We start from the raw sequence: 72,089 nt of genomic DNA, 5'->3' as shown, positions 1-72,089 counted from the left end.
ACTTGTATCAATGAACATGCAATCAACTATGTTTAGAGCTTGTATCCATTCCAAATAACAAGAATCGGATGAAACAATAAATTTAATCATAAGCATGTCATGAGTATTGCAGTTAATTCAATATTCACCAAAATAATTCTAACCCGAAGATAATTAGCTCCTGGGTTGGGTAATGAAATCCAAAAAAAAATCATTCATCAACATATTTCAAGTTTCAGGAATCACAGAATTCAACACCAAGAAAATAGAACAAGTGTAGAACTGTAGGAAGTTCTTGTTGCACTCTAACTTCTTATCCAGATTCTACACAAAACCCAGGGTAGATTTCACTTCCCCTCTTTCGCGTATGTTATCTCCCTTCTTTAGCTACTCCCTTCTCTTTCTCTTTTAAATTATTCCACTTGATTTTTTTTACAGAGAGAGTAACTCCTCTCTTTCTTTTCTTTTTCTCATCACATTCTATGTGTCCTTTTCTTCTCTTCTCTTTTCTCTCCTCCTTTTATAGGGTAGATCCATCCCTCTCAGCACACATTTTTTACTCTTCTTTTTAGGGTGATTTATCTGGTACACATATAGCTGACTGAGAGTGACCTGGATTGAGTGCAGCGTCATCTTCTTGGAATTGCCATGGCATTTCTATTGGCAATCTGTCCCACTATTTGCCATGGCAATGTTTCACATCCTTCATCTCTTTTTCTTTTTCTCTTCCTCTACTTCTCTTTTCTTGTTTTCTACCTGCACCTACAATCAAAGACTACCAAACCTCTTTCCAACAGTTCAAAGTAACATAATTTACAATTGAAACACAATCCAAGCTTTAGTATGCAATGCTCTAATAATAATTTTAAATTGTAAACATATTTTATTAATTATAAGCGAATACTTCAGTTTAAAGGTCTAAAATGTAACTCTTTTCGAAAGTTATCACAGTCTATTAAGACTTGGTTAGGAAGTTGGTTTTCTATGAAGGACTTGGGTGAGGCTACATACATATTAGGAGTCAAAATCTATAGAGATAGATTAATATGATTCCTAGGTATAAGCTAAAGTACATACATAGGTCAAGTATAGAAAATTTTCATTTTGGAAGAATCTAAGAAAGGATTTTTGCCTATGAGATATGGTATTTCACACTCGAAGGAAATTTGTCCTTCAACTGCACAAGAGAGAGAACGTATGAGTAAGATTCCATATGCTTCGGCTATTTGATCTATCATGTATGCCATGCTATGTACTCGTCTAGATGTATATTATGCTTTAAGCATGACGAGTCGGTACCAAGTAGATCCCAATGAAAGTCATTGGGTTGTAGTTAAAAATATCCTTAAGTACTTGAGAAGGGATACATTCCTTATATATGGAGGTGAGGAAGAGCTAAGTGCAAAAGGTTACACTGATGTTAGTTTCCAAACCGACAAGGATTATTCACGATCACAATCAGGTTTTGTGTTTTACTTTAATGGTGGTGTTGTGAGCTAGAAAAGTTCAAAGCAAGATACAATAGTTGATTCTACAACTGAGGCCGAGTATATTACAGATAGTAAGGCTGCAAAAGAGGTTGTTTGGATCAAGAAGTTCATATCTAAACTAAGGGTTGTGCCTAGCATATCAAATGCTCTAGAACTTCGTTGTGACAACAACGGAGCTATTGCACAAGCAAAGGAACCCGGATCTCACCAGTAGTCCAAACATATACTTAGGCGCTTTAATATCATTCGAGAAATCATTAATTGAGGAGAAGTGGAAATATGCAAAGCCTCTAACACAGCAGAAGCATGATCATCACACTAAGTCACTTGGTATTAGATATATGATTGATTGGTCTTAGTGCTAGTAGAAGATTGTTAAAGTATGCCCCAAGACCAATTATGATATGATTGTAACCACATACTCATTTTTACCTTGTTTATTAATATAAGGCATTGCCATTATTATTTCAGTTTCTTTTTCTATGTATATAAATAAACTGAATTGTAATAAAGTCCTAAGAAAATATGATTATTCTTAAAAAGGTCCTTAGTCAAGTATTATTGCGGGCTTGGACAACAATAATGCATTGAGACTAATGTGTAGTTGATTGATGACAAAGAATTGTCATTGATATAGGGATGTCAAAATCAATACATGACTATGTGTTAGAGAACAACATATTGGACTAACCCGCTATGAGTATGTTTCTTGGGTTATTATGTAATAGTCACAATATTACTCATAGTGATAACTATGTATATGATTCTCAGACTTGAGATCATCATTGTCCTAACAATGTAAGTCGTATATTTTTATACAGCCAAAACGTCCACCGTAGCAAGTAGTACTGTAAAGACTAATGTTGGATATACCACAATCCATGTAGTGGGATATGATTGATCAAGATAAGATTTATCCCTTCTACATAATGGGAGCAATATCTTAGGCCTCTTGATGGAGTGAGATTAGAAATGCATGGCCATACTCAAATAAGTTGATATGAGATATCACACTTTTTAGTTTATTGTAGTCTGCTCAGAAAAATAAGAAATATGAGATTGGACTATACAAGTGTGACTATTCCATGGCTTGTGTCCAATCTAGATATTAAGGATAAAAGGATATAATACATGAAAAAATTATCACAAAAAAAGTTATGTCAAATCACGACTTCTTCTAACTTGGGTGGCAATGATGCATTGCTAGATGCCACTCATTGCTCGTAATGTTAGAAATGTTCTATTATTACTACCAACGTTACAAGAGCCTACAGGGTCACACCCTATAGTTGAAACGAACAGAATTTGAATACATTTGGTATTGTATTTAGTTGTCAAATGAATTAAATTAATTTTTGAATTAATTTAATTTGACAGTTAAACATTAAACTAAAAAGTGTATTAATTGTATATATTTTGATTCATACAAAGAACATAGACATAATTAATATATGGGTTTGATTCATACAAAGTATTAATTGTATATATTTTGACCGAAATTAATTATATTAATTATTTTCGGTCAAAATATAAAAGGCATGAAAATTAATATTCTTTTGGAAAGAATATAATTAATATATGAATTTGATTTAAATATATTTTACGAATTTGTTAATATAAACAATTATATTAATTAATTTTGATCAAAATATAAAAGACATGGAAATTAGTATTCTTTTAGAAAGAATATAATTCATTTTTCTAACTTTTCATTTGTCTTCTCTATTAATAAGGGAATAGTCCTAGTTTTCCTTTTTAATATGTGATATCAAAGAGGATAAAAGGATGATAATCCCTTAGTGTGTTAAGGTTACCCACTTAATAAAATAAAGGTCTAACAACTATTTTTTATTCTCTACGAAAAATTTAAGAGAATGTGGTTGTTCGTTTTTGACAGGGTGGACTACGTAGAGGTCGGGACGTTTTCGTTGTGGCATGGAATCGACATCAAATTAGAAACATTCTTTCAAAGTTTTCACTAAAGAAGGTATATTTTCAACCCTATTTCAACCCGATTCGTTCCTCGTACATGGATCCTTGGCTGTGGATCGCCGGAATAATTTTTCTGCTGTGCCATGGGGTGTACTGGTGATCCCAACATTACTCATGCAGAGACTCCATAATTATTTCAAGTGTGTTTATACATGTACATACTTATAGCGGACATAAACATACTTTCATATGCATTCTTTACGCTTACATTTTCTTCTGCGGAGTAGAAACATATCATTAGGCTCACGCCTTCTTTACACATTCATCATGCACACATTTCTCTTTCTTAACAGAGGCGCATTGTCATTTAGGCATCAAGCCACACATGCAAACTTATCAGATACACATTTTTACAGAATCAATATATCACACAAGCATAGCTTATCAAGCATTCAGCTTCACAGCACCGGCATATCACATTTGCATGCCTTTATTTCTCATTTCATAAAACAATCATAAACACAAAGAAATCAAAATATAAACATACAAATATACATGTATACACAAGGAGGCCAGTTAGAGATTCGCAAGGTACTCACAGAACCTTCACGATATCCTTACCTAATCCTCACCTTGTTAAGCTTCACAGTACTCACTTTTGGCAAATTCAAACATCGGTCTTGGGCTTCCATCAAGTAGATCGATAGCCCCTAAATGTTAAACCACAAAAAACTCATCAAATTCTACTCACCTAACTCATTTTTCCTTTTAATTCCAACATTAAAATCTTGTAGCAAAGCTCTACCAAGCTTACTCTATCAAGTTAAACAGATCTGATCTCCAGCAGCTTATCATGTAAGGTCAAGAAACTTACCATACAAGGGGCATTTCAGAGCTGATCCTCTCATTCCTAGCTTATCCTAAAGGATGAGAGGGTTTCTCCACTCAACTCATCCTTATATAGGTAGAGAATACTTCCTAAGGAAGTAATGAACAGTTCTCAGCACTTAATTGCTTAACTAGATATTTTCCTTTTCTCCAGTAGATGTTTGACACGTGTAATAATCCTCATGATCAATATTTAAATGCATGATAGTTGTAAAAGAAACACATATAGGTATAATCAGTCTAGCGGCTTAACCCATCCTTCGTTAGGGCGTAGCTGATAGCTTAACTGATCACGCGTTGGTACATCATGCCTTCTTGGCGGTAAATTTATTACTTGAGTCCGCTATGTGCTTTATTGGGCATCCTTTCCTAATGATGTTTTGCATCAAGTTTCATTATAGACTGCTCACCCTCATATACGTCAAAAATCTTAGTGGGGTGGATAACGTTTTGCTTTCCTATAGACTACAGGGCTTGCCATTCATCAGACCTTTAACCTAGAGAAGATTTCCTATCTTCCTTTGATTTTGCTCTCCCTAGGAGAGAGATAAGATATTTTTCTTATCTTACATAGTTGGACTTGTCCCTTGACTTTATTGGAACTCAAAAAAATGTCACATCAGTCAATTGGTGGTCTTTTCCAAATCTTACAAAATCCAAGAAACTAATCAAGTGCATTCCTTTGGTTCTTAACTTTTTTTGTTTATATTCAGTTAAACTTTAACTATTGTTTCCTTATAACTTAACTGACTCAAGGCCATCGTTACTAAATGCCCTCATTGTTGACATAAACTTCTTAATGCAAGACTTATTTCTTCATTACCTACAATAGACTCTACCTATCCTATGCACGCCAATAGAGGTTTCTAGGGGCTATCTCTTCTTTAACGACTTATTATTCATTTCGTTCTAACCTAATGTTTGTCAACATTAAGGTGTCACAAGCACACGCACAATGGTTCTTACCTTTAAACTAATTTTAACACTATTCGCTTCTAACTCATCTCATCTGACCCATTCTCTAAATAGTGTTCGAATACTAGAATTCCGCCAAGAGAGATGTTACAACATTACTCTTGTTCAATTCCAACTAGGTCTCAACTAAACTTTAACGATACTCACTGAGCTAGGTTTCCACATAAAACAATCCTATCGCTTCGCGAACTAACAAGTTCACCCAGAACATCTAGGGTTAGCGAATCGTCTCAGAAAAGAGTTTGCCAAACCGTTAGAGTTCACCAATCTTAGAGTTCGCCAAATGGTGAATTATAGCAATACGTCCTCACAAGGGCGTACTGATAAATTCACGCAACTCTCTAACCTAACACTTTAACTGATAATTCACCCCATTACTACTCTGATTTACTCAATTATACACCAACAGGATATCGGTATGATCTACATCGGGTGGGTTGTTACAGAAAATTTAGTCCTAACCCAAACAATAAGATTTAAATTCGTTTGGCTTAATTCAACCACTAGTATTCTACTGTGCAAATAGTTGAAGATTTAGTCCACATTCTAGGTCCCTATACTTTTCAAAATTTGAAATTTCAATCTTGATTTAAATGATAGTCGTTAATTCATTAACTAGATTTTTAGTGAGTAATACGTGAAAATAATAAGTGGACATGACATTGCACATATAATAATATATTTGGAGCATAAGATTTTGGAAATAACAAAATTTAACATTTATCGTTTGGTGAAAGCTAAAATTTTGAAATTTGAAAAGTATAAGAACTAAAATGATCAAATAAATTACAAGGATTAAATCCACAACTTTTATAAAATATAGTAATCAAGCATTTTAACCAAAATATTTTGATATTATCAAATAATAAGAAATTATTTAATACCATTAAAAAAATTTACTTATTTAAGAAGCTTTGTTAACTTATACTCAGGTTTCCATATTCAAAGGAAGCTTTTCTTTAGTCGGTGTTTAGCTTTTGTCGAAACCACTTTTTGAAAACAAAAATTAGTTATCGACTTAACAAAAATGAAAATTGGGAGTCGCCACCAATCTTTTATTGAAGTGTGATTGGATCACCTAAAAAAACGATTTTGGTCTGCGAGTTTTAGAAAAACGGGTTCGGGAGTCAGTTACTTACAAGGAAGGATTAGCACCCTCGTAACACCCAAAATTGGTACCGAATTAATTATTTTATTTCTTAAGGTCGAATGAAAAAGAACAAAACGATTCTCCTTTAAAAATAATCTTTATTGAAATTTATTAATTTGAAAACTAAAAATGTTTGGCCATCTTGGTTCAATGAGGAAATCGAAACCCCGTAAGTTAGAGCACGATTCTTCAAAGTTCCAAAGACGACGCATGAGTTTGCTTTTATTTTAAAAAAAACCTCGTCTCGAGATAACAAAATATCATATCCAATGAGTTAGGACACAATGTTTCGAGGACTCCAAATTTCGAGTATTGTATTATTTTGAAAACCTTTAAATAAAATGATTTCAATACTTTAATTAAGCGTAATCTTTTGAACAAAAACGATGGAATGATAAGGTATAATGCGAAAGGATAATTTGTAAGCCAAAATGCATACTAATGAACACAAATAATCAATCAACACAAACAAGCAATAAAATGTACATTCTCTCACATGTAAATATTAACACCAATATTTAAAAGCTAATGACCTAAAAGCCTATCACAAATAAAATGTAACTAATTTAAAATAGCTAAAAAAAGTAGCATGAAAGAAAAGAAATTGGAAATTATCAATGTATATACACAAAATTACACATACATATATATAAATTAAAAAGAAGTAATTAATGTGAAGACTTGAAATGGTTTAAAACTAAAATTAAAAATGGATAGTATCCTAGTAAATTTTAAAGTAGGAATTATAAGAGGAAAATCAAAATAAATAAAACCCAAAATAATACACATGTATTAATCTAAATAGGTAGTACATATGAAATGAAACACTCAATATAAATAATATTATATATATAATAATATATGAAAAGTTGAAATGGGTAAAATATAATAAAGTATATTTAAAATAAATAAATAAATAAATAAATTATATATATAAGAATAAGTAAAAATATAATAATATGGAATCAATAATATATCATATATGTATGTACGTATAATATAAATTGTATATATACATATAACATATTATTGTATAGGAAATTTATGGTATAAATCATTAGAACATAACAATATAAAAGAGAATTTAAAAAAATATATGTTGTAAAATGAAGCTATAAAAAGAAATTGTGTACAAATAATATTAAATTTACATAAAGATATATAAAATAATACATAATAAATTTGAAATAATAATGAATGAAAACTTAAAATAATTATATATGATAAATTTAAAATAATAATAATATGCGATAAATTTAAACAATATTAATAATGGATTTAAAATAATTAAGCACAAATATAAAAATAGAGTTAAATTTAAAAATTAAATATATCAAAAATAATGAAATATAAATACTTAAATAAATTAAAAATGAGCAAAATAAATCAGGTAATAAGGATTAAAATGGTTTTAAAACAAAATAAAAAAAAAGAAAATAAAATAAAATTGAAGGGCGATATGGTCTAAAATGAATTAAAAATAAAATGTCAGGCAAAAATTAAAAGAAATAAAAGGATTGATTTGGATACGATATAAAAGCGGGAGGATTGTTTGCGCAAATATCCCACTAAAGCAAAAACACGTGGATCCTTCCCCTGGCTCAGGTCACCGCGCGGGTCAAGGGACCAAACGACGTCGTTTCTGTGCTTACCCTTTGGCCCAAAACAGCGTTGTTTTGGGTAAGCTATAAATACCAAAAAAAAAATTAAATCCCCACTATTCCTTCATTTTATTAAAAAACAAAATTTTTCTCTCAAATTCTCTCCCTCTCCCTAGAATCCGGCTATGGCTCAAGCGCCGGACCACCGCGGCGGCCGGAAAGTTTTAAAAATATTTTTTTTTATTTTTCAACCCCCATCCTTAAAAAACACCGATTTTCATCGGAATTGGCACCTCCTCCGCAATAAAGGTACGTTTTTTACCCTTTGTATTTTCGGTTTATTTTTTAAAAGAAAAGAAAAGAAAAAACAATAAATAATAAATAAGCCGAAAAAATAAACTAACCACCTTTGAGAATGCCCGATATTTGAAATTATTTTTTTCCAATCTCTCTTGATTCATTCGTGTGTCTTAAAATACATAAATTTGGGGCCTTTTTATAGCCTGAAATTTCCTATTTTCTCTACTTTTACACTGTTTATGTTGTTGTTGGACTCTCCTAGTCCTTTTACAGATACGAACGTTGGGGTGCGGCGGCTGCGGCTTGGCTGCTGCCTAGGGTTTTGTTTTTCTTTTGTTTTGGGCTAGGGTTAGCTTTTAGGTTGTTGGGCCTATTTTTGGGTTTGGAAATTTGGTCCTGTTTCATTTATTTTGGTTTTAGTTTAAATTTGGTTTTGTTATTTGTATATGGGCTGGGCAAATTTTGGGTTTGTACAGCTGCCCCTCTTTGCTCATTGTCGTGTAACGGGAATGAAGTAAAGACTTTAAAAAGGCCAAATTTGCCCAGTCTTGTCGAGTCTTGACTTCTTTTGGTGAGTAGCTTCACTCCGACCCACTGTGTCTTCAAGGGTATAAGAGTTGCCACTTTGATCCACTCCACTGCAACGTCATGGAGATAGGATTTGTAACTTCACTCCATTTAACTATAATGTTTGGGAAACAAGATTCGCTATTGTAGCTTCAATCTGTTCCACTACACTGCCTAGGAAGTAGGATTCACTGTTGTAGCTCAAATCTGTTCCACTGTAATGCCAAAGAGATAGGATCCGTTGCCCACAACTTTAATCTGCTCCACTTTAGCTATTCCAAATCTTAATGCCAGGGAGATAAGATTTGCTACCCTCAGCTTTTATCTGCTCCGCTGCAATGCCAGGGACACAAGATTCGCTATCTTTAGCTTTAACCTACTCCACTGCGACGTCAAGGCGACATGACTGGTTTCTTCAATCTGCTTCGCTGTTAGTACAGGAAGGCAAGATCTGCTATCTTCAACCTACTTCACTGCTGCTCAAGGAGACATGATTTACAATCTTCAACCTACTCCACTGCTGCTTAGGGAGATAGGACTGGTGGCTTAAATCTGCTTCTCTACTACCTTGAGAAGATAAGATTCGTCGTCTTAGATTTGCTCCACTACTGCTTAGGGAGATAGGATCTACAATCTTCAACTACTCCACTGTTGCTCAGGGAGATAGTACTAGTGGCTTAAATCTGTTTTCCTACTTCCTTGGGAAGATAAGATTCGCCGTCTTCGATCTGCTCCACTACTGCATAGGGAGACAGGACTTATGGTTTCATCGATCTGTTCTAGGGAACATAACCTGTATAATCCATTTTATGAACTTAATTATGCTTAATGATTAGGATGCCATGATCAAAATGAATCAAATGCACCTAACTAGACATGTATGAATGACGTTTGAATGAATGCAGAATGTCATTTTTTGAGAATGATACTTCTTTATCGCTTATGTTGTCATTGCTCGAAGTTTATGAAGGTCTTATCACTGACGTGCTATAACGCATTCTTGCTCGACCGGCATCTCAAAAAAGAACAATTAATCAGATTGCCCCACTATAAACTTCAAAGTTCAATCCACTGGGACACAAAATTTGTACCATCTTTCTCCCGCTGTAACCTAAGGCTAGAAAAATCTGGTTTTTCCTCAATCTTCTCCTATTGCAATTTATGGATATGGAATGTCAAACTCTTTGGCCTTTTACACCATTCCCAGGGTGTCAAGCCAAATGCTTATACGCCAATGAATGATTCTCTTCTCCAAAGAAACCCCTTTTATTGCTTGGTGATTGAAGCTTTATCACCGACATAACATCTTGTCATTTTGTTCAGTCAATACTTTTGACAAAAAAATCTGAAGGGATACCTGAAGGGATAGTCTCAATTTAGACTTTTCCTTCTTAGATATTTCAACCTTTAAACTTGGTGATTTCTAAACAATAGTCCTATTTCAGGTTACTGTATTATTTAGAAACTTCTAAAGTAATATGCAAAACTTCCCTTGTGAAAGTTTTATTAGTCCATTAATCATTATTCTAATGCAACATGCTTGCAAAAGATTATAACACTGGATAAGAATAAGATAGCTCAAAATTAATAAATTATCGAGAAGTATGTATAAAAATAAAAATAAAAAAGGAACTAATTGAGAACAAGTATCTTGAAAAGAATAAAATATTCCAAGAATAGCAAAGAATAAAGTATTCCAGGGACAACAAGTTCAATATAAATAGTATGAAGACTTGGTGCCCCAGATATCGCAGCTTGAGCTTCTCTGTACAGACTTTCTGAAGACATGTGTTTAGGAGATCTATAGTACTCTATCGATGCCCCAAACGTTGCATACCCTCTTTCCTGTTAATTCAGGCATAGCAAGATCACCACATGCCCCAATAAAAATTTTGAGTTACTCTGATCACCTCATGTCCCATCTTGATCAAAATCTGAGCCACCCTTTTCGGGTTTTCAACTCAAATCCCATTTGGTCTCAAGGTGCCCTTTGCGAGTTTTCCCCTTGGCCTCTCCCTTTTTTTTTTGAGCTCAAAGCGTCCTTTGCAGGTTTTCACCTTGATCCATTCTCCTTTTAGGTAAAGTACCTCTTGATTGCATCTGAGTTTATAGGGTTTGGCAAGTTTTTACCATCCATCTCACTCAAGATTAAAGCTCCTCCGGAAAAGGCCTTCTTTACAACATATGGCCCTTCCCAATTTTGTATCCATTTTCCTCTAAAATCCTTTTGTATAGGATGTAACAGTCGAATTTTTGGCCAAGTCGGAACAGTGGTTTCGTAACCACAAATTTGACGTGGAAAATTTTTTTTATTATATTTTTATGGTCTAAAATTTCACCGAATAATTTCGTAAAAATTTTGATGTTTGGACACTCAATTTAGCCAAAAGGACTAAATTGTAAAAAATGAAAAAGTTGAGTTCTACATGTTAGAAGTGTCCAATTGTTATGAAATTTTAAATTGGAGGTCCTAAAATGGTAATTAGACCATTGGTTAACTTTTTGGGCAAAAATGGATAAGAGATAAGTGAAATAGGATATTTTTAAGTTGGGGGCATTTTGGTCATTTTGTAATTAAAAGAATTAAAAAGGCCAAAATAGCCAAAAATTTGTCCATCTTCTCCATGATAAACGAAAGTAGCAAGGGGGAAGCCCTGGTTAGGGTTTTCAAGCTTCCAAGCTTCATAGTAAGTGATTCCAAGCCCCGTTTTTAATGTTCTTTACGTTTTTGAAGTCCCGATAGCTTAATTTAGCTTATTCTAGCAATAATTTAACCTAGGGTTTATATTTGGAAAAATACCCATAGGTGAAATGTGTTTATTTTGATGTTTTATGGTAGAATATGAAGCTTGAAATTGTGTTAAATAATTTTTGCTAAGCGATTTTCAGTGAAAACAAGTGAAACGGCATAATTGGTAAAAATTATTATTGTTCATAAGTGTATGTTAGAGCAAGAATTTGATGTTTCTATAGAAGGTAAAAATGTTCATCATGTTATAAAACATAAGAAAAAGGAATAAAGTTTAATTTCCGAGCCTAGGGGCAAAATCGTAATTTTGGACTAGGTTGAATAATGTGGTTTTTGGGGAAAATATAATTTTGCCAAAATGTGGTTTTTGGACTAGGTTGAATAATGTGGATGTTATATAAGCTAAATATGTTATTATAAATTGAGAAAGACGAGAAATTGACATTGAGATAATATCATCCGAATTTTGTACAATGAGATAATTCATTTTTAGTGAAGAGAGGTTAAAGATGTTGAGCAGTGAAACAGGGCCGAATTTAAAGAATAAAATGTACTAATTGGCCAAGTCAAAAATTATGAAAATTTTATGGTAAGAAGATATGTGAGTCTAGTTTTGGGAAAATTAATAGATCTTAATTTGGAGCTCTGTAGCTCCGGATAAAAATGATTTAGTGACTCTAACTCAAATAGATAGCTTTGAATTTAAATATAAGTGAATAGTGAAATTATGTATAATGCTATTTGAGCATGTTATATACATAAAGGATGTGGGATGGAGAGGAGGAGGAGGATAATAAAGTATATGAATGAATTGTGTATAATTGGTTATATACCTGATTATAATCGATAAACGTTGAAATAGGAGTGATGTTTATATTGGTGCATTATTGGTCATGGTAAGCTCATGAGAGAAAATAAAGTTTCATAGCATATGTGTGTAGTATATTTGGCATAAAGTGATGTCATGAGTGACTCATGAATTAACTCCTATTGGTAAGTTGATGCATCATTATAGTATTCAAATATATACATATTTGTAATATTTTGCTATGTGATTCGGAAAAAGGGTAATAAATAGCATAATGAAAATTCGGCCATGGTGCTAGGTTATGTTAAATGAGTGTTTTATGGCGTATCTTAAGTAATGGAATGTTATAAATTTCGAGGTTAATTTGCTAGTCAAATAAATGACAAATGAATTGATTGCGTATTCGTAATGTTGACATATGCTTGGTATATGAAACGTAATAATATATGCTTGAATAAACTTTAAGTATTCGAATGACATGGATTTGATGGTGATAAGAATCGAATATTGAATTCATGAAGCATAGGTGATGTATTATTGTTGTGTGATAGCTTGGTTCGAGAAATTGATTAGGTAAATGGTAAGTGGAAGCATTTATGGATTTAGAAGAAATTTTGGAATGAACATGAAATTTAGCTCAATTAAATGATTTCATCAATTAAACATTGTGTATACCAGAATGTGTTAGTGAATTACATATTAGTAAATTAACATTCGAAGTTCGGTAAGTGATATATGAAATTAACATGAAAAGCTTTATGATTGTTATTAATATTGATTCTGAAATAAAGTGGATTCTTCAATATTGGATTTATTTAACGAATATATTGAGCATATGAATGGGTATGTATTGGGCCTCGTATACCTTAATTAGCGACTCGAAGATAATAATTTGAAGGTTTTTAATTTGGATGAAATTTTATAACTCGGTTTAATATGTCTATAAGTGTATTTATTCTGGTAATGCCTCGTACCCTATTCCAGCGTTGAATACGGGTAAGAGGTGTTACAATGTGACATCACCAAATTCGGCCCTAATGTTTAGGCCAGGTTTGGGTGTTACATTTAGTGGTATCAGAGCTATGGTTTAGTCGATTCTCGGACCAAACGTAGCATATGTGAGTCTAGCTATACATGCCATGTTATTACTCGTGATGATGTGATATCTCCGAGCTCTAACGAAATTGTTTTTTTAAGACAGAGATGATTTTCAATCGAGCTATTTTCAATAATACTGAAAATGATATTGAGATAAATGAAATATCCTCACGTTATGTTGGAATTTGGAAAGGTAAGAATAAAAATTCGTGATATGTATGTGTTCATGTATAAAAAGAGATGATCATAAGTTAAAAAAAAAGTTTATGTTGTGATAAGCTCATCCAAGTATGTTCGTAATTATATGATGCTATGTGCTCAACATATTTGATTAAGTGAATATGATAAGCAAATTTACTTAAATAGATGGAATGTGTGTTTATGTACATCTGCTTGAATAAGTAAAATTAGTACGTTCATATGATAGAATCTTATGTTTAAATTGTTAAATTAAAGATAATAAGATATTTTGTTTTATGTCTTTACTATTAAACCATGAATATTATAATAGTATGAAATTGAATTGGAAGATTAAATTGAGTAGAACGCAAGAATGAGTACTTTCGTTCAGTGATATGTGATGAATTGACGAAAAAGACCATGGTTGGACCATGGCAACATATGATATGTGATTTCCGTATAAGACCATATCTGGGATATGGCATTGGAGTGATATGTGCTACTGTGTAAGACCATAGCTGGGCTATGGCATCAATATGTAAATATGTGTAAGACCATAGTTGGACTATGGCATAGAGAAAACGAAGTACTCAATTCTGTAAGACGTTCTCTAATTGAATAAATGTCGGTAAGTAAAATGGAAGCTAAGTATTGGAATTTAATTAGATATTAATATTGAGCTCAAGTAAGTAAATTCATTGTGTGAAATTATGGGTGACAGAAAATATTCATAATAAATAGATGTGTTAATTTGCTTGGAATGAATTACGCGGTTATAATGGTATTACATTGATGATGAATGCAAAGTCATATATATGTATCTATGAGAGCAAGTTAAAAGCTTTATGACTTCACCATCACCCCTTATCAGTATTATTTTATGACGAAAATTATATTGATGAGACAGATATGTTTTTCAACTGAGTTAATTCTGATAGTATAGAAGTAAACACTTAAATGTTTGAGTGAAAATGTATTGATTATGAGTTGAAACTCATAAAGGTATGGATCAAAGAATATAACATTTTGTTATTGATAAATGTTATAATTATCTGAGCATATGAGTTATGATATTTGGATTATGATGCTATATAGAAATTTCGGTTGTGAATTAGTGATTTGAGTTGGCATATGAATTATGTGTTGAGAACAAAAGTGATTAAAAGCAAATGTTTATTAAATGCTTTGAGAATGTGAAATTAGTAATGAATTGGCTATTTGTGATAGTATGTGTTATGCACATTTATGTGTAAGATAAATTTGAGGCTTTACTACACTCACCCCACATATCAGTAAAATGCTACAATGAAATTTTTAAGATTTTGGTTTAATAAGCTTACGAGTGTAGTGTTACAGAAGCTTGTGTACAGGAGATTAATAATGTGGTCGGAAAAGTGAATGAATTAGCAAATGAAGACAATATAAAAAGAAAGAAATATTAGATAGTTCTGAAAACTACTCAGATTATGCAAAGTTATTGTCACAAAAGAAGTTAAATCCGATTAAATAATTTATTCATGTATGTTATTTAAAGAAAGAATTAACCGGAAGTTTTTATGGATCGATTTCTGTTAGTAAAGAGATAATGTAAAAATTTTGATGACAGAATTAGACAATTGAGTAATGATTGTATTATAATAATAGCTGAGTACAGTAGCTATAATGGGTAATTACTATGAATCCTTTTAGACATTCTATGTGTACAATTATCCTCGTAAGTATATGTGACTATTTAGTTTCAAAAGAATTATTATCGTATGAGAACATTAGCTAAACATATTAATAGATGAAAGAATTAATGGTTTGTTTGGGTTATGTTCGACATCGCCATGTCTTTTTCTAGTATTTATTCCCTTGTGTGAATATGAAAATCAATGGTAAAGTCTGAGTAAGGCTAATATTTTATTTCTATTGGTTATTGTTCTATTGAATATACGTTAAGATTCTATTGCTTATGTTACTTTGGATTCAATTAATTATGAGTGGCATTGTAATTTTATATGGATTTTAATTTTATATGGATTGTAATTTTTCGATACTTTGTGTAGCTTCAGATGCTGAAATATCGCTATCCTGATTTTCTTATGAACCTATGTGATTATCTGTAAAAGATATGAAAATTCAAAATCATGTGTGAATTTGAAATGTACTGTGTGGAAGCAAATCATTAATCTACTATTTGGTAAGATTTTCGGGGACGAAAATCCCTAAAGGGGGGAGAGTTGTAACAGCCCGATTTTAGGCCTAGTCGGAACAGTGGTTTCGGGACCACAAATTCGACGTGAAAAAAATTATTCTTTATTATATTTTTATGGTCTAAAATTTCACGGAATAATTTCGTAAAAATTTCGTTCAAAAATTTTGGCGTTTGGGCACTCAATTTAGCCAAAAGGACTAAATTGTAAAAAGTGAAAAAGTTGAGTTCTACATGTTAGAAGTGTCCAATTGTTATGAAATTTTAAATTTGGGGGTCATAAATGGTAATTAGACCATTGGTTAACTTGTTGGACAAAAATGGACAAGAGATAAGTGAAATAGGATATTTTTAAGTTGGGGGCATTTTGGTCATTTAGTAATTAAAAGAATTAAAAAGGCCAAAATAGCCAAAAATTTGTTCATCTTCTCCATGATGAATGAAAATAGCAAGGGGAAAGCCATGGTTAGGGTTTTCAAGCTTCCAAGCTCCATAGTAAGTGATTCCAAGCCCCGTTTTTAATGTTCTTTACGTTTTTGAAGTCCTGGTAGCTTAATTTAGCTTATTCTAGCAATAATTTAACCTAGGGTTTATATTTGGAAAAATACCCATAGGTGAAATGTGTTTATTTTGATGTTTTATTGTAGAATATGAAGCTTAAAATTGTGTTAAACAATTTTTGCTGAGCGATTTTCAGTGAAAACAAGTGAAACGGCGTAATCGGTAAAAATTATTATTGTTCATAAGTGCATGTTAGAGCAAGAATTTGATGTTGCTATAGAATGGAAAAATGTTCAGCATGTTATAAAACATAAGAAAAAGGAATAAAGTATAATTTCCGAGCCTAGAGGCAAAATCATAATTTTGTGAAACTTTAGGAGCAAAAAATGTAATTTTGCCAAAATTTGATTTTTGGACTGGATTGAATAATGTGGATGTTATATAAGCTAAATATGTTATTATAAATCGAGAAAGACGAGAAATTGACATTTATTGGTAAAAAGAATAGTGAGGAAAAGTGAAAATTCCCTGTTGAACCTTCGGAATGAAAGAGATACGAGTGAAGTTGCTAGGTCACGTGTGTAGTACTATGTGTAGGCTCCTACGTGTACCGAAATGATAGGTCGCATGTGTAGTACTATGTGCTGGCTACTATGCGTACCGGATAGCTTCGATCACGCGTGTAGTACTATGTGCAGGCTACTATGTGTATCGGATGAAAATGGTCACATGTGTAGTACTATTTGTAGGCTACTATGTCAACCGGGTATCATTTATTATAAGGTGGTTGCTATGTGTTGATTCCACCGTGAATCTGTTATTATTCCGAAGTGTTCATCGGGAAATTGACTAAGTGTAATTGAGTGATGAATGTATATGTGGAATTGAATTGAAGATTGATTTGAAATTGGAAATGAGAAATTGGATTGCTTTGAATGTAGTGATAAATTGAATGAATTGTATATGAATTGAAATGAACTATTGGAATGAGATGTGAAAAATTCAATGGAATTGAGATAGTGAAAAAGTGAAATTATGAAAGAATACATTGTACAACAAAACAGTTTAGACAGCAACAGTTGTATGAATTTGAAAAATCACCAAAAATGGTGAAAATTCAAGTAGAGAGTGAATAAGATATGAAATGAAATCCTAATGAGTCTATTTTTACATAAAAGAAACATATCAGGCAAAAGAGTTATATATTTTGAGATATTTGAATTTTAGTGAGGCAGGGTCGGATTGATTTCGGAATCCCATATTTTGAATTTGGAAAATAATTAAAAATTGTAAAAAATTAATTATGAGTTATAATTTATATGCTTAGAATCCTTAATTAGTCTATTTTCAAAGGAAACAAACAGAAATATCATCCGAATTCTGTACAATGAGATAATTCATTTTTAGTGAAGAGAGGTCAGAGATGTTTAGTAATGAAACAGGGCTGAATTTAAAGAATAAACTGTACTAATTGGACAAGTAAAAATTAACAGATCTTTATTAACATATCTTAATTTGGAGCTCTGTAGCTCCAGATAAAAATGATTTAGTGACTCTGACGCAAATAGACAGCTTTGAATTTAAATATAAGGGAATAGTGAAATTATGTATAATGCTATTTGAGCATGTTATATACATAAAGGATGTGGGATGGAGAGGAGGGGGAGGACAATAAAGTATATGAATGAATTGTGTATAATTGGTTATATGTCTGATTATAATCGATAAACGTTGAAATAGGAGTGATGTTTATATTGGTGCATTATTGGTCATGGTAAGCTCATGAGAGAAAATAAAGTTTCATAGCATATGTGTGTGGTATATTTGGCATAAAGTGATGTCATGAGTGACTAGTGAATTAACTAATGTTGGTAAGTTGATGCATAATTATAGTAGTCAAATATATACATACTTGTAATATTTTGCTATGTGATTCGGAAAAAGGGTAATAAATAGCATAATGAAAATTCTGCCATGGTGCTAGTTTATGTTAAAGGAGTGTTTTATGGCATATCTTAAGTAATGGAATGTAATAAATTTTGAGGTTAATTTGATAGTAAAATAAATGACAAATGAATTGATTGCGTATTTGTAATTTTGACATATGCTTGGTATATGAAACGTAATAATATATGCTTGAATAAACGTTAAGTATTCAAATGACATGGATTTGATGGTGATAAGAATCGAATATTGCATTCATGAAGCACAGGTGATGTATTATTGTTGTGTGATAGCTTGGTTCGAGAAATTGGTTAGGTAAATGGTAAGTGGAAGCATTTATGGATTTAGAAGAAAATTTGGAATGAACATGAAATTTAGCTCAATTAAATGATTTCATCAATTAAACATTGTGTATATCAGAATGTGTTAGTGAATTACATATTAGTAAATTAACAATCAACGTTCGGTAAGTGATATATGAAATTAACATGAAAAGTTTTATGATTGTTATTAATATTGATTCTGACATAAAGCGGATTCTTCAATATTGGATTGATTTAACGAATATATTGAGCTTATGAATGGGTATGTATTGGGCCTCGTATACCCTAATTAGCGACTCGAAGATAATAATTTGAAAGTTTTTAATTTGGATGAAATTTTATAACTCGGTTTAATATGTCTATAAGTGTATTTATTCTGGTAATGCCTCGTACCCTATTCCAGCATTGAATACGGGTAAGAGGTGTTACAATGTGACATCGCCAGATTCTGCCCTAATGTTTTGGCCGGGTTTGGGGTGTTACCTAGGAATGATCTTTTTCAATACTAGGTCCCCCTCATGGAATTCTCTTGGACGAACATTTTTGTTGTAGGCCCGCATCATTCACCTTTGATACATCTAACCGTGTTGGATAGCTTGTAGCCATTTTCCCTCTATTAAGTTCAACTGATCATATCGAGACTGGACTCATTCTGCCTCATCCAACTTTAGCTCATCCAACACCCGGAGAGAAGGAATTTCAACTTCGATGGGTAACACTGCCTCCATACCATAAACCAAGGAGGAAGGCGTTGCACCGGTGGAAGTTCTAATTGATGTTCGATAAGTACGGAGGGCAAATGGTAATTTCTCATGCCAGTCCTTGTAAGTCTCAACCATATTCCCCACAATTTTCTTAATATTTTTGTTGGCCGCCTCTACTGCACCATTCATTTTTGGGCGATACGATGACGAATTATGGTGTCTAATCTTAAATTGACTACAGACCTCCGCTATTGAGCTGTTGTTCAAATTAAACGCATTGTCAGATATGATTCTCTCCGGCATTTCATATCGATATATGATCTCCTTTTTCAAGAACTTGCTGACTGCTGACTTTGTGACATTAGCATACGAAGTAGCTTCTACCCATTTAGTGAAGTAGTCAATAACCACAAAGATGAAACGATACCCGTTAGAAGCCTTCAGCGATATTGGCCTAGTGACATCCATACCCCACATGGAGAAAGGCCATGGAGAGGTCATAACATGAAGAGGCGAATGAGGCATATGCACTTTATCACTATAAATTTGGCATTTATGGCACTTCTTAGCATAATTGATGTAATCTCCTTCTATAGTGGACCAGTAGTACCCGAATCTCATAATCTGTCCAGCCATTGTGAAACCACTGGTATGCGTTCCGTAAATACCCTCATGGACCTCCTCCAAGATTTTTTAGCCTCCACAACATCCACACATCTTAATAGTACCTGATCCTTCCCTCTTTTATATAAAATATCCCTATCTAAGACATAATCAATGGCTAGTCTTCTCAGAGTCCTCTTATCATTCTCAACTGTCGGGTCAAGATACTTACGATTCTTCACATATCATAATATATCTTGATACCAAGGGTTGTCATCCTTTTCTCCTTCTTCGATATTGCAACAATGAGCTGGGGTCTCATAGATGCTCATTCGGATAGACTTCATGTCCTCCTGTCTGTTCACTTTAATCATGGAGGCTAGAGTGGCTAACGCGTCAGCCATCTGGTTTTCATCTCGTGGGAGATAGCAGAAAGTAATGTCATCAAACTCTTCAATCAATTTGAGAACCAGCTTTCGATAACTGATTAATTTGGGATCTCTCGTTTCCCATTCACCTTTGAGTTGGTATATTACCAATGTAAAATCCCCATATACCTCTAGTACTTTGATTTCACGCTCTATAGTCGCACGAATGCCCATGATGCATGATTCATATTCTGCCATGTTGTTTGTGAAATCAAAATCCAATTTGCAAGTAAAAGGATAATGATCCCCGTCTGGGGATACCAAGACTGCCCCAATTCTATTGCCCACAGCATTCAATGCTCCATCAAAAGTTTAGCTTCCAAATGTGACCCACTTGGGAATTTTCTTCAGTGACTACCACATCCATCAAGTCCTCGTTCGGGAAATCAAAATTCAAGAGCTCATAATCCTCCAAGGCTCTACTAGCTAGAAAGTCAGCTATTGCACTCCCTTTCACGGCCTTCTGACTTATATAGACTTTGTCAAATTCGGAAAGCAAAATCTGCCATCTGGCCATCCTCCTATTCAAAGCAGTCGCCTCCATCATATACTTTAAAGGATCTAATTTTGAAATTATCCAAGTCGTATGGTACAACATGTACTGCCTCACTCTCCAAGTCATCCAGATCAAAGCACAACACAATTTCTCAACAGGTGAGTATCTCATTTCACAATCAGTGAATTTTTTACTGAGATAGTATATCGCTCTTTATTTCTTTCCTGTCTCATCATGTTGGCCTAGCACGCATCTCATGGAATTGTCAAACACCGTTAAATACAGTATCAGTGGCCTATAGGGGCTAGGTGGTGACAGTACTGGAGTATTGGACAAGTACTATTTTACCCTGTCAAAAGCTTCCTGGCATTCCTCATCCCATTCACCTAGATTATGTTTCTTCAAAAGACAGAATATGGAGTGACATTTCTTAGTTAGTTGTGAAATGAATCGAGCAATGTAATTCAATCTCCCTTAGAAACTTTGAACTTCCTTCTGAGTACGTGGCGGAGGCAAATCTCGTATCGCCTTGACCTTATCTGGGTCGATCTCGATTACTTTTTCACTGACTATAAAACCCAACAGTTTTCTTGACCTAGCTCCAAAAGTGCATTTCTTTGGGTTAAGCTTGAGCTGGAACTTTCTCAATCTTAAGAATAACTTTCTCAGAACCTACACATGTTCTTTTTCTGTCCGGGATTTTGCAATCATATCGTCAACGTAAACCTCGATTTCTTTATGCATCATGTCATGGAACAAGGCTACCATGGCTCTTTGATATGTTGCCCCAGCATTCTTTAAACCAAACGGTATCACCTTATAGCAAAACGTTCCCCACAAGGTGATGAATGTGGTCTTTCCCATATCTTCGGGATGCATCTTTATCTGATTGTATCCAGAGAAGCCGTCCATAAAGGAAAACAGAGAGTAGCCTGCTGTATTATCCACCAGAGTGTCAACATGAGGCAATTGGAAATTATCTTTTGGGTTAGCCTTGTCCAGGTCCCTGTAATCCACGCACATTCTTACTTTCCCATTCTTTTTTAGGGACTAAGACAATATTGCCTACCCACTCGGAGTACCTGATCGTCTGTAAGAACCCAGCATCAAACTGCTTTTTGACTTCCTCCTTTATTTTTAGCATAATATCAGGCCTCATCCTTCGGAGTTTCTACTGTATTGGCTTGCAATCCTCTCTTATAGGAAGGTGATGCACTATTATGTCAATGCTTAATCCCGGCATATCTCGGTATAACCATGCGAAGACATCTTTGAATTCTTAGAGTAACTCAATGAGGTCTCGCCTCGTCTCTGTGGTAATGTCAGTTCCAATAGTCACTTCTTTTTCCTCTTCCAAGCTCACAATTTATATTGACCCCCTGTGAGGTAGGATTTGTCTCTCTTCCTGTTCTACCATCCTCAACAAGTCCGGAGATAAACCACAGTCTACGTCATCTTCAAAGTCATGCAATCCCTCTAAACACATGTCTCATTCAAAAGGAAATTTTGAGTTTGCAGCAGCGTCACTCATGTCATTGATATCTGGGGACCTACGGTGGGTACCAAAGAATATACAAAGAATATATGAATTTATGAATAATCATTTGTACAATATGATTATAAATGTAATGAAAGAATGATTTGGAAAACAATCTCAAACAAATGAAAGAATAAAAGAATACTTGCTTAAAGTGAATGCAAAAATGTATTTTATTAGAATAATAACATTCAGACATGAGCCTATTTCACAAAGGAATTCCTATCATTTTAGGCTAAAAACAACAAGAATATTTTAAGCATTACTCTGAATAAGCTCTAAAGACTACAGGGATTTCTTCCGCGGTCCAATTATTTAGCTCGCTCCCAGGTTCGTAAGGGCGGATTTCTAACAAGGTCCCTCTTTCAGCTGTGTCTATGGCATTGATATGAAAGCCTCCCAACATCTCTTCAATACTTTCTCTCATTGGCGTCTTTCACTCGGAATGGATAATCCCACCTGACATAAAATTTTGAATATGTGAGGGAATATCATCGGTTCCCACTTGATTTCCTCCCCACTTATGCGTGCCATTCTTCTTTCCTGCCTCTTCTCTATCTCCTTCCTTCTTTGTCTTGTATTTGGCTTGTACCCTAAGCCAAAACAGTCATACTTGTCCGTCAACATTGGAACCTCAACTCTTCCCTAAAGATGTCTCCCTAGTCCTTTTCCCGGCCGGGCTCCTCTTCCTACCATCAACTGTAGACCCATTCTTGTAGCCTTGGACATTTTTGGCACTGGCATCCTGCTCCCCTCGGTAATAAATGTGGCATTCACAAACTCCAAAGACTAGAAGGAACATTCATCTGCCTCATCATTTGTCTCCAAGTACGGCGCATCACTGGTTATGGCCACAGCAATATCCTCTTCGGCATTTATCGTCACCAATCGACCCTCTAATATCAACTTCAACTTTTGATGTAGTGACGAAGGTACAGCCCCTGCTGAATGTATCTATGGCCTTCCTAACAAACAATTGTAGGAAGGTTCGATGCCCATCACAAGGAAGTCTACCACCTAGACAATTGGACCAATTAATAAGGGTATTTAAGTTCTCCTCATAACCTTCTTCTCAGTGCCATTAAATGCCCTCGCTATATTCTGGCACGACTTCATATGCGAGCTATCCACTGGCAACTTGTTAAGTGTGGACAAGGGTAGTACATTTAACGTTGATCCATTATCAATCAGAACCCCAAGTAAGGTGTACCCTTTGCATTGGGTAGTAATGTGCAAAGCTTTAGTAGACCCCATACCTTCAGGTGGTATTTCATCGTCATTGAAGAAGATGAAGTTATCGGCACTTATATTGCTAACCAACTGATCTAATTTGTTGATAGAGATATCATTGGCCACATATGTTTCATTCAACACTTTCATTAACGCGCTTCGATGTACTTCTGAAGTCAAGAGCAAAGCTAGTACAGATATGCGAGCTGGTTGTTTATGCAACTGTTCTACCACACTGTATTCACTGTGCTTTAAGAACATAAGGAATTCTTTGGCCTCTTCCTCCCCTACTGGCTCATTGATGGGCTCGACTGCCTCCTCGTTCCTTTCTTCTGTCATTTCCTATCCGTCATAACATCTCTCATTATGTGTATAAGAACCTATACCCTGATTTTCTTTTAAAGCACCGATTGAAGTCTCCCTTCCCGAGATGGTTACATTGCACTCATAGTTCCATGGGACCTTCTTGCTGTCCTTGTAAGAAAAGGCTGTGGGTTTCCGAATTGCGATTTTCGATGCTACTAGTACCCCAGTGTCATTATTTTTTGGTCTTGAAATGATAACCACAGGATGATTTACCTTCGAAACCTTCATTGTAGACTTGGACGCACATATACTTCCCTCTTCCTTGATTTTTTCATAGAATTCCACTTCCTTGTCATCCATCATGCCTTGAACTAGGACTTTAAACTCTTTGTACTTCTGGATTTTGTGTCCCTCTTTATGGTGGAACTCACAGAAATTCCTCGTCTCTTCACATCTTTCCCCTAAATCTGGAACAATTAACCCCCTTTTGATTATCTCCTTCCAGACCCTTCTCAGGGGAGTTTTTATATTTACAACATCTGCCTTGATTCTTCTCACCATAGCCTCACTCATCATGTTTATTCCATTAACAACATGATTGGGTAGCGAATTCTCTGTACTGGATGAATCGTCAAATTTGACAATACCCAAATTGATAAACCTTTCAACCAGTTTCTTAAAAATGGTGTAATTTTCTATAGAATGCCCCGTAATTCCCGCATGATAATCGCACTGTGCATTTGCATCATACCATTTAGGGTACGGAGGCTGCAAGGGTTTTAAATAGAAAGGGGAAAAGATGTGTGCATTAAACAAACTTTGATATAGCTCATATACGACATTGGAATCGGTGTGAACTGGAGCCTCTCATTGTTTTGTCTTGTACCCGATTCCTGCCTTGATGAGCCTTGCTGATTGGGCAACCCCCTTTCCTGGCTGATTTACCGTGATCAACTTCGAGTAACCTTTGTTGTACGTACTCGTGTTGTTCACCTCATTTTCTATTTCCTTGAGGCTGACCTTTTGTTACTTTCTCCGACATCTATCTTTCCACATCTTATGGCGTTCTCAATCATCTTGCCATTCATGACTATATCTGAAAAACTCTTTGTGGCACTCCCTAACATGTGTGTGATGAATGAGGCTTTTAACGTGTTGATAAAGAGCATCGTGGTTTCCTTTTCTAGGAGCGGTGGCTAAACCTGAATGATAACCTCCCTTCATCGTGGTTTCCTTCATTTATGTGCATATTGCCTAAAACTCTCACTAGGCTTCCTCTCCATGTTTTATAAAGTAATTCTATCAGGAGTCATATCTGTGACATGACTATACTGTTTCATGAATGCTTTTGCTAGGTCCCTCCACGAACTAATCCTGGTACAGCTCAATTGGTTGTACCACTTGGATGTTGCCCCCACCAAGCTGTCCTGGAAGTAGTGTATTAGTAGCTGGTCATTGTTAACATATCCAGCCATTCGTCTGCAAAACATGGTAATGTGAGCTTCAGGGAAACTGGTTTTGTTGTACTTTTCAAATTCTGGCATTTTGAACTTGTACGAAATAACTAAATTTGGAACCAAGCTCAGAAATTTAGCGTTAATTCCCTGATGATTATCAACACTTTCCATCGCTTTGAATTTTTCCTCCAGCCATCTACACCTGTCCTCTAGCTGTTTTGGCAATTCTGCCTTAGTTTTTTCCTTTTCTGCCACCTTATCAAAATCGGAGATCACTGGGTTAGCTGCGTTATTTCCTGGATTTGAACTTGATCCAATTTGAAAGTTCACTAGCTCGAAGCATCGACCTGAGGCCTAATTGTGACGGATGGTCTCCGCGGGTACATCTCAGCTTGGACCTGTACTTTAGGTGGAGTAATTGAAGGGCGAAAATAAAATAAAATTGAAGGGTGAAAATGTAATGCGCAAGTAGCATGGGGGACTAATTTGGAAATATTCCCCATCCTCTCAAAACGCAGCGCTGCGATATGGTCTAAAATGAACTAAAAATAAAATGTCAGGCAAAAATTAAAAGAAATAAAAGGATTGATTTGGATACGATATAAAAGCGGGAGGATTGTTTGCGCAAATATCCCACTAAAGCAAAAACACGCGGATCCTTCCCCTGGATTGGGTCATCGCGCGGGTCAATGGACCAAACGACGCCGTTTCTGTGCTTACCCTTTGGCCCAAAACGGCGCCGTTTTGGGTAAGCTATAAATACAAAAAAAAATTAAATCCCCACTATTCCTTCAATTTTTATAAAACAAAAGTTTTCTCTCAAATTCTCTCCCTCTCCCCAAAATTCGACCATGGCTTCGGCGCCGGACCACCGCAGCGGCCGCCGTCCGTGGTGGCCAAAAATTTTAAAAATATTTTTTTTATTTTTCAACCCCCGGCCTTAAAAACACTAATTTTCATCAGAATCGGCACCTCCTCCACAATAAATGTACGTTTTTTACCCTTTGTATTTTCGGTTTATTTTTTAAAAGAAAAGAAAAGAAAAAAAACAATAAATAATAAATAATAAATAAGCCGAAAAAAATAAAATAACCACCTTTGAGAATGCTCGATATTTGAACTGATTTCTTTCCAATCTCTCTTGATTCATTCGTGTGTCTTAAAATACATAAATTCGGGGCCTTTTTATAGCCTGAAATTTCCTATTTTCTCTACTTTTACACTGTTTGTGTTGTTGTTGGACTCTCCTAGTCCTTTTACAAATACGAACGTGGCGGCATGTGCGGGGAAGGCGGCGCACGTGGAGGCTACCGTTGGGGTGCGGCGGCTGTGGCTTGGCTGCTGCCTAGGGTTTTTGTTTTTCTTTTGTTTTGGGTTAGGGTTAGCTTTTAGGTTGTTGGGCCTGTTTTTGGGTTTGGCAATTTGAGCTTGTTTCATTTATTTTGGTTTTAGTTTAAATTTGGTTTTATTATTTGTACATGGGCTGGGCAAATTTTGGATTTGTACAGCTTTCACACTTTTTTTTTGGGGTTTCTTTGCACTCTGTATTTATAAAGGGAAAAAAGAACCTTTATATCCTATACTTTGTGTTTTAAGTTTGGTCAAATTACGTTATTAGATTTTATACTTTGTGTAAGTTGTTAATTTAGTACTTATATTTTAATTTGGTTATTTTTAATCTCCTTACTTTTATAATCTTAAAATTTTAGTCATGACTAAATGATGGTTATTAAATTCATTGAGTTAAGATTTGTTATTTTCAAAATTTGATGTGTCAAATATATTATTACATGTGTAATGTCATGTTAGCTTACTATCTTTACATATTGCTAAAAAATAGTAAATAGATTTAATGATTGTCATTTACATTAAAATTGAAATTTGAAAATAAAAAATATATATAACGCTAAAAATTATCCAAGTGGAGAACATGAACTAAATATCTAATTTTACACATAATACATTATTAGTAATAGAATTTAACAGACATATTTAATTGCCACCGTTTGGTTAGCACTAGATTTCAAATTTTTAAAAGTACAATAACTAAAATTGATTAAATTAAAGTGCAAGTGATAAATCCATAACTTATACAAAGTATAAGGTCTGATAGAAAAATTTGACCTTTGAGTTTTAACTCGATGAGTCCACAACAGACTAAGCAATGTGTGCCGGTGGGCCCAACACGTCAATTCACGAGGGACAAAAGGACCGTTGTAAACAGGCAAAATTTACCGGAAACGCCATTTCCCTCCAAAAACACAAATATTTTCATAAGAAAAAAAGATAAAAAAATAAAAAAATAAAAATAGAGCTAAAAAATAGGGGTTGACGTGTACAACAGCAACACAATTCCCCATCCCATTTCCGTTATGGAGGGAATGCCTCACTGCTTTTAGGCTATCCCTTTGGTTGACCGAACGGGGTTTCCGCCTAGCAAAGAATTCTGAGCCAACGCACTCTCAAACAAACAAAGAAAAAAATGTCTCTGTTCTCACCTTTGCCTTCTCCTTATCTCCTTTTAATTTTCTTTTACATTTTCTTTTTTCCTCTTTTTCCACAAAGTACGTTCCTAATTCAAAATGTTTTTCTTTTTTGAGTTTTGAGTTTTGAAATTGTATTTGTTTGTTTAAAAATATTGTAGCATAATTAAAATTGATGCAGAGGCTGCTGATCATTTCCTTTTGTGAATTGTTTGGTATGTGATTTTCTGATTCTGAGTTATCAGAGTATCATGGCTACCAAAAGGGATGAACCATCTCTGATACAGCAGGTTTTCATCAACCTATTTCTTTTTTGCTTTTACTTGTGTTGAAGAGAAAGAACTATATTTTGTGTTTGTAACGGAGATTTTACTTTTTGTTTTTAATGTCATTAGAGAATACATAGCAAACGGGAAGAGCCGTCTCAATCCCAACTGGTTGTGCTCTCTCTCTCTCTTTCTTTTGAATTCGGTTAATTTTCTATTCGTTTTTTTTTTTAAGATTCTGGTGTCCAGAAACATGGAAAAATATACTCTGTGATTTAATGTATATTTTACGTTAATTTATATTTAATTTTCATGTTCAGAAAATGGCTAGCAGAAAGGAAGACTCGTCTCCAGCGCAACTGGTTTTGAGCAATCTCTCTCTCTCTCTCTCTCTCTCTCATTCTGTTAATTTTCTATTTGTTTTTAGAAGATTTTGGTGTTCAGAAACAGGGAAGAAATACATTGTGATTTAACGTATATTTTATGTTAATTTATTTTTAATTTTCCTGTTCAGAAAATGGCTAGCAGAAAGGAAGAGCCGTCTCCAGCGCAACTGGTTTTGATCAATCACTCTCTCTTCTTTTTCCGCTTCTATTAATTTTCTATTCGTTTTTCGAAGATTTTGGTGTTCTGTAGATTTAGCGGAGATTTTACGTTAATTCCTTTTTTTTTTCTTGCTTAGAAAATGGCTATCAAAAAGGAAGACCCTTCTGTATTACAACAGGCAGTTTTTTTTCTTTCCTTCTTTTCTTTTCTGGTTTACATTTTAGTTTTTATGAAGAAATTGGACTTCTTTGTTTTGTTTTTGATTGTTTGGGTGTAATGTTGTTTGCAGAGGATGGCTTCCAAAAGGGAAGATCGAGAGCCATCTCAAGGACATCAGGTGTAGATCAATCTTGCTTTCTTTTAGGAAAGGTTTTCAACCTTCAGGAGAAAACAAAACCTAAACTCTAATTTTTAAAGTTTGACTATGGGTTGAAAATCAATATTTTTTTTCTTAGGGAGATGTTGCAGCAGCTGCTGCTCCAGGCTCACTGGAGTATCAGAACTCTCGGTCCGGAAATACGGTAAACTACTCTCTCTCCTCTATGAACTGTTTAATTAATGTTCTGAATTTAGAATTGTTGATTGAGAGTTGTAGGTGAGCATTCGTTCCCTAAATTACCATGCGGTAATCTTTGCCATCACTAAGATCATGTCGACAATTATCTTTGTTCATCACTCGACAACATCTTATGTGCTTGGGCATTGGGAGATGTCAACTAAACGCTTTGAACCATTTCATGGAAGGATTGCGTGTATATAAGCTATTCTCTGTTAATTATCAAGTAGATTGCAACTATTTTTTTGTTGCGCAGTATATTTTAGCTTTTAATAACCATAAGTTTAAACCTAGACTTTTAAGCGGCCATTAGGAACTTTGATGCTAGAGAATGAATTGTCCTCTTTATTTTAAGTGTTTGCTAGATTTAATCTTCCCGACCTGCATTCCCTGTTTCTTAAACATGTAGTTTTTAAAATTATTAAAGTTAGTGCATTTTAAGGTTTTTAAACTTTCTCGCAGGTTTTAAAGAGTGGGCCACTTTTTTTATCATCCAAAGGTTTGTTAACTTTGCTTTTGCAATTAAATTCAGTTCTTCGTTTGCCATTCATCTTACACTTTTGTGAAGCAATTTTTACTTTTACTAGAAAATACGCATTATGTTGAAATCAAGGTTTCAGGACAATAGCTTGGATTCTTACGAATTATTATTTCTTTCTTTTTCCTGTTTCTCTTTGATTAAAGGAATTGGGTGGACGTCATGGAAGAAAAGATGGTTTATTTTGACACATACTTCGTTGGTTTTCTTTAGAAGCGACCCTGTAAGTTCTTTTACTCTGGCAGTGCCGGTCTCAACTCTCAACATGGATGTTTGTGCTTGCTTATCCATTTTTTTACATCATTTGTTGCTCTTTTCTTGGCACAACAATTGAATTATTGTAAGGATACAGTAAAAGATAAAGCGATCTGCTGTTTTTTTTACTCTACTAGGTTTTAAGATCATCGAGATGATATTAATTTGCTATGATTATCTTTTATTTGCACTACTCTGTCAATTAGCACATCTGGTTTTGAGTTTCATGTCCTCTGCTATGAACAATTATTAGTGGCTAGAATATGAAACTTTCGTGTTTATTTCATGCTGCGCGTTTCGTCGGTGATTTTGCAGTTTTTAGTTTGTTTTTGGACAGACTAAATAAGCTCTGGAAACTCTCAAGCTAGATTAAACATAAAGAAATTGGGAAATATGACCTCAAAATTAAATCATTATTGATGCTCTAAATTAATAAAGTTTACCTCTAAAATAGTGAAGGAGATTTAAAAAAAGTTTATACTCATATTAATCATTTTAATCAGAATAAATAATTACAAATATTAAACTAAACAACTATCTCAATAAATATCTCAACTCAAAGTAACTCATTGACTAATCATGATAAATTTGATTGAAAACCCACATATGAATTATAGATTGTAGGACTCGAAGCTAATAGTTCAAAGTTAAACTTTACTGGTAATTTTACCCACATAAATTAATGGAACTTAGTTATAAACTTATCAAGTAGGATTGCGTGCTAAGTTAGTGGAACCTATTGGTAATTTTACAAACGTACATTTTTAGTGTACTAGAAAATTGATTGTTATTAAACACTGCTTATTTGATAGTTATGGTATTTCAGTTAATATATCATTTCACTTGCCAATTCTTCTTTGGTTCACCAGCAAATTGAGCCTAAAAATGAAAGATGGAAATGATTAGGTTGGCCCTAATTTATAATTGGGTTAGACTTTATTTAGATGCACTATTCTGCAATGTGTGACATTCGAGAGCTTCACCTTGAAGAATAATACAAAGAAATGATGCTTTGGTTGAGGAAAGGACTTAGGCTTCGATTTGGAGAAGAACTTCAGTATGCAGTCTCTGAATCAAAAAAGGAAATAAAGTCTAGAAGTGTTGATATTTATTGGTTAGATGTTATTATCCTGATGGTAACCTGTTCTCTTGTCTCCACATTCCCATGCACTACTCAATTTCTCTCTCTCTCTCTTGCTGCATTTTGTATGTATAAGGTTTTAGAAGATTAATCTACTTTTGTTTTACTTCTCAGAATGCCGTTTCTCAGAAGGGGAATGAAGTGAACTTAACTCTTGGCGGTATTGATCTCAACAATTCAGGCAGGTTGGCTTGCATATCTGAAAGATTACCAATTCTTGGTCTCTTCTTCAAGTTGCAAATATCTTTAAAGTTGGAATTACTAACTTGTGGTGCCTTTCAACATTTCTAGTGTGATTGTCAAAGCTGATAAAAAACTTATAACAGTACAGTTTCAAGATGGCCGCGATGGACGAACCTTCACACTCAAGGTTCTTCCTCCCATTCTTCATCTATAATTTCTCTTTGATTCTTTTTTTACTATTTTAACTCAACTGTTTATTTGAGTGGTTTGTCAGATTCATGGCCCTTTAGTTTTACATTTCCTTAGCTTGATAAATAGTTGTGAGCTTTCTGTTTGAACAGCACATATCATGATTCTGCCAGAACAGCAAAAGGACATTCTTGCATGTAAAAATGACCAAATGAATCTGACCAACACTGAGCTCTAATGAAAGCAGAAGACCTTGTTCTGAGTGACCTTGTTCTTCCTCCCATTCTTCATCTATAATTTCTCTTTGATTCTTTTTTTACTATTTTAACTCAACTGTTTATTTGAGTGGTTTGTCAGATTCATGGCCCTTTAGTTTTACATTTCCTTAGCTTGATAAATAGTTGTGAGCTTTCTGTTTGAACAGCACATATCATGATTCTGCCAGAACAGCAAAAGGACATTCTTGCATGTAAAAATGACCAAATGAATCTGACCAACACTGAGCTCTAATGAAAGCAGAAGACCTTGTTCTGAGTGACCAACGCTTGCATGTGATCAGAAGAATGCCATGAACATGAAATTTTTATCTTTATAGAAGTTTTATTTAACTCTGTCACTTAATACCCTAGGATTGCGTGTATATAAGCTATTCTCTGTTAATTATCAAGTAGATTGCAACTATTTTTTGTTGCGCAGTATATTTTAGCTTTTAATAACCATAAGTTTAAACCTAGACTTTTAAGCGGCCATTAGGAACTTTGATGCTAGAGAATGAATTGTCCTCTTTATTTTAAGTGTTTGCTAGATTTAATCTTCCGACCTGCATTCCCTGTTTCTTAAACATGTAGTTTTTAAAATTATTAAAGTTAGTGCATTTTAAGGTTTTTAAACTTTCTCGCAGGTTTTAAAGAGTGGGCCACTTTTTTTATCATCCAAAGGTTTGTTAACTTTGCTTTTGCAATTAAATTCAGTTCTTCGTTTGCCATTCATCTTACACTTTTGTGAAGCAATTTTTACTTTTACTAGAAAATACGCATTATGTTGAAATCAAGGTTTCAGGACAATAGCTTGGATTCTTACGAATTATTATTTCTTTCTTTTTCCTGTTTCTCTTTGATTAAAGGAATTGGGTGGACGTCATGGAAGAAAAGATGGTTTATTTTGACACATACTTCGTTGGTTTTCTTTAGAAGCGACCCTGTAAGTTCTTTTACTCTGGCAGTGCCGGTCTCAACTCTCAACATGGATGTTTGTGCTTGCTTATCCATTTTTTTACATCATTTGTTGCTCTTTTCTTGGCACAACAATTGAATTATTGTAAGGATACAGTAAAAGATAAAGCGATCTGCTGTTTTTTTTACTCTACTAGGTTTTAAGATCATCGAGATGATATTAATTTGCTATGATTATCTTTTATTTGCACTACTCTGTCAATTAGCACATCTGGTTTTGAGTTTCATGTCCTCTGCTATGAACAATTATTAGTGGCTAGAATATGAAACTTTCGTGTTTATTTCATGCTGCGCGTTTCGTCGGTGATTTTGCAGTTTTTAGTTTGTTTTTGGACAGACTAAATAAGCTCTGGAAACTCTCAAGCTAGATTAAACATAAAGAAATTGGGAAATATGACCTCAAAATTAAATCATTATTGATGCTCTAAATTAATAAAGTTTACCTCTAAAATAGTGAAGGAGATTTAAAAAAAGTTTATACTCATATTAATCATTTTAATCAGAATAAATAATTACAAATATTAAACTAAACAACTATCTCAATAAATATCTCAACTCAAAGTAACTCATTGACTAATCATGATAAATTTGATTGAAAACCCACATATGAATTATAGATTGTAGGACTCGAAGCTAATAGTTCAAAGTTAAACTTTACTGGTAATTTTACCCCACATAAATTAATGGAACTTAGTTATAAACTTATCAAGTAGGATTGCGTGCTAAGTTAGTGGAACCTATTGGTAATTTTACAAACGTACATTTTAGTGTACTAGAAAATTGATTGTTATTAAACACTGCTTATTTGATAGTTATGGTATTTCAGTTAATATATCATTTCACTTGCCAATTCTTCTTTGGTTCACCAGCAAATTGAGCCTAAAATGAAAGATGGAAATGAGCCCTTTAGTTTTACATTTCCTTAGCTTGATAAATAGTTGTGAGCTTTCTGTTTGAACAGCACATATCATGATTCTGCCAGAACAGCAAAAGGACATTCTTGCATGTAAAAATGACCAAATGAATCTGACCAACACTGAGCTCTAATGAAAGCAGAAGACCTTGTTCTGAGTGACCAACGCTTGCATGTGATCAGAAGAATGCCATGAACATGAAATTTTTATCTTTATAGAAGTTTTATTTAACTCTGTCACTTAATACCCTACAGATAGCATTTTTTTTATCCTGTGAAACCCATTATTACGAACTGCTTTAGCAAGATCACTAGTTTTAAAGAAACAGTAAGATGTTCGGAAATTAATAACTTAGCTTTAGAATTTGGTCCATTCAAATGTTCAAATAAATTTTTATTATCTTTTAAATTGTTTTTTTAAATATTATTTTGCCATATTTTTGAATTACTAGTTTGAATTTCTAAATTTCAATTTATTTTTATCTCTTAATAGAGACTTTGATGAATAAATCAATGGAGCTATTTCATAAGCCTCTCATTACTTCAATTTTATATGAGTATTCTGTCTAACAACTTAGTTCTCAATCTTGGCCCAAACATGTTTTGTTACTCCTTTGCTCAAACGAGCATATTTTTTTATCTTCATATGACTCCAATACTTTTTCAGCTGAAACAATGCCAATTCTTATTCACCAAAGCTGACAAATCGGCTCCTATATACCAGTTCCAAGAGGCCAGGTTTGTGCCCGACTTTCTTGGCAGCCGGTCGAGGGACTTTGTTTAATGGATGTCAAACCATGTATTGGATAAACCAACTGCAGCTCCATAACTCACAATTTTACTTCACAATCAGCAGTCTCCAATATCACAATATTCTCGATCTTGTTGGCCCTTAAATTTATTGAAGAGCATGGTGAGTTTTTCTTTTCTTTTAATTGCTACAATTGCATTTAAGTAATATTCTAAATTTCTAATTCCCTATACTGTATAACTGTCTATGTATATATAATCATGTTAAAATAACTTAACAGGTGTCAGAGTAGAAGGATCTTACGACAAGCTGCAGATGTTGAAGATGTTAAGCGTCAATTCAGGAATATGAACAGGGTTTGTTCAGACACATTCTCCTTGACTATATTCTATATTCATTTTTTTACACATTCTCCTTGACTATATTCTATATTCATTTTTTTAACATTGGTTACGGATATCATAGGTTATGTTCTTTTCTTACAATTTCTTTGGATTTACACATTCAATATTTAATGTTCGGCTGTAAACAATGCTGTCAAGGGAGCTTTGTAAAAGTAAAATATATATACTTGTAGTTCATCTATTCTCTGTTCAGCCTTCCAACTCTTTTAGGCCATGCTTTTTAATGCAGGAAAAACTGAGTTTTCTTCCGAGGAGGATGCACAATTACAAATATTAAACTAAACAACTATCTCAATAAATATCTCAACTCAAAGTAACTCATTGACTAATCATGATAAATTTGATTGAAAACCCATATGAATTATAGATTGTAGGACTAAGCTAATAGTTCAAAGTTAAACTTTACTGGTAATTTTACCCCATAAATTAATGGAACTTAGTTATAAACTTATCAAGTAGGATTGCAGTTAGTGGAACCTATTGGTAATTTTACAAACGTACATTTTAGTGTACTAGAAAATTGATTGTTATTAAACACTGCTTATTTGATAGTTATGGTATTTCAGTTAATATATCATTTCACTTGCCAATTCTTCTTGGTTCACCAGCAAATTGAGCCTAAATGAAAGATGGAAATGATTAGGTTGGCCTAATTTATAATTGGGTTAGACTTTATTTAGATGCACTATTCTGCAATGTGTGACATTCGAGAGCTTCACCTTGAAGAATAATACAAAGAAATGATGCTTTGGTTGAGGAAAGGACTTAGGCTTCGATTTGGAGAAAACTTCAGTATGCAGTCTCTGAATCAAAAAGAAAAAAGTCTAGAAGTGTTGATATTTATTGGTTAGATGTTATTATCCTGATGGTAACCTGTTCTCTTGTCTCCACATTCCCGCACTACTCAATTCTCTCTCTCTTGCTGCATTTTGTATGTATAAGGTTTTAGAAGATTAATCTACTTTTGTTTTACTTCTCAGAATGCCGTTTCTCAGAAGGGAATGAAGTGAACTTAACTCTTGGCGGTATTGATCTCAACAATTCAGGCAGGTTGGCTTGCATATCTGAAAGATTACCAATTCTTGGTCTCTTCTTCAAGTTGCAAATATCTTTAAAGTTGGAATTACTAACTTGTGGTGCCTTTCAACATTTCTAGTGTGATTGTCAAAGCTGATAAAAACTTATAACAGTACAGTTTCAAGATGGGATGGCAACCTTCACTCAAGGTTCTTCCTCCCATTCTTCATCTATAATTTCTCTTTGATTCTTTTTTCTATTTTAACTCAACTGTTTATTTGAGTGGTTTGTCAGATTCATGGCCCTTTAGTTTTACATTTCCTTAGCTTGATAAATAGTTGTGAGCTTTCTGTTTGAACAGCACATATCATGATTCTGCCAGAACAGCAAAAGGACATTCTTGCATGTAAAATGACCAAATGAATCTGACCAACACTGAGCTCTAATGAAAGCAACCTTGTTCTGAGTGACCTTGTTCTTCCTCCCATTCTTCATCTATAATTCTTTTGATTCTTTTTTACTATTTTAACTCAACTGTTTATTTGAGTGGTTTGTCAGATTCATGGCCCTTTAGTTTTACATTTCCTTAGCTTGATAAATAGTTGTGAGCTTTCTGTTTGAACAGCACATATCATGATTCTGCCAGAACAGCAAAAGGACATTCTTGCATGTAAAATGACCAAATGAATCTGACCAACACTGAGCTCTAATGAAAGCAGAAGACCTTGTTCTGAGTGACCAACGCTTGCATGTGATCAGAAGAATGCCATGAACATGAAATTTTTATCTTTATAGAAGTTTTATTTAACTCTGTCACTTAATACCCTAGATAGCATTTTTTTATCCTGAAACCCATTATTACGAACTGCTTTAGCAAGATCACTAGTTTTAAAGAAACAGTAAGATGTTCGGAAATTAATAACTTAGCTTTAGAATTTGGTCCATTCAAATGTTCAAATAAATTTTATTATCTTTTAAATTGTTTTTTAAATATTATTTTGCCATATTTGAATTACTAGTTTGAATTTCTAAATTTCAATTTATTTTTATCTCTTAATAGAGACTTTGATGAATAAATCAATGGAGCTATTTCATAAGCCCTCATTACTTCAATTTTATATGAGTATTCTGTCTAACAACTTAGTTCTCAATCTTGGCCCAAACATGTTTTGTTACTCCTTTGCTCAAACGAGCATATTTTTTTTTCTATGACTCAATACTTTTCAGCTGAAACAATGCCAATTCTTATTCACCAAAGCTGACAAATCGGCTCCTATATACCAGTTCCAAGAGGCCAGGTTTGTGCCCGACTTTCTTGGCAGCGTGAGGGACTTTGTTTAATGGATGTCAAACCATGTATTGATAAACACCATAACTCACAATTTTACTTCACAATCAGCAGTCTCCAATATCACAATATTCTCGATCTTGTTGACGTAACTCATAACAAGGGCCCATTATCATAGCACCCTCAGTCGGAAAATCCCCCTATTTTTTCATCAACTGTTTGTGCTTTTTAGTCATCATCAATCCAAGATTGTTTCTCTATTGACCATCAGTCTTGCAGGAGCATAATAGCTTTGTTTTAGTATTTTAAACATTCAAATATTAGAAAAAACTGTTGTCTTAATTTTAAATTATTTTTGAATTATTATTATTTTTTATATTTTTGAATTAGTAGTTTGAATTTCTATGTAACCATCTATCTTTACCTTTATCAATAAATCAATGGAGCTATTTCATAAGCCTCTCTTTACTTCAAAAGATAGAAATTAGATGACATGATGATTGCTTTTGTTGATGTTCCAGGCTGAAACATTGGACGATTTGTTTGAGTGGAAAGCTGCACTTGAGAATGCTTTGTCTCAAGCACCAAGTTCTGCTAATGCGATGGGACAAAATGGCATTTTTAGGAATGATCAATCAGAGGAAGTTGATGCTTCTAGGGAACCAGGTATTCTGCAGCCTCTTTTTTTGAGTTTTGTGCAACTTTGAACTGATACACACACATGCATATATATATATATGTGTGTGTGAGGAGAGCTATCAGTTCATTCGAACAATGTAAATTAGCAGAAGAATTCAAGCATGTTAGTACTTTTGATCCTTGGCTGTCAGTTATTTCTATCCTTGTTTAACCGTATGCTTCTTTTCTTCTAGTTTTCATTTATCTCTTTCTGTTGTGTTTTTCACAAGCCTGTCAAGTTTTAACTTGATTTTCTTTCATTTGAGATATTGATGCTCTTCTCTGTTTATTCGTTAGCAAATGATAAACCGCCTGTGAGATCTACAGTCATAGGCAGACCAGTTTTACTTGCCCTGGAAGACGTTGACGGAGCTCCAACATTTTGGAGAAGGCCCTTAAATTTATTGAAGAGCATGGTGAGTTTTTCTTTTCTTTTAATTGCTACAATTGCATTTAAGTAATATTCTAAATTTCTAATTCCCTATACTGTATAACTGTCTATGTATATATAATCATGTTAAAATAACTTAACAGGTGTCAGAGTAGAAGGATCTTACGACAAGCTGCAGATGTTGAAGATGTTAAGCGTCAATTCAGGAATATGAACAGGGTTTGTTCAGACACATTCTCCTTGACTATATTCTATATTCATTTTTTTACACATTCTCCTTGACTATATTCTATATTCATTTTTTTAACATTGGTTACGGATATCATAGGTTATGTTCTTTTCTTACAATTTCTTTGGATTTACATTCAATATTTAATGTTCGGCTGTAAACAATGCTGTCAAGGGAGCTTTGTAAAAGTAAAATATATATACTTGTAGTTCATCTATTCTCTGTTCAGCCTTCCAACTCTTTTAGGCCATGCTTTTTAATGCAGGAAAAACTGAGTTTTCTTCCGAGGAGGATGCACATGTCATTGGTGATTGTGTCAAGGTATGCTATATTGGTTTCCAGAAGATTGTTTCATTTAAATTGCAACATATACTGCTCCTGCTACTTTTTTTTCTAATTTCCTTAATGCCATTTTCCAGTATATCCTCAGAGAGTTGCCATCATCTCCTGTTCCTGCATCATGCTGCAATGCGCTACTAGAAGCATGCCGTAAGTCTTTTGTTCAACTGTTCTTTGTTTAACAAATTCAGTTGATAACATGCTTCACAGTAATTGAATTCTTGATGCCTCTAATTCCAAAGGGGAGTACACGTTGGATAATCATTATTCTTTATTTTTATTCTGTTATTGGACATCTTACAATGATTAGGAACTCAACGTGGTTCTAGAGTCAATGCTATGCGTTTGGCAGTATTGGACACGTTTCCTGAACCAAACCGTCGCTTGCTACAGAGGTAATTGATTCATCATTGTCACTCTTTGCCCTGTTGTGGCTTTATCCGTATTTTACTTGTCTTGCTCCTTTATTTCAGAATTCTAATGATGATGCAAGTTGTAGCTTCTCACAAAATGAAAACCTAATGAGCACTTCAGCCGTGGCGGCATGCATGGCACCCTTACTTCTTCGACCCCTTCTAGCTGGTGATTGTGAGATTGAAACCGATTTTGATGTGGGTGGTGATGGTTCTATGCAATTGCTACAAGCCGCTGCTGCAGCTAATCATGCTCAAGCCATTGTTATAACACTATTGGAAGAGTATGATCAAATATTTGGGGTGAGCCGCAATTATTTCTTCTTTTTCACTAAACTTTCAATATGGCTTTCTGTAGTCGCTACAAAGACAAGTATGTACACTATTGATCTGTTTTATTTTCTATTTGTTCTTCTTGAGCAAACATGATCACTAAGTCAAAATTGTTTTTTTCCCAATATTCTTAAAAACATAAAAAGATGAGTCTTGTTCATATTCCAAATTTTTATTACTTTGGTTTGGATTTGGTTTTTACATTGTAGTTACGAGATCAGAATTTTGTTGGCAGGAAGGTTCTATTTCCTCTGATTTATACTCTGATTCAGAAGAGAGTGGCAGTGAAAGTGAGGAGGCAGCTGAAGATGATAGTGAGTCCTATGACGAAGATGAATCTTATGAAGACGATGAATGCGATGATGAAACAGAAGGCTCTGATGTATCCAATGATGATGATGATGATGATGATGATGATGATGATGATGAGGATGGTGACGATGATGATGATGATGACGGTGATGAACCAAGTGAAACAGGCAGTGAAAGTGGTCACTCTGTTACCAGTGATGTGGATGTTGATAAGGTTTGTTCCTCTACTGTCTTCAAATGGAATTTACACGTAACTCATAACAAGGGCCCATTATCATAGCACCCTCAGTCGGAAAATCCCCTATTTTTCATCAACTGTTTGTGCTTTTTAGTCATCATCAATCCAAGATTGTTTCTCTATTGACCATCAGTCTTGCAGGAGCATAATAGCTTTGTTTTAGTATTTTAAACATTCAAATATTAGAAAAAACTGTTGTCTTAATTTTAAATTATTTTTGAATTATTATTATTTTTTATATTTTTGAATTAGTAGTTTGAATTTCTATGTAACCATCTATCTTTACCTTTATCAATAAATCAATGGAGCTATTTCATAAGCCTCTCTTTACTTCAAAAGATAGAAATTAGATGACATGATGATTGCTTTTGTTGATGTTCCAGGCTGAAACATTGGACGATTTGTTTGAGTGGAAAGCTGCACTTGAGAATGCTTTGTCTCAAGCACCAAGTTCTGCTAATGCGATGGGACAAAATGGCATTTTTAGGAATGATCAATCAGAGGAAGTTGATGCTTCTAGGGAACCAGGTATTCTGCAGCCTCTTTTTTTGAGTTTTGTGCAACTTTGAACTGATACACACACATGCATATATATATATATGTGTGTGTGAGGAGAGCTATCAGTTCATTCGAACAATGTAAATTAGCAGAAGAATTCAAGCATGTTAGTACTTTTGATCCTTGGCTGTCAGTTATTTCTATCCTTGTTTAACCGTATGCTTCTTTTCTTCTAGTTTTCATTTATCTCTTTCTGTTGTGTTTTTTCACAAGCCTGTCAAGTTTTTAACTTGATTTTCTTTCATTTGAGATATTGATGCTCTTCTCTGTTTATTCGTTAGCAAATGATAAACCGCCTGTGAGATCTACAGTCATAGGCAGACCAGTTTTACTTGCCCTGGAAGACGTTGACGGAGCTCCAACATTTTTGGAGAAGGCCCTTAAATTTATTGAAGAGCATGGTGAGTTTTTCTTTTCTTTTAATTGCTACAATTGCATTTAAGTAATATTCTAAATTTCTAATTCCCTATACTGTATAACTGTCTATGTATATATAATCATGTTAAAATAACTTAACAGGTGTCAGAGTAGAAGGGATCTTACGACAAGCTGCAGATGTTGAAGATGTTAAGCGTCGAATTCAGGAATATGAACAGGGTTTGTTCAGACACATTCTCCTTGACTATATTCTATATTCATTTTTTTTACACATTCTCCTTGACTATATTCTATATTCATTTTTTTTAACATTGGTTACGGATATCATAGGTTATGTTCTTTTCTTACAATTTCTTTGGATTTACACATTCAATATTTAATGTTCGGCTGTAAACAATGCTGTCAAGGGGAGCTTTGTAAAAAGTAAAATATATATACTTGTAGTTCATCTATTCTCTGTTCAGCCTTCCAACTCTTTTAGGCCATGCTTTTTAATGCAGGAAAAACTGAGTTTTCTTCCGAGGAGGATGCACATGTCATTGGTGATTGTGTCAAGGTATGCTATATTGGTTTCCAGAAGATTGTTTCATTTAAATTGCAACATATACTGCTCCTGCTACTTTTTTTTCTAATTTCCTTAATGCCATTTTCCAGTATATCCTCAGAGAGTTGCCATCATCTCCTGTTCCTGCATCATGCTGCAATGCGCTACTAGAAGCATGCCGTAAGTCTTTTGTTCAACTGTTCTTTGTTTAACAAATTCAGTTGATAACATGCTTCACAGTAATTGAATTCTTGATGCCTCTAATTCCAAAGGGGAGTACACGTTGGATAATCATTATTCTTTATTTTTATTCTGTTATTGGACATCTTACAATGATTAGGAACTCAACGTGGTTCTAGAGTCAATGCTATGCGTTTGGCAGTATTGGACACGTTTCCTGAACCAAACCGTCGCTTGCTACAGAGGTAATTGATTCATCATTGTCACTCTTTGCCCTGTTGTGGCTTTATCCGTATTTTACTTGTCTTGCTCCTTTATTTCAGAATTCTAATGATGATGCAAGTTGTAGCTTCTCACAAAAATGAAAACCTAATGAGCACTTCAGCCGTGGCGGCATGCATGGCACCCTTACTTCTTCGACCCCTTCTAGCTGGTGATTGTGAGATTGAAACCGATTTTGATGTGGGTGGTGATGGTTCTATGCAATTGCTACAAGCCGCTGCTGCAGCTAATCATGCTCAAGCCATTGTTATAACACTATTGGAAGAGTATGATCAAATATTTGGGGTGAGCCGCAATTATTTCTTCTTTTTCACTAAACTTTCAATATGGCTTTCTGTAGTCGCTACAAAGACAAGTATGTACACTATTGATCTGTTTTATTTTCTATTTGTTCTTCTTGAGCAAACATGATCACTAAGTCAAAATTGTTTCTTTTTCCCAATATTCTTAAAAACATAAAAAAGATGAGTCTTGTTCATATTCCAAATTTTTATTACTTTGGTTTGGATTTGGTTTTTACATTGTAGTTACGAGATCAGAATTTTGTTGGCAGGAAGGTTCTATTTCCTCTGATTTATACTCTGATTCAGAAGAGAGTGGCAGTGAAAGTGAGGAGGCAGCTGAAGATGATAGTGAGTCCTATGACGAAGATGAATCTTATGAAGACGATGAATGCGATGATGAAACAGAAGGCTCTGATGTATCCAATGATGATGATGATGATGATGATGATGATGATGATGATGAGGATGGTGACGATGATGATGATGATGACGGTGATGAACCAAGTGAAACAGGCAGTGAAAGTGGTCACTCTGTTACCAGTGATGTGGATGTTGATAAGGTTTGTTCCTCTACTGTCTTCAAATGGAATTTACATTTTATTATAGTTTATAAAATTTAAAAAGGGTGGAAGCAATAAATTTAATATGGATTTTGGAACAGCTAAAAGCTTTCTGTTGGTAAACTCAGAAAAGAACAGAGCATCAAATTGCAGCTGTAAATTGCTACAGAAATCAAAAGATGAAGGTGGAGAAGACTAACTTCAGAAAATGAATTGCTGACAATTTTTTTGACATCATCTTTTACAAAGCTTTACAATATATATATATGTGTTTGGTTACAGCCACATAATTAGCAAAAAGATATCTAATATTAAACAAAATAGCACATGTCGCATAATTTACAGCTCATTACATCATAAGAAACTACCAAATACAAATAACTCAAAATATCTAAAAAGCATCTACTAAATCTTGGAGTTTCTAAAAAATTCTAAGTTCCTAAGACTCCTTAAGATTTTTTCTTGAAACTTTTCGAACATCGTTTGAAACTCAAACTTGTTCTTGGAAAGTGCTTTGGTTAGAGCTTGTCATCAATCTCGAAGTCAGGATTAACTTTGCAAAGATCCCTTACATTGCTAATAGTCGAAATCAATAGGGGGTCATAGACCACAAATTTATTCTCATTTATCAACACCATTGAATAAATCTTTTCAAACTTCTCCCCAACATGAATATTTTCAAAATAACCCAGAAAGTTTAGACCCATTAAACTTTTCCAATATGAGTTAAAGGTTCTTTGGATTGGGTATAATCGGTTTTATTATATGAATTTAGGAGGGGTTAATTAATAAGACAAGGAAGTGAAGTTGGTTGTGAGTTGTGGTTACCATGGTTTTTGTCGAGATGGGTTTAGAAGGGTTTGAGGCATAGTACAAGGAAGAGAGATTGGCAAAGACTGTTGTGGTTTGGTTTTTTCGGTTAAAGGATCTACCTTCGTGTATACCAGAGTTACTAACCTGTTTACCAGCAATTATTTTATCCACTCCTTTACGCATTTGATCAAACAGTTGGGTTTTGGTATTAGCAATACTTCATGAACATGCTGCAATGTACAATCTAATATATCATCCTTTTTTGTTTGTATATGCTCAAGCTTCTTGTGTATTCCTGTGTGCCATTCTGCGGGTCATTGTTCTACCATAGCCAGGGATCGTTGGCTTTAATGCCAAATTGTTACAATCTATGTAATTGATAGTTCTACTCATGAAAGGAGATTGAAACCTTTAAGATCATCAAGGGGAGACTGAAATTTTAGGACTCGTTAAAAGGAGACCCGAAGCTCTTTAGGGTTTTTTAGAAATTCTACTTAAGTTTTATTATTTCATACATCCTTTTAAATAAGGACTAGTCTTATTACATAAATAGAAAACCTATTCTAAGGAAAATAAATCAACAACAATAAAAACATAATCAATAAACCTAAGGAAAGGAATAAAAATGTACTCTTAGCTTTAATTAAAGAACCCAAATTAAACTGCCTTTCCTAACATAGATTCGGCCAGTAACATGCATGCTGTTACATTCTTTGGTCTTCGGGTAGATTTTGAGTATTCTTTCTGTTTCTTTTGTAAAGGTGAAAAGAGCAATAAATCAGTAATAAAATTTAATGCACCGAGTATAAAATTGCAGTATTCTGATTCTTCGAGCTCAAGTTCTGAGTCCTCTGAAACTGGTCATGATGTAAAAGCCACCAAGAGGCTTTCAAGTTCAATTCACAACCCATCGTCAGAAAATGATGGTTCAGAGAGGAGCAAGGGTAATCAAAGTAAAAGTACAGCAACATTGACCAAGAAGTCTGCTGAGCTATCAAAAGGTGTTCATGGTTCAACCAATGTGGAGGATAGGTTAGCTCATCATGCTCAAATCCCAAGCAGCCAGCAATCCGCAGCTGCTGCACACAGAGCTAGGCGTAATGCTGTTTGGGGACGTACTTCTGTAAGTGTTTGTTTTCTGCATTTATGATGTGTTATGCTTTTGGCCTGGTTCGTTTGACTTGCCTCGTTAGCTAACAAGTATTTCCAAGAATGAATTTGAGTATTTGGGAGTTACCTTAGATTAATCAACTTATAATGAACCAAAAAAGAAAAAAAAAAACTTATAGCTGCTCAAATTGGTCAATATGTTTATAGTCATGCATTTACTAATTATTAATTTCTTGGGTTTGCTTCTTCAGGCAAGGAAGAACCTTTCTATGGAATCCATTGATTATCCATTTGGAGAAGAGTAAGCAATGTTCCCATGATCTGTATGTAAAAGCCCTGTATAAATTTGCCTGCAACGACTTGTTTTCCTGGTTATTTTTCATATACCTTACAAAGACACAATACCAACTAAAATTTGCAAGCATCTTTTAAAGTATTCTTTCAAGCTTAGGATGATGGAATCTATCCTTCACATAACATAATTTACATGGCTAAAAGTGAAATAACAAAAATATTAGAGTCAGACCTTTTATATTGATAACAGCTCTATTTTCTTTTTTGTATTTATCAATTTGGCCTTATTTTAGGTTTGAAATTGAGACAGTTGAGGATGAAAAATCTGACTTGCAAAACAGACTCAGAGAAGAGGTTCTGCTATCTATCCACCTTTCGAAAACTTATTATTATTATCTTGACTTGTATGGAAACTTTTCATAACAAAGTCATCTTTCTAATACAGATTGAAGGTAATACCAAACTCGAAGCCAGTGTGGAAAAACGAAAGAAGACATTGCAAGGGCGTCAGCTATGTCTTGAGAAAGAAGTACGTTTGTAATGTGAAGCTCTTTTGGTTTGTTTTTTGCAATATATGGAGTTTAATATTTGTATTTGCTTTATAAATTAACCGGCGTGAATCTTGATTGTTGCTCTTGATTGTACTTAATAGGTAGCAATATTAAAGGAAGAGTTGCAAAGGGAGAGAGATAAGAGGACAGCTCTGGAATCCGTTCTTAACTCATCTCAAGAACAACCCACAGTTCTCCCAGCTAAGATTGACAAAAAGGTATACGATGGCCTGACCCTGATTTAAGTAATCCACCTAACCTTTAACTTGCATCAAATTTTAACTTGCGACTATTATGAAGACAAAGGCAGATCTCAATGACATAGCTCTAGCAGAGGCAGATATAATCAATTTGAAAAAGAAGGTTGAAGATCTGGAGATGCAGCTTAATCAACAGCTTGAGAAAAAATCTGCTTACATGAATGATTCATGCAGACAACGTCAACCAAATCATCATGCAAAAAAGTAAGCTTTCAGTTGGTTCTATCACAATGTCATATTTTTTTGGGTATATGTAGCAAAACATTTCTTCTTTTTGTCTCTTTGGTGATAAATACTTGTCATCCTTGTAGTGATTGGAATTGTTTAAACTTTAAAGTTAAATACATCTGGAGTTGTTTGACATATTTTTTACAAATTCACATACTCATCTGGAGTAGTTTTAACTTTTTTTTAAACTATATTTATGCTGCTTTTACACTTTATACAGAGAGGATAAGCCAAAGGGTAGTGGAGCTGTTGTTAAAGGGTCAGGAAGCAAGGTAAACTCACATTCATTTGAGACAGCATGTAGTACTGTAGTTTACTAGAAAACGAATGGAATTGATCCTGTTGTTTTACTTTGATGATTGTATTCCATTTTCTCCAAAATCCAAATAACTCTACCTATTTATTGAACTTTTGAGTGTTTGCCTTTATTAGTATGGAAATAGTATTAGTTAGCAAAATCAGCTTTACTTAAAGTCATCTGAGCATAAATTCCAATGAATGGTCAAATGGGGGATAAGCCACTACTCTGTCAGTGCATAAACCTTAGTTGTTGCTTATGGATGTATGAAGATTCTTGATGCACTCACCTCAAGAGAACTTGTGATTGTGAAAGTTGATGTGCAAAGTTGAAGAGAAAATTGGACAGGCTCCGAGGGATGTGATCAGTTATATGGTTGAATTTAATATACCTACTGCTTTATAGTTATAAATTTCTTTTAATAGTTGTGAACTTTGTGATATCATCAAAATATGCCTCATACTTTGGGGCTTTCCTTTATAAGCATTTAAGCTTAGCTGTGTTATCCGGGTATTTGTTTTAAACAAAATTCTCTGAACCAAGAATCTGTTTCAGCAGGATACATATGTGGATAAAGCAGAGTTTGAGAAAGGGAGGAAGCAGGAATCATCTTCGGAAAATAAACAACCACCTCCGAACCAACAGGTAGATCATTCAGAAAATAAAAGAAACCGTATGAATGAAGCAGAGACAGATTCAAAGAAATCCCATGCTTCGAGTAATCCCAAGAAGTTAGCTAAAAGGGGTGAGGTATGTTTTACTTCTTTTGGTGCAATTTGGTAATGTGATTGTTATTTAGGGAGTCGATTCACAACTTCAGCACTTACAAAACTGATTACTCGGTCTAACTTCCCATAGGAACAGCGAAGCCAGACTGCAAATGAAAGTCCAGAAAATGAGAAAGGCCGTGGTTCAAGTCAAGCTGTTGCAAGCTCAGACAAAGGCAAAGGAATAGAACATGTCCGAACTGCTCGAAATCGAGAAAAACGTAGAGGACCGGACAGTAGCCAATAACCCTAAAGATAAGATCCACACTTAAAAAACACCCCAAGGCAAATAAACCCATTTTCTAAGCAAGGGATGATTTGAAGGCCATGATGTCCTAAAATTCTCAAGAATTAGGAGGTAAGTCAGTTGTTAGTGTTGCTCCAAATGGTGGTACTGGTTTTATGCATAATCTTCAAATCATTTTTCTGCATTGGACATTGCTTATATCCTTGATTCACTCCCCCTTAGGCTGTTGATGGTGCTCTGATTCCACCAAGAGGGGTAGGCTATTTTGCAAGGCGCGACTGATTTCGATTCCCGTACTAAAGGACGAGAGACTGATAAAACACCCTTTACTGCAGATGAAAAAAAGACAATTATTATTTCCTTAGATTTAAGCTGAATAAGTCACAATCTTGGCGACTGGTTTTTTTTGCCGGAGAAACCTGATAGGATTGATTTGTATAGCAACTATAATGCGACCGTTTCTAATTTAACATTTTCTTGGTTTATAAAATAACGGTTGATGTCTTGAGAGTTGAGCCCAAGTGAAAATTCTCTACCATCACTTTCTTTATATGGGTCTCATTCTTTCTGATGAATGAAAATTAATCACCTCTTACATATATACCCAGAAAAGAAAAGACTGTTATGAATATATATATATATATATATATTAAAGAAGCAATATTTTTAATCAACAACTATTTTAAAAAATTATAAAGTATATATTAAAAGAAAGGAGCAGTTTTGTGAGAATTCATATATCTTTGACAAAATAAAGCCACCAATCACTTTGCTAATTAATCGTTAGCATTATTTTCGGTACGAGGAATTCCATTCATTCGAATATCTGGGAATCTAACGGCAACGACATGTTCGACATGAGAAAGTAAAGCAAGCAATTTGCATATGTAAAACTGAAACTATCAGAGACTGGACAGTAGTATAATTACCATCAAGATTAATTAAAATTTGCCTTGAGACGCCGTCGTTAACATGTTGCTATAGGTTAACTCTAATATGATCCTGTAGTGAATTAGGAGTTTTTTTTTTTTTTTTTTGGGGGGGCGGGGTGGGCGGGGTTTACTCCCAAAGAAGACATCTAGTTCCGTAATAAACTCAAAAAACATCTCAATCCAATCAATGCAACAAGAGACCGCACCTCGTAAACACAATGTCGCTAGGAAAACTTACTAGTGAAGAAGACCGACTTTCGCAGCTCATAATCTTCTTGAATGGCCTTCATGATTTGTTTGGCAGGGGAAACTCTTGCAAGTAAATAAAGAACTAATTATACTAAAATTTAATTATATCTAAGCTTGGATGTACATCATAAATAGTCATAGTCGCTTTGGCCGAGTGGTTAAGGCGTGTGCCTGCTAAGTACATGGGGTTTCCCCGCGAGAGTTCGAATCTCTCAGGCGACGTTTCTTTTTAATTTTCCGGTCGGATAACATCAATTTCATTAACCACCTTCCAAACTAGAATTTTAAGGCCATAAGGTACTGCTACTTTAATGAAACGATATATATTCAGCTGGCTAAGCTCAAAAATTGGACTTCGATTCTTACAAATTTTCTGTGCTGATTAATGAAGAACCTTTCTGATTGAATAATTTATTCCCAAGCTACTCATAGAATAACAATACAACAACCAGACAGGTCCTCCTGTTCAAGGTCTTGTGTTTTTCTAGTTTACATGTACAGCGATGGAGTAGTGGGTTTGTTGTCAAGTTGGAAAAACTAGTCTTGTATAGCCATTTATATACTACTGTTCTATATTTGCGCACTGAAAAATAGTCAAACTAGTAAATAGTTCAAAAGTTTTTTTATTATATCGTTATGAGTATGGTTTTAGCTTCTTTATTTTTATTTTTATAATGTTATTAATAAATTGAATTTGATAATTTTTATTACTGTTAAATGATAACATGAATTTTTTATTCTTATTTAATTTTAAAATTAAAGTTAAGAGAAAATCCAATCAATTCACACTAAATTAATAATAAATTTATATCAATTAAGTTGAATTCGGACCCAACATATTATCACCACTAATGTTAATCAATACCCAATAACATTTAATTAAGTGATATATAAAATAATATAATTACTAATTTGTTTTTTAATTCAGTAAATATTTTTCTTGCAATTTTTACTATTTTGAGTAATTTTTTAAATAGTAAGAAAAATCGAGCCGATTTGTGATATTTATAGCAATAAGTCCTTTATCGAAGTCTCACATGTGCTTTCGGCTAGATAGATCCCTGTCGTTCTCGACTTTCAATCAAACGGCCTTCTCCGCTATTATCGTACCACAAATTGCTTCGAGTGTGGGCTCGAATGAATTTGAATCAAACATAGAACCATAAATTATTTACTTTACTTTCAATGAAAAAACAAACCTCTCTTTAATAGAAACCGGTAGAATTGTTATTCTGAAAAATAGAATTTATACTTTAAAAATAAATTCTCACTATTTTCGAGCAGAATAACAATATCTCAAAATTTTGTGTTTAACCCTACAAATGTTATCTATTTATAGGGAGAATAAATAAAACATTTGTTGAATTAGTAGAAATTTATTTCAATAATAAAAAAAATCCTAGTCTAACTAGGAGAGAGAGGGGCGACAACCTTAGTTAAATATACTAGGATTTGTCATCCATGTATTAGCATAAGGGGATTTTGGGCCTCTCTTGTATTGTGTCTAATTAGAAGCACTCCCTGAAATTCTAACCCAGTACTTTATAATTAATCCAACCCAATACATGTTTTTTTTTTTCAAAATAAAAACCATAAATTAATTTAAATTAAATAATTTTCTCAACCCGATTCTAATCTCCTTAAAATCGTTGCAACTTTACCATAAAAAAATCTATAAGAAAATATATTTAATATTTCTAAATTCAACAGATTGACTATGACCAATTAATTTAATTTCATTTTCAAACTTCAATTAATTAATTAATAATTCAAAAATCCATAAATTAATTTTTCAAATAATTTCCATTTAGTGAGAAAACCAAATTTATTTTTGAATGTTTCCCATTTCTCCAACTTTACCATTTTTGTTCATTTGATTCAACATGCAATTCATTTCTGGTTTCAATGAGCAACGCAGGAGGGGACTGATTAGACATATGTGACTAGGGCTCAAATGATTTATAATAAAGTTTAAGCTTTTCGCCTATTAATTATAAACTTATTTAGTCACAAAGTCATTCCACTATAGTATCATGATTGAGCTCTCCCTAATGACATATCATTACAAAAGCAACTCGATTAATATTCGTCCAATAACCTTGTCATAAGTGTGTTACCCTCATAGGATATCATTAATCTCTTTGGGATAAATATGTACTCTTAATTGTTGGAAAATCGAGTTCGAAAAATGCAGCGAAAAATAGGTTTAAGGGAAAACTAGAGTTTTAATAAGAATTTGATCATCTTATCTAAAGTAATAAATACTTAATCAAAATCGTACTTTTATGATTCGTTTAAGATGAACGCTTTGACCGAGTAGTCTTCTCCGCTATCCTTAAGTTCACGTCTGTTGAGTGTGGGCTCGCTTCGAATTAGAAATTTTTTCACAAAATTACTAGTGGGGTAGTATCATAATTTATCTAAACTTCTTGGTGAAGCTGTAAACAACAAGAATATCTTTAGAAATTTTCTGAAATAATTTCTTCAGACTATTTTTCCTCTATAACTTTTCTTGATTTCAAGTGTATGAGAATAACGACCCATGCTCTCTTTATATAGGGGAGTTTAGAAAGAGTTCAACTAGGATTAGAATTAATCACATTAGTATTAAATTAATAAAATATTATCTAGATAAATATTAAATTAAGAAAATACTATCTAAATAAATATTTAATTTAATATCTCATATTAATATCTACATAAATATTAAATTAAATTAAAAATTAAATTCATTAAAACAATATTATCTTTCAAAAAGTTAATTTGAAATCATGTTACTCGATAGAAGCCCACTAAGAGTTTAATTTTTTCACTGCTTTATTGCTGAAGAACCGCCGCCGTCGACCATCCATTGACGCGACTCCCACCGACACCCCAAACCATCATTGTTTTACTCGAATGGGCATGGCCGATTTGGCTGTTGCTGGTTCAGTTCGAGTCAATGACAGATCGATTAGTTCAGTCCAGCCATCGATTGAACCGTCGACCTAGTTTCATACACAGGGTCTGGTTCAACCAGTTTTTGGGTTTTAGTCTCGGATTTTGGTTCTCAGGTTCAATTTTCGATTTCAGGTCCAATTTTCAAGTTCAATTACTCATTTAGCCAATTTTTTGACTTGAAAATTAATTTCCAAAAATATCATATTTATTTTAATTAATTTGATTAATTTAATTTTACTTGATTAAAATTAATTTTCCCAAAAATGACTAAGATTTTCCAAATTAAATTTTCAAGAAAATTCTTTAATGAAATTCTCTAGTTGAACAATTCTCACAACTGCCTAATTTAATTTCACATCGATTAAATAAAACCTATTAAATTATTTTCAAAGTTTTAGAATTTTCTTTTGATTCAAATGCAGTCCGATCGAGCTTTTATTGAGCTAACAGAGGAACCAATCAGAAATATACAATTAGACTCGACTAATGGCAATTATGTCCAGAAGTATCGTTCCGATAATTCACAATTTACTTAATTATGGAGTCAGTTCACAAGAAGTACCATGATTGGAAACTCCTTATTGTATACTCTTTACGAAAACAATTCATCCAACTACTTTGTCCAATGACCTCGCCATGTGTGTTACCTTCATATGATATCCTTGATTTCTTTAAGTTAAATTCATTCACTCAATACAACCCTGTTTTATCTCATTATCACAATTGTGTCTTTTTAATGATAAATATGACCATTGTCAACTAATGATTGTGATAAATTTCTCGTTCGAGAACAAGCAACTCGTGACCACGTTTTATATTTATCAATCCACACAATGCTAATGAGAAGATATCGTTAACTCTTTACTCGAGCTATGAATTCATTGTTGCTAGTAAAGTCATGCCATACACAAGTCCTATACCCAACATACCGACTATCAACTCGATCATCTTTAGAGCATAAACCTCCAATTATATTAAAACACATGAGTTACATACGTATGGTCAATGACTAACTCAGGATTTAGGTAAGTCATACCATGAATTTCACAAGTGAATTAATTCATAAACAGATTTAGAATTAATTCAACTTTAGTCTAGCCAATGTATCATTCTCCCAATGAGTACATCTATGTCTTTACCCGTAGAGTCAACTGCTCCGATAGCCAAGACTAGCCATCTCCCTAATTGGAATTGTAGATGACATAATAATCCTTTTGAGTATTTGAATCAAATTCTCACTTTGATTCTTTTACGAGATTACGGACTCGTTTAGATTATCTACTAAAATAAGTTGTCTTTCTCACACTTTAAACATTCTTACAGTGTCACTTATCATCAGTTTGAACTTGGAAAATCAATTAGCTAACATTTGCTTATCATAATTTTACTATGTATGCAAAACATGAAAGACAGAAACACAAAAGATATAATAGTGAAATGTGAAATTGACTTTATTTATTTATTTATTTATTCTTCCGTTGCCTCAGAAGCAGCCACATACTCGACCTCCATAGTTGAGTCAGCAGTGTAAGTTTGTTTTACACTTCTCCATACTATGGCTCCACCGCCTAGGATGGATACACTTCCTGATGTCGATTTCTTTAAATCTTTATAGAATTGAAAGTCTGAGTCTGTGTATCCAATAGGAGTAAGATTCTCCCTAGAATACACAAGCATATAATTCCTGGTTCTTTTAAGATACCTTAATATATGCTTTATAGCTTGCTAATGCCTAAGACCAGGATTCGTCTGATATCGACTAATTATTCCCACTACGAAATAGACATCTAGACGTGTGTAAAGCATCACATACATAAGACTTCCAACTGCCTCATCGTATGAAACCTTACATATGCTATCTTTCTTCCACTATAATAAGACAGCCATCCAAAGAAATATGAAAGCTTGATGTAGTCAGTTGAGCGCCTGTGTAACACCTTTTACCCAACCTGAATTACCAAACCCGTATATCAGATGTTACAACCTGAATTACCAAACTCGTATATCAGATGTTACAACTTAAAAACACTTAACCAAAAGTTTTACAATAGATGTATAGGAAATCTAGACATACTTCTTATTTATTTATTAAAAACAAAAGACTAAATAAATAAAATGTTTAAGAATACATCAGAATTTCAAAAGCAACATATGACATTACAACTTAAAACTATGTTAAAGACAAACTCAACATGGCATAAAGTACTAAGCACCATAGCCTTATGGTGCCCTTTGTTGGAAAAAAGCCCAATTTGAAAAACGATTTTCTTGCACAGTGGAAAATAAAATTTTTGAAAATCGACTCGGTTTGTGATATTTATAGCAATAAACCTTAATTGAAGTCATACATGTGTTTTTTGATAAACAGATCCTTGATGGTTTCCGTCATTTAACCAAACGATCTTCTTCGCTATTCTTGTACCACGAACTGCTTCGAGTGTGGGCTCGTACCAATTGAATCAAAACACAAAACTAGAAAAAGTTTTCCTTTTGGGATGAAAATGAAAATTCTCTCTTCCTTAATAGAAACCGGTAAAATTGTTATTCTAAAAATTATGTTTACAAGTTGAAAATAAATTCTCTCTATTATTCGACAAAATAACAATCTCTCAAAAGTTGTCTTTAATAACTCTACCAATGCCATCTATTTCTAAAAAGAGAAGGTAGAACCCTTGTAGAGTTGTAGAGATTTATTTCAAATAGAAAAACAACATCCTACTTAGAGTAGGAGAGGGGTGAACGACTCACTTTAACAACCTGTTTTTCAATGGTGTCGAAAATTATGGTTTCAGGACCACAAATATGAGGAGTGAGCCTGTAAATATTGTTATTTAATATTTATGAGTCAAATATAGTATTTTACTGAATTTTGATATGGTAATTTTTGCTAATTGAATGAATAGTTAAGTACAAATGGTTTGTCCCTAAAGTCAAGTGGTTTTGGAAAATGAGGTATCGTGACCTCGTTTCTGTAAACTAAAATCGTAATTATTTTTATTAAATATTTACGGAGTAATAATATAGGTGTATTGAAATTTGGTCTAGAGATTTTTACGGTTGGATAGTTAATTAAGAAAAAATGACTAAATCGTAATAGTTGTAAAAGTTAATCGCTATTAATTTATTTGTGTATAGTGGTTATAAAATCTTAATTAAGGGGTTTTATAAGGCAATTTAACCTTGTTGGATTTTAGTGGCCGATTGTTATGCTTAATTAGTGTAAAATTTGTCAAAAAAATATTGATTAATAATTTATATATGAATTAGAAATACAAAACAAAGGCATAGTCATTTTATTTTCCACTTTCTTCAACCTCTCATGATCGAAACTCCATTTTTGAACAAGGAAGCATTTGACCAAGCTTTAAGTCTCTTGCCTGCTATGTGTTTTGGGTCTGTTTTTAGTGATTTTAATATTTTTGAGATCGTTGTAGCTTAATCTAGCTAACCTAGGGTCTAACTCGTAAAACTGTTAAATGTTTTGATTTATGTCATTGATGAATTTTTTATGTTTTTGAAGTTTGATGATAGATTTATAAGCTTGATAGTTAAGTAGGATTATTTTGTAAAGTGGTTTTGGTTGATTTTAAAGTTTAAGGATTAAGTTGTTAAAATAGTAAAGTTGCATAAAATTCTTGTGAAATTTTGATAAATATGGGTTGTATAGGGACTATATAGAATTCGACTAACATTGATTTGAATAAATTGTGAGAGATTTGAAAGTTTCGAGTTTAGGGATTAAATTGAATAAAAGGTAAAAGTTTAGGGTAAAAGTGTAAAATGTTGATTAAGGGTCTAATATGTGAATTTAAGTGTTTTAAGATATTTTAATTGGTTAATTGAAGTAAATTATTATACTTAGATCAAGAAATAGATCAATCGGTTGATAATCGTGGGAATGGAAAAGTCGTTGAATAGTCGTTGTCTAGGTGTCTGTAGTTATTGTGTTTGGTAAGTTTGTACTAAGTTTAATATGTTTAATGATTGTTGAATTTAGTTATGTATGTGAATATATATATATATATGCATAACTAATGTGATTAATTGAGGTAGTTATGAAATGGAAAAGTAATGGATTTAAATGTAAATTATTGCATGGTATATGGTTACATTAATATAAGTTAGTATACGAAATGTATGTGATCATGGTTAATGTTTGAACATGTGATGACCTCAGAAAATAGGATAAAGCCTGTGTGAACTTAACGAATAGCTAGGATACAAATGACATGTCATTAGGGCATTCCAGACACTAGTTGCCAATGATTATAGATCCAAGTACTATGTTCCAGGCACTCTGTGCTGGTGTTTATAGTTCTAGGTACTATGTACAGGTTGTGGATACCATACTGACTATAGCAAAATAGGTTTTTAGCGGTGTTTTTTTGGCAAGTGCCGTTAAAAAAATTTACGACGTTTCGATAATAGCCGCAAAAAACACCGCTATAGATAACACCACTAAATTTTACGGCATTTATGTGGGAACGCCGCTATAGAACATGACCTTTAGCGACACTTCTCATAAAAAAACGCTGCTAAAGGTCATGTTCTTTAGCGAAGTTTGTGGGAAGAACGCCGCTAAAGATCATGTTCTATAGCGGCGTTTGTGGGAAAAGCGCCGCTAAAGATCATGTTCTTTAATGACATTTTTAGTAAAAACGCCACTAAAGGTTATGTTCTTTAGCTGCATTTGTGGGAAAACGCCACTAACTTTAGCAGATTTTACCAAACCATTTTAATTCATATAGAACCCAAAATTTTAACATAATTTCCTATAACATCAAATCCAACCAAAAAATTCAAATCTAAACGATACTATCACAAAAGAAATATGTATATGATCTAAATTAATAAATGAAACAACAAAATATATTATATTCAAAAGTTATATTGTTAAGATATTCTCACAATAAGAAAACAAAAGTCTAAGGTGGCAGATTCTGCGACTATTGAAACATCTTCATCATATTCTGAAGCTGTAGCTGGAGTTTGTCATATTTTCTTATTGCCTTTGCTTCCCTCACTGCTACCTCTGCTTTAAGTTGTAGCTGGAGTTCATCATATTTTCCTTGAGCCTCTGCTTCTCTCGATGCTACCTCCACTTTAAGTTGAGCAATTTGTTCAATTGTGCTCACTTATATCTGAGTCATCTGGTCTCTTAACCTCTGAACTTCAACTTGGGCTTGATTCGCCGAAGGCATGTATTGCTACAAGCTGGATCCAAAATATTGGGTTGGGTTAACAAAAGATCCTTGAAATTGAACCCGACCATACCTTTCAGGACCCAAAAATTCAGTAATAATTCGTTTATCAATGTCGTCCAGATTAACAGAACTATCACTTGAAGCGATCGGTTCATACTCTGCCCTTTTATCCTTTAGTTTATCCTATAAATCAATCAAGAAGTTAGAAATGAAATATATAATCAAAAAAATGCAACATAACTTGACATTATTTACATTACAAATGACGAATTAAACCATTATAATTAAGCATGATAAATATTTGAAATAATTCAAAATTTATTAAGTAAATATACCATAATTTCTACAGCTTCAGTAGTCACAGGAGATCCATCTTTCTTTCTATGTGTAATGCCAAAAAGCTGAAGGCGTCGAACTTTTTGATCAGACGACAGTTCCTACAATGTAGTAGAAAAAATATTATTTAGTAGAAAGTAATTAATATTTGACACAATTAATAAATTCAAAATACCTCGTTATCAGCTACACAAGCAAAACTTTTTGACCCAGCTATGTGCGTGAATTTTTGTTTTTGCCTACTTGTAGTTCCAACTCGCTCACAATCCTACATTATGAAATTATTATTACATATATAGTAAATGCTATAAACTGAAATAATTATAAGAGTTTGGAAGTACGTAATACCTCTCATTTCTTTGAATTCCAAAATGTAACTGCATTTTCCCGTTGGTACCTCAGCATTCTTGGTAGGATATTTCGCAATTTCTCTTCGAGGCTTATATTTTTCTTAAAATATTTCTTCTTTAAAGTACTTTAATGGTCTCTCCATTTCTTTCCTAATGCCTTCTTCACATAATTATCCTAGACCTCTAAAGCAAATCTCTCCTGCAAATAACACAAGTTTAGAAAGTAAATATAAATGAAACTTAAACCAGAGTATTATAAATTACATTCACGTTATTATTTTAATATTATCGAGAGCTTGATTTTTGTTACTATCAGGCATATGATGCCATGACTCGTAGTTGATTGGCAACAGATTAGCATTTCGTGCTATAATGCCCAAGTATCTTGCTAAAAGTCGAGCTTCTGATCCAATAGGCTGACCATGACTGTTTCTAGATACTTTGACATGCACCACAGAATTTAGATCGTATAAATCATTTAATAGCGTACATCCTCGAGTTTTGCGCCTCCCACCACTTTCAGCTAAGAAAATGGTTTATGATAATATAAGAATTTTAAACAAAAATTAATAATAAAAGTTAACATGCATGTAAATTAAAGTTAACATTACTTTGAATAGCTACAGTTTCGTCAACTGTATTTGGAACATTCGAAGATCCAATAGCAGTCAGTTGTTCACTATTTGTTTCTTCCAAATTTGGAGGATTTTGAATAATACTTAGATCTCGCAATCTTCTTCTAGGCATATTATCTGCAATACCCATAAAATAGTTGAAATATTAGTAACTAATTACAACAATAATAGTACTTATAAAATAGTTAAAATATTTAACAAGATCAAGATTTAAATTATAATATTACATATAATTAAAAAATCGTAAAATCTTACTACATCATGATTCGTAAATATCTTCATCCACATCCTGGCGAACCCATTGAAATTGTGTACTAGTACCAAGGATAATTTCATTTAAGTTTTGTTCTAGAAAAGGTAAAGTTTCTGATCTTTCGTCGATGTCATCTCTACTTCCATTTCTCATATCAAACAAGTCTCTAGGGGTGTTACGGAGTACAACGTACCAACCCTCATCAGTTGGATCTTTCGAGTAAAAAACTTGTTTGACTTGAGAAGAAAATACATACGGTTCGTCTATCAATTGTTGTCTAGTGTGAATTAATCGAAAGAAGTTCACCATTGTAAAACCAAATTGATCTTTTTTAATTCCACGAGCAGTATTAACATCAGCCCAATCACATCGAAATAAGACAACCTTTCGTTTTCCATAGTAATCCAACTCAATAATGTCCGTAGGAAGTCCGTAATACTCCACATTTCTCTTAACAGGATTACTGTCCTTAGCACTAACATAACTTGTAATTGAAGAATTAACAACTATTCCACAATTTTAAGTCCTCCTTAATCTTTCGTGAGATTTTGTATGAAACCTAAATCCATTAATGAGGAAGGTAGTATATCTTTTTACTACTCTATTCAGACCTTGGGAAAGCCATTTAACTTCTTCATTGATGTCCTTTCCACTCCAAACCTATTGAATTGAAAGTAAATTGGTTAATTATAATGTTATACAAAAACATTATTATTTGTCACTGAAAGCTTCAGTTGCATACCGTCTTTCCTAACCATTCATGAAAAGATTCTATGAATAACTTATGAATCTCTCGATGTTGTAATCTTCGGGAGCGTGAATGAGATCTTAAGACTTATTTGTACTCACTAAGTTAAAAAGTGGATTACTTGGTTAGGAGATAAACAAATAAAAAAGATGAATATTTATCAAATTCTAAAACTTACTTGCATAATAATTCAATTGAATTGTGGTGAAAAAAACATATCGATGTGCTTGTACACAAGATCTATCATCTAAGTGTGCAATTTCAACTTTACCGATTGGTTGTCCATAACTTCTAAATAGATAAGTTTCAGCAAAGTAATTATTAGTGACCCCAGCATTTCTACTTGGTCTATTCAGTCTTGTTTCAACATCTTCTAAATATCTAGAGCAGAAAGTCATACACTCCTCTGCTAAGTAACTTTCAACAATTAATCCTTCTAGATAACGCTTATTACGACAATAAGACTTCAATTTGCATAGGAACCTAAACACGATATACAACATTATCAAAAGTTGTAATTAAAGGTATATTCATGAATGAATGAAAACTTTGCAAATAAATTAGCACATGTCTATAGGATACATCCATCGATAGAAAACCGGTCCACCAAGTTTTGCTTCATGAGGGAGATGGATTAGCAAGTGCACTATAATAGTGAAGAACGAAGGTGGAAAGATCTTCTCCAATTTACATAAAGTCAAGGCGGCTCGATCTTGTACTTTCTCAAGTTCTTCAACAATCAAAACTTTGCCACAAATAGCTTTCATTATATTGGATAGTTCAATTATACAAGACGCCACCTTTTTTTACATACAACACTTTAAAGCAAATGACAGTAAATTTTGCATCAACATGTGATTATCATGTGATTTTAGGGAATATAGCATTCGATCTTTAAGACTCACACATCGAGATATATTTGATGCATACGCATCTAGGACCTTTATATCCTTCAACACCGTGCAGAACACTTCTTTTTCTTTCTTCGACATTGCAAAAATAGAAGGCGACAACTAAGATTTTTCATTCGGAAGTAATTAGGGATGAAGATCACGCTGAATTCCCATGTCAACTAGATCAAGTTGACTCTTAAGATTCTTTCAATTTTCTATCGACATTGAGAATTGTCCCGATTATGTTCTTGCAAACATTTTTTTCAATATGCATGACATCAAAATTGTGTCGCAAAATGTGATGCTCTCAATAAGACAACTAAAAAAATGCTTCTTTTTTTCCACAAGTACGCCTCATTATGATCATCCTCTTCATCAGATTCATCATCATTCTGCCGGTCAACATTGCCAACATATGCCTCCATCGGTCTTCTCTTTATTTGCGTGTTGGGTGGTTGATTTATCTACCCATAACTGAAATTGATATCTTTTAACATGAACAAGATTTCAGATCCAATGGTCTGCTCAGGAACTTTTCTGAACTCTTCAGTGCCTTCAAATAGAGTCCTCTGAAATCTAAATCTATGATTTCCATCTAACCACCGACAATGCCCCACATAAGAGAACTTCTTCCCATTATATAACCATTTCGAACATGTTTGAACAACACAACAAGGACAAGTATAATGTCCTTTGGTACTCCAACCAGATAAATTGACATAAGCCAGAAAATCATTAATAGTCCACAACAAAGCTGCACGTAAATAAAATTTCTCCTTTCTCAAGACATCATATGTTTCAACGCCCGTCTATAACTGTTTCAACTCTTCAATAAGTGGCTGCATATAAAGGTCAATATCATTCCTGAGACCTTTCTCTCTAGGGATAATCATGCAAATCCATGGAGGCAAATTGTAAGGAACAAACAGTATAGGCCAAGTACTGTACGATGTACTCATGATTTTAAAAGGATTAAATCCATCAAACACTAGCCCAAGCCTCACATTTCGAGGATCACTTGCAAAGTTTGGAAATTTACTACCAAATGATTTCCAAGCTAAAGAATCCGTAGGATGCCTTAATAATCCATCACGGTTCGTTGATCATGATGCCATCTCATAGACTCGACTATCTTTGACGATATGAAAAACCTTTGAAGCCTTGGTATTAGTGGAAAATAGTGCAAAATCTTTACTAACTTCTTTCTTGACTGTGCCTTACCTTCATCCTCATTCACATCTTTTGCATTTCTATTCATCAAATGAGATTTACCACAAACATGACAAGACTGTTGGTTTTTCTGATCACCCCAATACAACATGTAGTCATTTGGGCAACTATAATTTTGTTGTACCCAAGGCCTAAATCCTTTGTTAGTTTCTTCATATCTTTGCATGAATGAGAGATTTTTGCAAACAGAAACATATCTCTCAAAAACTCTAACAGCCGTATAAAAGAGTTTCCGATCCACGCTCCTAAGCATTTTAAGTGAAAAAGACGAATGCAGAATGATAGTTTTAAAAATTTCGATCCCTCATAAAGTTCTTCATTTATTTCATTAAGTAACTTGTAGAACTTCACCGCTTCTCCATTTGGCTCTACATCAGGTGCACTTCTTTCCGTTTCGGTAAAATCGTTTCCACCAATATCACAATCATTGGATGCAATAATTTTAGGTGGAAACGATTGCAAACCATGACTGTGCATATTAAATGCATCCCGCAACATACCTTCCATGTCATCTTCTCTAACAGACTGATGGTAAGCATTATGAGGATAAGCCAGATTAATCGTTGAAGAGGTTCTACGAGGTGTACATTCTCCATGAAAAATCCATTTTTTACCCCGAATAAAGCCATCAACAATTAGATGTTCGTAGACAACTTCATGAATATGCCAATTGATGTTGGCACACTTCTTACACGGGAAAAGAATCATATTCTCTTGGCTTGCATTTTGAAATGCAAAATTTAGAAAAGTTTTTACTCCATTTCGATAGTTGTTTCTTACCATTGACAAATCCATCAAACTGTTATTCATTTCGTAGTTCTTGAAGTCTAAAGTTGATAATAGATTTAATTTCATTGTACTAAAATAGATTTAATGCATTGTATTTTAATGAGTGTAAACTAATTCAAGTAAGTTGTTTATTAATAATAATTAAGAATATTTTAATATTCTTTAAATGTTAGAAATTGTATTTTTTATATTATTTAAATGTTTATGTAAGTTATGATATGATATATATTTTGTATAAATCACCTTTATGTTTACTATACTTAAAAAGACAAAAAATCGATTAAACTTATAAATTAATAATTATTAAAGAATTTACAAGCAATTAACAAGAAAAGTTATATTTAAAACTTAATTAACAACAAAATTATTTTCTTCTTAAATATAGCCATTTATTATATATATAAGCATTTATTGCAGAAAATTTATCCAAAAATCGAGTAACTTAATTTCAGAGTTTAAATACATACATATTTCTTTCCCATATGCTCAATATTTTGCTTACGAATATCCTAAAATAGCTTTTAAAATTTTCTATATGTAATAATTTCTTCATTCAATATATAATGAATAATGAATAGATTTCTATCAATTATTGCATTGAATTTAATGTTATTACTGTAGCAAATGTTAATAATTTGGCAGGTCCATATTATATTTTATGTAGTACATAATTAATTCATGTCTTGTTTTATACTATATTATAATAATTTTTTTTATCATATGACGTATATAGCCAATATTTTTATTATTGTACGTCCATATACAATTACGACTGTATTAAAAACCAAGCTATTCCTGCACCTGCAGTTTTGGTCCTTAGAGGGCAAACAATTTAATTCAATTACAATAGGCTTTTCCTGCAATCTCACTTCAACCACATGTGCACTTTGTAATTACTAATCTACTCAGATTGTAACAGATAAAGTAAATGGCAAACTCAGCTTTTTCGTTCTTATAGTGTTATGAAATTCTTAACTGAAAATTTAAATTTAAAATGAAAAATATAAAATATAAATAGATATAAAATTATAGTAAGAAGTTAAAAGATTATAAAGTGAATTAGTAATATATAGCACAATTCTATTATAAGTAGAAGGGACTGTATTATCAGTAACAACAAAAAGGAAAATAAATATAATATCTGTTAAGTTAATATTTACAAAAAATTTTTTATAACAGACCTTAAAATTGTCAAAAATGAAAGCGGATTGAGGGTTGTATTTTGTGAGGCAGTGGGAGTTGTGTGAAGAAGAGAAAGAGGGAATGGCAGTGGAATGAAAACAACAAAATAGAGTGAAGCTAAATATATTTTTCTAAAATCGAATGCAACACAAAATCCAAAAAAAAAAAAAAAACAAGAGAGATAGAAAGGAAGTTGAAGATGAAAAAAGATTTTTTTATTTATTTATTATGTATGGAAGTAGTATTATACTTTATATGCAGAACATTGAATGGTTTACATTTTCCTGTTCTGCCTGGGAAGGAAAAGAATGAACATATTCCTAGTAAGTTTTGAGCTGAAACATCGTAAAGCTACTCTAGTCCCTAATTATGAATCCAGAACCAGTACAAAATTTACCATCATCTCCCTATTCATCTCTTCCACTACTCTTTTATGTCTCTAATCAGTAATATACTACTCTTTTAATGTCCCATAAGGCACATTTCCACAACCTATCAGTAATATATATACTAATTGGCCAACCAAGAAAACCACAAGATAATTAACAAGAAATTTAGCTAACTTCCATTTCCAAGACTTAAAATGTTCATATATCATATGCAAAATGCTGTCCCTCTACCATTCGACTAGACAAGTACCAAAAGAAACTGCTAGAATATATAAAATCATAAAGATAGAAAGGAAGCAAACAGTTGAATATTCAAAAGAAACTGCAATAAGTATCAAAAGTCAGCTGAATCCTTGTCCTACCAAAATCTGAGGCGATGTCGTTGCAAAGTTTTCAGCAATTGTACAAGATGAGCACTCCTGCATATATGAATGCTATTAAACAAGACCCCCCAGACAAAAATTAATAACAGAGTAGATTTAAAAGCATATATTAAAAGGAGGGGGGAGCTTCACAAGAAACACAAATGACAGATAACAAAAGCCAACTTATTTTTGTTCAGAGTAAATGTTCTTAGTTGCTGTTGCTAACAAGACATTCTACTGTTTCGAGAATGAAATTCCCACTCTTAAACAATTTGAGATAAAAGAATAATTTGAGACATTTAGGTTCATAACTGAACTACATACTGTTCTAATGTATTAAGGGCAGAGTCGAGTGTACTTAAAGAACATGTGGAGGCTCAAGCCAAGGAGCTCAACCAAAGAATGCATCGTATAGAGGAGCCTGAAGAGAAGAAGAGAGTAGCAAATGAAAGTGTAAGTAAGATCTCTCTCTCTTTAATTTTTACAGTAAACTAGCTTAATGTTTGTTCCCATTTTCTTGGAGTACAGTTATCAGATTCTTAGGTTAATTTTAAGTGTTAGAAGAACTGACTTGCATTTATGCTTCTTTGTGGACATTTAATGCTGACTTAACTAATGTGAAGGTTGAAGGACTTATGATGGACATTGCTGCTGCTGAGGAAGAAATTATAAGATGGAAATCAGTAGCTGAGCAAGAGGCTGCTGCAGGAAGAGCTGTAGAGCAAGAGTTCTTAGCTCAGGTATGTTTGCTAAGATGCTACAGGTCTTTTAATAGATACTATATCTCTGGTTTTGTGAACAGTTATTGAAGGTCATTGTGGTGGCAGTTTTGAGTAGTCATCATCTTGAAGTTCTGCCAGTATGGAATTTACAATTTAGCTGTAGACTGAAAAAAACTCGGAAAACCAATTCACACCTTTTTGAAGCTAAAACAATTTCTCGAATGCAACATGATGTACATGATAAAATGTTAATAAAAAGTAAATTTTAACAAACCGGCCTAAACCAAAAAACATGAAAAACACATAGAAGAAATGAATAAAATCCAAAATTCAAAATTGAAATTAGTAGCAACCCATAGTTAGGAAAGCATGTAACTTCTTAATCTACCCAAATTAAAATGTAATAGAAGATAAATTTTCCTAAGACTCATGGAGGCTGGTGAGTGAGTTGGTTGTTGGGTAAAGTGGCTAGGTGTCGATCAGTTGCTCGGAAACAATTTCTGAGGAAAGGGGGCATGGTGGATGTTTAGGATTTCTAGAAATCAAATAATGTTGATGGGGAAGATATTTTTTTTGTATATTTTAGTCAAGCAAAGAAAAAAAATGAGAAAGAAAAGGGGCAGGATTTTGGGGTATAAAAATTCAGACTGAGAAAGAGAGCAGGTAAATCGTGGGAGACGATATTGGAGAAGAAAAGGATCTTTGATTTCTTTGTGAAAACGGCACCGTTTCAATAATAATTAAATAAATTAGTGGCATTTATGGGAAAAACGCCGCTATTTCTTTACCTTTTGTGGCATTTTTTGTTAGCGCCAATAATTGTAAATATTTGTGGTGTTTTCTCTCCAAACACCACTAAAAATACCGCTAAATGCTTAATTTCCTGTAGTGACTGATGGTTGGAGTCCTACATGTGTTGCGAATTCTTTGAAACTTGTGTGAGTAGCATTGCATATTGGTTAATGCTCTACTTGTCAGCTTGTGTGAGCATTACCCTCCCGTGTATCTGAAGTCAATTTACTATAGTTATCTGGGAAAAATATTTAATTATTGAAATGGAAATGAAATAAGATGACATGGTGATTTATGTTATATTGAGTATAGTTTGGTATATGAATCCTAGCATGTTATGTTTTGATGATTTTATTTATCCAGGCTTAACCATTGACATGGTAGAAATTATGGAACAAGACAAATGAATGTAATTTCTATGTCATGTATGAATTGTAAGCTTAAATTGACAAGTATGTAATGTTTTGTTTTACGAAATTACTAAGCTTTACGTAAGCTTCCTTTTTTGAGTTTTTTTTTTGTAGATTGTCAGACTCTTGCTGTCGATTAGAACATCATCGGAGATTACACTATCCAACAACTCTATCGATAGTTATTTTTTTATTTTGTGCCGGTTATATATGGCATGTAAATAGGGGTTTTGGTATTTGTATGTTTATAGGTATTTTGGTGATGTTTTGTGCCATTTGGGATGTAAACATGTATATGGTATGAATGGATGATTTTGGCATTTGGTATTTGTGGTTTAGTTGTTGAATGAATAAGGTTGATAAGTTAATTATGTTTTAGTTTGAATGGTTAATGTTTATGTTTGAATTGTGGTGCAAATTAGGGCATATTGGTTAGACACTTAGGTTGAATGTTATTTGACATGTTTTGGTACACTTTGAGTAGGTTTAAGTGATGCTACTTGCATGGCTTGAGACTTAAGGAATTGTAGGTGAAATGACTTGATTTTGAAGATACTTTTAGGTGCATGCGGCCTGTGACACAGTCTACCACACGGCCATGTGACACACACAGTTGGATGACACAACTATGTGGCCCATTAAATTTTGGTGTAGGTTTGTTCACACGGCCACAGAGAGTTACATGGCCTGGGACACGGTCATGTGACCCTAGAGTACACGGTTTAAATGTTATGACACGGTTTGACACACGAACATGTTTTAGGACCACACAAACCGAACTTTGTCACACAACCTGACTATATGGCCGTGTGACTCCTGTTTTCACTTTTTACCTGAATTTTTGAAAAATTTTCAGTTTAGTCTAGATTTGTTCTCGGGTTATTTTAAATGTTTCATATGCTCGATTTAAGCTTGGATATGATTGAATATCTTGTAAATGATTGTAATTTTATTATGAATTGAATTATATGATTATTTATGGCAAGATAGTGAGTAATGTTAAAGTTTTATAGTTATAATACCTTATAGCTCGGGTTAGGTGATTGGACCAGGTATAGGGTGTTACACTCACCCTTGTATTTCTACTAGGGTTGCCACCCCCTTCATGTTAAATGAGGGTTTTTGGGCCTCTCTAATATCGGGTCCAATTACGAGTACTTCTTAGGTCTTCTTGACCCAATACTCTGTAATATGATCCAACCCGATTCAGTTTTTTTATTTTTCAAAATAAACTTTAATATTTATATATTAAATAATTTCTCATCTCAATTTTACTTCAGTAAAATTTTGACGATTTTACTCCCAATAAAATTTTGATGATTTTACCCTTGGTAAAATTTCGAGAAATTTTGTTCAATATGTCACAACTCAACATGTTCACTATGACTGAATGGTTTATTTTTATTTTCAGGCTCCAAAATAGTCCAAAAACATAAACTCATTCTTCCATCATTTTTTAAGTAATCCTATATAGGATTGCAAATTTCCATTTCCATTTCTATTTTTGGAAACCTACATTCATTTCCAAATGACTCCATTTCTCCATTTTAGAGAAAACCATAATCATTCCTGAATGTTTCCCATTTCTCATTTTCTATTCATTTCGTTTATTTCTATTCAAACACGTAATTCATTTCTAGTTTCAACGAGCTACCGGAGGGGCCGATTGGACATATATGATTGAGGCTCAAATGATTTATAATTAAGTTTTGGCTTTTCACCTATTAATTATAAGCACATTTAGTCACGAAGTCATTCCACTATTGTGACTAAGCTCTCCTTAACAACATACCATTACGAAAGCAACTAGTCATTGCTTGTCCAATGACTTTGTCATAAGTGTAATATCATCATAGGATATCCTTGATCTCTTTGGGATAATATCCGTTCTCCCAATATGATCCTATTTTATCTCATGATAACCATTACATCTTCTTTTATGAAATGTCAATCACTGTCAAATAGTGATCAAGTAATCCATCACAAAGAGGAATGACCTGTGGCCACGTTTACTTTCATCAACCATGTATTGCCAATAAGAGGATATCATTTACCCATTTTTTGGGATACATACTATAGAAGTCGTACACCCAACGCACCAGCTTTCGGTTCCTTATCTATTTGAACTCAGGCTTTTACTGACATGAAAGTGTATGAGTTACGTATACATAGTCCGCCATCCACTTAGGGTTTGGGTATGCCACACTTTGAACGTCACAAGTGAATAATTCCATAAACGAATTCATGATCTATTCTGCTTGGGTCCTGTCCAATGTACTGTCAGTCCAGTCAGTCATATCTATTTCTTTATCTTCTGGGAGTCATCCGCTCCGATGCCTAAGACAAGACATCTCCCCAATTGTAATTGATACATGACATATTTGTCTTTCAATCGGTTTGCTTATTTCCAATTAGACTAAGGACATGTTTAGGTTTGTATACTAATACAAGCTATTTTTTCAAATTACGACCCGACCATGTAATACCACTTAGTATTAGTTAAACATTACACAACCAATGAACAACATTTGCTTCCATTTTGCTTTGGGTGCAAAAACCATTTTAGGACAATAATAAAAAGCATATTAATCGTAATGAATTTTTTTTAGTAACCAATCTGTTTGAAAAATTACAAGTGTATATTGACGAAAATACTACACTTAGGGTCCCAGATCCAACACCATCTGTATGCATAATACTGCAACTTGAATTGCGACCTTGGTGCATTCCTCGCTTGGTCTCTCCTAGTGTACCAACTCTTTAATCTAAACTTGCATTGTAAATAGATGCTTGTAAGTTATAACGAACTTAGTGAATATTAACCCAGATTACCTTGGCGTATTTATTGTTGTATTCCCCAAATTGAAGATTCTGTATTTCTTTTTAGTTTTTGGCTGATACTTTCTAATATCGGTGCATACATATACGCCAACTTCTATACTTGACCACCACATACCCAATTCACTCCTTAGGTAGATTATGGATTTCACCACTCAATACAGATCTCATTTCTTTTTAGAAATGGATACATTTCTTAGAAGGATATTAATATAAAACCTATTTTTGATAGATTATCACACAGACAGTTGCTGAATAGTTCACCCAGGATGGTGTACTCTCCAATATTATTCTTGGCGGATTTCCCCTTCAGAAACACTATTGAGAAATCTTTCAGGAAATGCCCTTAGGTCATATTCAAATTTCTTATTAAGGCTATCCAAATAGAGATATTTTCAAACTTATCCAGATCTCTACCACAGAGTCATCTAGTGAAGAAGTCTCTAAACTTACCCTGATCTCACCACATAGGTGGTTATCTAGATTTTACCTTAAGAGCATTACAGAATACGCCGCAAGGGCTTTATAAAATATGCCACATAGGAAATCACAGGATACACCACAAAGGCTTTACAAAACATTACGTGTTTATTGTCCAGACTGACTACCTCAGAGGGTGCCATAGGTTTATCCCACATGGTCTTGTACATATTTTCATGTCATGATCTGCCAATTTGGTTTACATCTTATCGGAGGCTACCCCATGAGTTTTTTCATTATCATATGATGCAATGGGTATTTACCTCATGGTCTTACACATATTTTTATATCATGATCTGTTAGTCCGATTAGCAATGTACCTGCCTTACCGAAGGCATTACAAATGGTTGTGTTACTCATTTAACACAAAATACACTTACCTAGATTTATTCATACTCCTTATCAATTCATAATCTCTCATACCTGATTTCACATGCATATCACACATCATCTTATTCATCTAGCAAATCATGTATCTCATTTTTAATTATGCAGAACTTTTACGATAATTCACACACACATACACTCACCAACTATCTAAGAAGACATCAACACACGATTTACCATTATAAACTAACATGCATGAGTAAGATAAAGACTCACCTGAAACTCTCTTTTAATGTAGATCGGAGTTCCAAATCAGATTGTCCTTTTCAAACCAGTAACAACAACTGCTTAAAAAACATGAGAGTACCAGTAAAACCCATTTTTCGGATAGTTTACCAATATATCAATTACATACAACCCCATTCAGGGCATCCTATTCATTCCCCACTGTATTTATGCTTCTTAACATCCTTACTCTTTCAGAATCATAACATGCAAAGTATCAGACTTACCAGGATATTGAAACATCCACCAAATAACCCAAAACCTTAGCTTCTAGTTTAACGAAGAAGAAAAAAATATTTAGGTTTAATAAGAAAAACTAGAGTGTGGAATAGAAGGAAGAAAAACTAGCTGAATGTTCCCTTCTTACCATATATATACTCAGTTCCTCTTAATGGATCTTGATAACTGTCGAATATATACAAAAATTTTCCTTTAAATGCCATACAAGAATCGATAGAAATATTAAAGAAAATTCGATGTAGGTGTTGTTTGACCAGTTAATCCATTCAGTTGGCTCCCAACCAATCACATTATAGTACGCACTTTGCACAACAATCGAGCAAATCGATGTACCATACCTTCAACGATAACTCTCACAAGGTGTGCTCTTAAAGATAATTAAGTCTTCTACAATTTCTTCATACACTTGATAGGTTCTCAATATACAAAATTCTGGGGCGGATCCCTTCATAGGCGCACACTCTTATGGGTGCACTCTTTCTTTTCTAAGAAACATCCCGTGATGAAAACCTCAAATTCTACACGAGCGGATACATTATGTGCCAGGATTTAACTTGCCAAAATTCAAAAAAGTGGCAGACTATTGTACAATAGCTCGTTGGAATAGGTAACCTTCACATGTATTTGCCTCACTCTTGGATCTGCCAATTTTGGGGTGTGACAAGTTGGCTTCACATCAGTCATTACAAAGCATTCCAATACCTTATTGATGTACGAAGCTTATGATAAAGTTATCGTTTTATTCTTTTTATCCTTAAAGATTCAAATTCCAAGAATATAACTAGCTTTACCCAAGTTCTTCATGTTAAATTGTTGAGTTAACCATAGTTTAACTGATGATAATTTTCCTACATTATTTCCGATAAGTAGAATATCATCGATATATAGAATAAGGAAGACCACCTTTTTGTCCTTTATACTCTTATTAACACAAGGTTCATAAATCTTTTGCTCAAACCCAAAAGTCTTGATCGTTTGATCAAATCTTTTATTCCATGAGCAAGACGCTGGCTTAAGTCCATAAATAGATCTCAACAGTTTGCAAAATTTATGCTCCTTTCCATTGACAACATAGTTGTCCCACCATTTATGAATGTTGCACTGATCCAATTTGAGTACATCTACAGGATAGACCACAACAAAAAACTGAAGAGTAACGGCAGTAAGTGATTAAGTTCAGTAGTTCCTCATATAAAATTATTGACTCTAGAGATATAGTAATATGGAGAAGACAAAATTGTTTGAAGCAACCGATGAACCGAAGCGCCCTTGTTTCAAAGAGAGGAGGACGGGTTATTCACATTTCATTTGATGGTCATAGGCGAATTGAAAGCTAAGCAGTGGTAATTCGAAAGATTCCCCGGGGGAAAAATAAAGATGTCTCCTACGTTACCCATATACTTGTTATGAATGTCAACTATGTATCGTAAGTAAATTGGTCCTGGTTGTTCAATCATTTGATAACCAGAGTCATTCTTTGATAAATGATCACTATAAGTCAGACTTAATAGAATTTGATCAATCTTTTTTTCTGTCGTTAAGGTGGAGAACTGAACCAATACTTCTCTTTCTTTATCATCAATCGAATCACTGTTCGTGACCCAGGATTCTATTTTCTCATCAATCCAATCACCACTCCCATTTTTTCTTTTTCTTATCAATGAATAGATCTCTTTACTTGTATGACTTAGATGTATCGTATTTCTCGAAAAAATAATTCGATTGATGGGATTTGGTATGATACTTATGAGATCGATGATATTGATGAGATTGATATTCAAATATTTCTTCTTAGAACGTATTGATTTGACCCCATAAGAACAGGATTCGTCAAATAGCGGTGTCCTAATCCCGCATCTATGGCCAAACCATGCTCCCCCGGGGCCCCCTTACTCTTATTTTTATACTTATTTAACTAACCTCTCTCTTTCTAGTTTCTTAGATAAGAATTACGAATGTTAAGGACCCTTGGAAATGTGTTTAGAAAACCAGTCGAAAAGATAAAATAGGA

General features: G+C 33.6%; 1 protein-coding gene and 1 non-coding gene across 4 annotated transcripts; both read left to right on the top strand.

Moving 5' to 3' along the window:
• The first annotated feature begins 27,847 nt into the window (after nt 1–27,847).
• On the top strand, nt 27,848–47,994 carry LOC105785296 (rho GTPase-activating protein REN1). 3 transcript variants are annotated; one of them, XM_012611310.2, is made up of 30 exons: nt 27,851–28,004; nt 28,105–28,213; nt 28,319–28,360; nt 28,510–28,551; nt 28,704–28,745; nt 28,872–28,913; nt 29,025–29,072; nt 29,191–29,256; nt 29,754–29,790; nt 29,976–30,052; nt 31,340–31,410; nt 31,517–31,595; nt 37,724–37,868; nt 40,975–41,094; nt 41,213–41,290; nt 41,572–41,627; nt 41,726–41,795; nt 41,956–42,040; nt 42,119–42,362; nt 42,631–42,921; nt 44,552–44,857; nt 45,096–45,145; nt 45,432–45,492; nt 45,584–45,667; nt 45,791–45,907; nt 45,990–46,153; nt 46,398–46,449; nt 47,034–47,225; nt 47,334–47,600; nt 47,712–47,994. In XM_012611310.2, exons 2-29 carry the CDS (start codon nt 28,175–28,177, stop codon nt 47,487–47,489), a joined length of 2,856 nt encoding a protein of 951 aa, XP_012466764.1. In that variant the 5' UTR covers nt 27,851–28,004; nt 28,105–28,174; the 3' UTR covers nt 47,490–47,600; nt 47,712–47,994. The 3 variants fall into 3 exon arrangements, with proteins under 3 accessions (XP_012466770.1, XP_012466764.1, XP_012466759.1); XM_012611305.2 differs by having other exon boundaries at nt 47,031–47,225; XM_012611316.2 differs by lacking the exon at nt 47,712–47,994 and having other exon boundaries at nt 27,848–28,004; nt 47,031–47,220; nt 47,334–47,509.
• Nucleotides 47,995–48,810: 816 nt separating this feature from the next.
• On the top strand, nt 48,811–48,892 carry TRNAS-GCU (transfer RNA serine (anticodon GCU)). Its single transcript has one exon. It is a non-coding gene; the product is annotated as a tRNA-Ser (tRNA).
• The last annotated feature ends 23,197 nt before the right edge of the window (nt 48,893–72,089 follow it).

The sequence above is a fragment of the Gossypium raimondii genome, chromosome 1, assembly GCF_025698545.1.
Source record: "Gossypium raimondii isolate GPD5lz chromosome 1, ASM2569854v1, whole genome shotgun sequence".
NCBI classification, from domain to species: domain Eukaryota; kingdom Viridiplantae; phylum Streptophyta; class Magnoliopsida; order Malvales; family Malvaceae; genus Gossypium; species Gossypium raimondii.
The sequence above is the reverse complement of the archived record's forward strand: the minus strand, read 5'-3'. Positions and strand labels throughout refer to the sequence as shown.

Coding starts and splice junctions, on each gene's coding strand:
- LOC105785296 (XM_012611305.2), top strand. CDS start 28,175: ATGGCTACCAAAAGGGATGAACCATCTCTGATACAGCAG. Junction 44,858..45,095: donor CTGTTTGGGGACGTACTTCT/GTAAGTGTTTGT, acceptor TTGCTTCTTCAG/GCAAGGAAGAACCTTTCTAT. Junction 45,908..45,989: donor CAGCTAAGATTGACAAAAAG/GTATACGATGGC, acceptor ACTATTATGAAG/ACAAAGGCAGATCTCAATGA.